Below are 70,411 nucleotides of genomic sequence, written 5' to 3'. Positions count from 1 at the left end.
AGTGATGTTGGCGCGGCCAGCTGCACGTGGCGCCGCAGCTCCTCGGGTGAGAGGGCCTTGAGAAAGGCCTGGAGAGCCATCTCCCGCTGCCCCTCCCGAGGAAAAGCTGAGTATCCTCGGCGGGCGAGGAACGTGACATCAGCGGCAACCGGGCCCAGCCGCTCTCCTGGTCGGCGCCGCCGCAGGGCCAGCCTCTCCAGCATCAAGTCCGGCGCCTCCTCCACACCGAAGCGCAGCTGTAGAGCTGCTGCCAGCGCCGTGTGTTCGCCTCTGTCCTCCTCCGGGACGTCCAGGAGCACCTGGCAGGCCGCTCCTTCCAGCGCCGCCGCCAGGTGGCCGGCCATCTCCGCCCGGCTCCAGCCATTCGTCCAGGCCGCGAGCCGGAACTGCGCCTCGTAGGTTTCCCAAGGTGCTTCACCATCGTAGCGACCTGGTCGCACCCGCGCCGATAGGTGTGGGAATCACTGATCGGCTCCGGCAGGGAGAGTATCCTCTCTCTGGGGTGCCCGCTGACCAGGAGTAGCGGCCAGTTGCCCCAATTCTACCGGTGGGACCACTACTGGGTAGCCCTGGTAAGGGCTGTGGCCACCTGTCGCACCCAGGAGTTGCTCAGGCTCCCTATGTGCGCTGCCGATGGGTTCTGTTTCTTTCAGCGTCAGCCGGCGCTTAACAGAATCGGGTAGTGTCTGCCACGATTTGTCCATCCTGCCCGCTTCTGACACCAATGTAGCGTTTACAGGTTCTTTTTAGAACAAAGGACCAGTGGAGACGCGATTAACAAACCAAGCGCTAGCTTTATTCATTAACAACCACACAAAACCAAACACAAAAACCACCAGGCGAGGGCGTTGCAATATGATACAGTGAGTGTCCCAGCTTGGAACATTGCATGACTTTAAACGCTATAAAAAACGGGATTCGATCATTAAGAAACGGGTGATCAGCTTATAATGTTTGTGTACATTGTACGTTTTTTACTTTATAATTAACCCTTTAAAATACTTGAATTTCATGAATGGAGTTTATAACGAAAGTTCGGGAGGGGTGACAACAACCACACTCAATCGTACTCAGCTGTCGGTAATAAGCAATCGCTCCCGTCATCCTTCCTCCACCTTCTTCTTCTTCTTCTTCTTTTTCACAGCCTTAGTCCCAGACTGTCCTGGGGTCAGCTGCTTTGGTTGCTCTTCTCCATTTGTCTCTGTCGAGCACATCTTCCTCACTCACTTCACATACCTCCATATCTTTTCTCACACAATCTATCCATCTCTTTCTAGGCCTGCCTCTTCCTCTGTTACCTTCCACCTCAAATTCCATTACCCTCTTTGTTACTTCCTCAACGTCCCTCCTCATGATATGTCCATATATCACCGTAACCTCGCCTCTCGCATCTTCTCAACCACATCCACCACCCTACATCGTCTACGGATTTCTTCATTTCTGATCTTATCCTTCATTGAAATCTGCAGAATCCATTTCAACATCCTCATTTCAGTTCTTCTCATCAGGTTCTCTTCCCTCTTTCCAACTGCCAAGCATTCAGCTCCATATAGTAGTACAGGTCTAATCACAGTCTTGTACATTTTGCACTTTAACTTTCTGGGAATTTTCCTGTCACAGATTATTCCAGTTATTTCTCTCCACTTGTTCCATCCAGCTTTCACTCTTTGTTTTACTGCCTCCAGTGTTTCTCCTCCCTTTACCAGTTTTGATCCAAGGTATTTAAAGTCATCAACTTGTTTCAGTTTTCCTCCATTTGTCTCCTCAACATTGGTCATAGTATCTCCTCTTCTCTCCATTACCATTATTTCAGATTTTTCTGCATTCATTTTCAGTCCACCCTTTTCCAGACTCCTCTGCCGTTTGAACACTTTCTCCTGTAGTTCTACTTCTGAGTCTGCCATCAGTGCCACATCATCAGCAAAGATGAGTTCCCAAGGCACTTCTGTTCTTACCTCCTCTGTCAGTGTGTCAATAATGTTTATGAAAAGGAAAGGACTTAGTGCTGATCCTTGGTGTACTCCAACTGTGATTTCAAACTCTTTTGTCTCTCCCTGTTGTGTTATCATCTTCGTAGTTGCATCTCTATAGGTTGCTTGAACTAACTTCACCATGGTTTCTGGTACTCCTTTCTTCCTCAAGCACCAATACACCACCTCTCTGGGCACACGGTCATATGCCTTCCAGAAAGTCCAGAAAGGCCACATACAGCTTTTTCCCTTTCTCTAGTGTCTTCTCCTGTAACTGTCTCATCACAAAAATGGCATCTGTTGTGCTTTTCCCCGCTGAGAATCCAAATTGTGAGTTGTGGATCCTGATTATCTTCCTGAGTCTCTTGTCCAGAATTTTTTCCAGGATTTTCAATCCATGTTCCAGAAGTTTTATTCCTCTATAGTTTTTACACTCCATTGGGTCTCCTTTCTCCTTGTAGATGGTAACCATACTGCTTTTTGTCCATTCTTCTGGAATTCTCTCTTCCTTTGCAATATTGTTTAGCAATCTCGTCAGCCACTGAATCCCCTCTTCATCGAGGTTCTTAAAGTGTTCTGCTGCTATTCGTGATGGTCCAGTTGCTTTGCCCACTTTCATCTCTTTGATAGCTTCTGTCACTTCCTTTACTGAAATTTCTTGGATTGGTCCACACACTACGTCTGCCTCCACTAGGTTCTCCCTCTCATTTTCTACATTTAACAGATTTTTGAAGTACTCCAGCCATCTTTGCTTGATCTGTTCTTCTTTAATCAAGACTCTGCCTTCTCCATCCTTGAGTACCGCCACCCGGATAATATCTTTTTTCTGTCTCGCTCTATGTTTAGCAATCTTGTAGATTTGGTCCTCTCCTTCCTTTGTTTCAAGTTTCTCATACCATTCTTTCCAGGCTCTTTCCTTTGCTCTTGCTACACTTCTTTTTGCTAGCTTCTTTAGTCTCTTATATTCTTGTAATTCTCCAGTGCCATCTTTCAGTGCCTTGTATGCTTTTTTCTTTTCCTTCAGTGTTTCCTGAACTTCCATATCCCACCACCACTCTTCATTTTCCCTCGGTCTGCCTCCTCTTGTCTTTCCACAAACCCTGGTAGCAGCCTCTTCTAGGATGTGGCTCATCTCAGTCCACTCTTCTTCAACTGAAGGCTCCTCTGTTTCCTCTGTGTTGTTTTTCATTTCTTTCACCAGCCTGTTGAAATCTACTTTGTTTTCTCTCAGTTTCCACACTTTTGTTCGTGCTGGGTGTTTCCTCTGCCTTATTCTTCGCTCCTTCAATATTGTGATGTCCATCACCAGTAGCCTGTGTTGTCTGGTAACAGCCTCATAGGGCAGGACTTTAGCATCTTGGACTTTAGCTCTATCAATTCTTCTCACTAATATGTAATCTATTTGGGTATCATGGCCTCCACTCCTGTATGTCACCTTTTGCTCATAATTCTTCGTGAACCCTGTGTTCACTGCAAACAATTCAAGAGCTTGGAGTGTTTCTAGTAGCCTTCCTCCTTCTTCATTTCTCTCTCCTAGCCCTCTCTGACCATGTTCATCTGGATAGTCTGGGCATTTCTCTCCTAAATGTGCATCGAAGTCTCCTCCAATTACCACCATTTCATTTCCTGGGATTCTGCTAACCACTTCTTCGAGATCTTCCAAAAAGCTATCCTTTTCCTCCTGTGGTCTTCCTACCTGTGGTGCATATACGGAGATGATATTCCATAACCCACTCTCAAAAGCCACCTGTACATTGATAATCCTGTCTGAGTGTCTAACCACCCTCACTATCTTGTCTGCTAGGTCTTTGCACACTATCACACCCACTCCATTCATTTTTGTACTCTTTCCAGCATATAGAATCTTGTATCCCTCTCCTAGGTGTCTTGAGCTGTTTCCTTTCCACTTGGTTTCTTGCACACACAAGATCTCCACTTTTCTCCTTGCCATAGTTTCAACCAATTCTCTCCCTCTCCCTGTCATGGTGCCAACATTCCAACTCCCCACTCTCATTGACTTAACATTCCTTCCAGGCCCCTTCACCTTGTTTCTTTTCTGTAGCCCCCACTCTACAGTTTTCCCCACAGTAGCATAATTTCCATTAGTACCCTGTTGGGACACAGCACTAATGGCGGACGTTGTTAACCTGGGCCCCGGCCGATCCGGTATGTGCTTTGTGTTCTTTGCAGCCATGGTTTTGGCAAGATGGTTTTACGTCGGATGCCCTTCCTGACACAACCCTTTTAGTCGCCTCTTACGACAGGCAGGGATACCCAGTAGGTATTCTGATCCCCCTCCCGAGGGAACATCCTTCCTCCACCAGACTCTATAAATCCCAGTATGATTTCCTCCTCTCCCTCGCATGCGACTCTCGCACTCTCGCCAGGAGGTCGGCCCTCAGCCCAGCTGGGTAAAGGCAATATCCGCTCCGTAATAGTTCATCATGCTTTGATCTCGGGTGTTGTCACTCCCAGTGAAACACAACACACGTTTTGTGCAGAAACAATCTCCTTCTCTTCTCTTCCTGTGGTGTGAAACAGATCAGCGGGTCCGTGTTCCCCAGTCAGGCTGGAGAACAGCGCCCCGCCCACTGCGTCCGTCACAGAGGGGGCAGAGCCTAGCAGCACAGACAGCGCTAATGGCACCGATCGCGTCTGCATTTATAACTTAGTGTTTAAAATTAATCAAACAATGTTAGTCATTTCTTTTTACTTCAAGTCCTTTGGTTTTTTAACAATTTCGACTGATCATTTGATAACATTGTTAAAGCAGGATCTTATTGTACTTCCTAATTATATTACACATGGAAAATAATGTTTTTAATCATCTTTAATGATTTATACATTTTGGAAAGGTTTCACCTATACAAAACAATGTACATATAAATTACACATTTAATAATTATTATGCATAATAAAAGGTATGAATTCAAATATAGTCATGAATATTAAAATAACGTTGGAGTCAATTGTTGCACTTTTTTCCACATCTTGTAAAAAGTGATAATTTACAAGACTTTGGTCAAATGTGCATTTGATCTGACAAACTAAAATCAAAATATCACAAAATGAAAGTAAACAAGTAAATTATAAAAAATAAATTTGGCACTAGTAAAATAAAATATATCAAATTAAAGTTCTAAAATAATGAGAAATAAAATGTAAAATATACTGAGAAAAGTTCCTTTTCCCATCAGCCCTGAGATGAAGCCCATCAGCAGCAAAGACCTGAGCAACGGGCTGCTGGTTCTGCAGAAGCACTCTGTTGCTCCTTAGGAGCTGCACATGGTCCATGTGAGAGGGGAGCTGTGGAAGAGCCCGGGCAGCTTCTTTCACAGCTCCAGCAGCAAAGAGGCATCGCAGAGCCGTGGCAAAACTGAGCAACTTGCCATATGAACCTTACAAGGAGATGCTCTCCTTCCTGCCACAGTCAGTTCTTTTCTAGCTCTAAGGATGTCATAGGAGGAGTCCCCCTGGGCTCTGTTATTGGTCCCCGTGTTAATGATCAGTAATATATCCTCGTTCAGGGCCTGGAGGTGGTACAGGTGCTGGTGGGCACTGCGTGTTGTGCCAGGGTGCAGCCACACCTGTTCTGCTGGCATCAGTGTTTCCAGGCCCCACAACATAGAGTCTCTGAGGATATGCACTTTCTTTGGACCTGATGGGAAAAAAGCCATTATCAAAGGCATTGCACGGCTACATCATAAGATAAATCTTAACAGGATATAAACTGTACTTGAATAACATACATATCCAACAAATAACAATGAACAACAGTGTAAAAATTATAACTCACAAGTAACTATAGACAATGTTGGAAACCAGCTATCACAAGGCAAGGAGGTTATTTACATCAGCCATTATATATAGAGCAGTAATTTCGTATTGCTGGCTCCAGGGATCAACTTTTCACCAGCCTCCCTGGCGCATCAGCATCAGCTACAAGATGTTTTCCTTTTCGTCTTCCTCAAAATTATCTGCATCTGACACACAGTGTAACATTAGCAACTGCCCGGAACTTAAGAAATCTAAGCAACAACCCTCACCTCATTATCCATGTGATCATCTAACAATGGATAATCAATTAAAGCCTAAAACGTGATCACCCTCCTCTACACAATCCACAACAAACAAGTCTCCTGTTCTATTTACACGGACTGCCCTGCCTGGCCACCAGCATTCACTCCCATCTTCACTGCTCACAAATGTGCTCCATTTTCTTGCCTACAAAGTCCTCTGCACTAACAGGAAGCAATTCTAAATAACTATTCATATAATCTTTCCACAAAGCAAACCACCACATTTTTCTAAATCCATCATATTTATTTAAAAACATACTCCTGGCCATCTAGGCTCATTTCAACGACTGTGCCCTTGTATCACACCTTCCTATCTTTCTCTTCAAAAGCATGTCTAACTCTCTTTCCTAACAAGTGTTCTGGTTTAATTAACATAAGAATTCTTAATCTTTCCATACAAACTGTTTTTCTACCTAGATCCCCAGCCTTAAAATGCTGCTTAAAAGCCTCCTTTAAAAACTCTACCTTTTCTTCAACAGTATGTCCAGATGGTGCCAAACATTAATCTTTGTCTTCTCTAGATGTACCTGGGATTTCCTCTGGCCTGCTGAAAACACTTTTTTAGTTATCAATCAGCTGTTCTAGACTAAGCCTTTTCCCCTCCTTTGAAAAATTGAAAACTCCATTTTCATGTTTCATTCCTCTCACAAAGATCCTAAACCTCAACAGTGCTGTAACTGCAGGAAGCTTCTTGTTCTCATCTAAATGCCTCAGCTGCTCATCTGTTTCTTCCTCGCTGTTCCAAAGTCCCCCATACTTTCCTGTCTCTACCGCTACTTCCTTTGTCCTTATATCTCGTTTCTTTTTCTATCTTTTTTTCCTTCTTCTCTCTAAGTGTCTGCAACCTGGCATCTCTTATCCTATCCATCCTCTCCCAAAACACAGCCCTCTGCTCTTTATCTGATACTCTAGCTTGAGATAAAACTTCTGCCTTCTTTTCAGAATCCAGTTTTTCAAGCTTACATGTGTCTTGGTGCTGATTCAAACATTTTATACATCTCCTCTGAAACCTTATCATACAGTACCTGCCATATTCCAAATGATCTGCTACCATCCTACAACACACCTTTACAAAACTAGGAAGGATCAATTCCTCTGCCTGCCTAGTCATATCCTATAATTCAGGGCTCCTCTATTCTGTGAGCTTCTGCAGAACAGGTCCGGAATTTGCCTCCATGTTGGTAAACAAGCGTACCTCACCTCTGACTAACATACTGCTATCAGCCTGCCATTCCTTCAGCTTACACACTAGCTCCCTGTATCTCGCATTCATTTCTAAAACGTGCTTCAAGAGCTCTCCACAACTGCTCTGTCACAACCTTACAAATAATTCCCAGTGCTCTGCATCCTGCAACTGAGCTACACTCAAAACCTTAAACAGTGCTTCTATTAATTTGTTTTCATCACCTACAGTATATCATGCATGAATTCCAGCAATTCAGCTTGCAAAAAATAAACTCTAGCTGCATTGTGGAACATTGCATTAATTCAGTTTCCTTTAAAGGGAATCAGAGGGACATGATCAGATTTCCCCTGGCTCAACAAAAAAGATCTAAACTGTACAGATTTGCCACTTTTCTCACACCCTCATTCATGGATGGCTTTGCACACTGATCTAATCAATCTAACTGTACAGTACCACTCTCTCCAACCCTTCTAGGCATCCAGTCTAAACTAACACTGCCCACCTTTTCGCCACCAACAATCATCCCAGACAGAAAGTGTAACATTTGCCTCATGTGCCAAGGCATCAATTAAATGCAATTCAGAGAACAACTCATTGATAAGTCTGATCCTAGCCTTGTCTGTCTCACTGAGGTCATCAAATCCATATACAATTTCAGGCAAGATATCAGTTCTGTACCGTGCCAGGATTTCATTAATGTTTTTTTCTGTACTTGCCCTGTTGCCAATTAGATTTGTAATTTTGTAGACAATTTCCTTCTCAGAAAGCGTTGCATCCGAATCCCTGCTTCCACTGTTAACAACATCTTGCACCACCTCTCTGCTCTCTGAGTCCCAAATGCATCCTGCTACCCTCCTGGAAAGAAGTCCCTGCAGTTCCATATTTATGGCCATATTAAGTGGTCCCATCTGTGGCAAGGCTTCAATTACTTTCTTGCAACAGTTTTTCTTTTAGATGTTTTAGAAACTTGTCTCTCTTCTAACACAAGATATTTACAAAAACTTTCCCCTGGCAATCTGTCGACCTGAATACCTACCAATTTATCCAAAACTATTCTGACTATCTTAGAAGCCTTTCGTGCACGAATGCCCATGTTTGCTACTAAATCCATATAAGCCTCTCTTACAGCATCACTATACTTTCCTTTTTCACACGTGCTAATATTGTGACTCACTCTCCTGTCTGTCTCTGTTTTCAAGCCTTCATATTCTCCCTGCCAGAACTGCACCTGCTCATTCAGGTCCCTCTCCCCATGTGCTAAATCTGCTTCAGAATCACATTTCCTTTTGTAATACGCAACCTTCTGTGATTCCTTTTTTTGTACTGTATATCTAATCTTTTGCAACTGTTCCTGCAATTCATCAGTACTCTTCTCTAGTTGTGCCTTTTCCTTCTCTAACTCACTTTTCTGCAGTTCATTCAGAATGACTGCCTGCTCACATTCCACAACATTTTGCTCAAGTGTCGGAAGCTTACTATCCCTGCGTCTAAGCCTTTTATAAACATTCCTAACACTTCCATGTTCTAACTTTTCATTTGCCTTGTGTAATTTTGAGAGCTTGAATTTCAGCTTCAGCCTTATAAAGCAGAAGTCCTCTGTTTTTTTCCTTCTCTACCTAGCTCTTTCATCATCTAGTTTCCTGCATTCCTCCAGTAATCTATGTACATTTTTAAACTGTGCTCCTGATAATAATAATAAACTTTATTTATAGAGCACCTTTCATACAGAGAGCATCTCAAAGTGCTTTACAAACCAAGCGTACAAATAAAATCTTAAATTAAGAGATATACTTTTAGTTGTAAAGGAAAACACAGTAATACAGTAAAGCAACATCAATGTCAATTTATGCTTGAAAAAGAAATAGAAATTAGGAAGGTCGTAATAGAATAAGAACAATAAAAGATAAATAAAAAAGAAAGATAAATAGAAAGAACAGAGAACCATTTTAACTAAAAGCTAAATTAAAAAGATGTTTTCAAATGTTTTTTAAAACAATCTACCGAGCTTGACTACCAGATAAAAAGTGGTAGTGAGTTTAATAATTTAGAAACATAAAAACAAAAAGCAGCCTCTCCACTCTTTCTGTATTTCACATGTGGTATCTGCAGAAGGCCAGTATTTGCAGATCTCAGGTCACGTATAGGAACATATAATGACAGACATTCAGTAAGGTACATAGGTGCTAGGCCGTTTAGAGCTTTAAAAGCAAGTAAAAGAACTTTAAAATCTATCCTAGAAAATACAGGTGACCAGTGAGGATCTTTCAAAACAGGAGTGATATGTGTTCTCTTTCTTGTTTTTGTTAGGATCCGTGCTGCTGCATTTTGAACAAGTTGTAAGGAATGTATTGTTTTCTTGGGAAGCCCACTAAACAGAGCATTACAATATTCGATTCTACTGGTAACAAATGCATGGACAGATTTAACACTTGAATTTATCCTGCAAGAATTCTTTCTGAATTTTAGTACCCAATATCAATATTTCAGTCTTGTCTTGATTAACTGTAGAAAAGTTTGGGACATCTACTGAGATATATCTAACACACAGCCGATTAGTCTGTTGAAGGAGTTTTGATCTTCAGATGGAACAGAGATATACAGTTTTATATCATCGGCATTGATCCCACAGTTCCTAATTACATTACCTAAACGTAACATATATAATGAAAAGAGCAGAGGTCCTAAAATGGAACCCTGCGGAACTCCACAAGAAATGTCAAAATGTTTTGATGATTGATTTCCCAAAGCAACAAAAAATGATCTATTCTTCAAATAAGATTTAAGCCATTCTAAAACCAACCCTGAAAGACCTACCCAGTTTTCAAGTCGGTTGATCAGAATCTTGTGATCAACTGTATCGAAAGCTGTACTGAGATCAAGTAAAACCAAATTATGTTTATCTTCACTCAGTCTCAGGTCATTCACAACATGGACCAATGCCGTCTCTGTACTATGGTTAGAACGAAAACCTGACTGAAGTTACTCAAAAAAATGTTAGAGACCAGATATTCTTTTAATTGAATAAAAACAATTTGAAATAGGTCTAAAATTGCTAATAACATAATAACTCCAGCTGACAGCAATTTACAATAGTAAAAACATTATCTTACACACAATCAAAAACCTTCTTAAAAAGAGTTGTAGGAACAGGGTCAAGATCACATGTGGAAGATGTCTGTAACAGTTTTAAGTGTCTGAAGATTAATAACAGAGAACAGATGTCATAACAGATGTAGGTGGCTGATCAGGACAATCGATGAGACTCGTCGTTGTTGTCTGAGCTATATTCTGTCTAATCAATAATTTTATCTTGGAAATGAATTGCAAACATCTTCACATTTTATAGAAGATACATCATAAGAAAAAATACGAGAAAAAGTAAGGTTTATTAAACTGTCTATAGTGGGGGAAAAAGTACTTTAGTGTTATCTTTGTGTTTGTTAATTACATTAGAAAAGTACAACTGTCTTGCCCTTTTTATGGAAGTATTGTAGGTGGAAATCTGTTCTCTCAGAAAGTCATAATGAACCTGCAGTTTAGGATTTCTCAGTAAGCACTCTGATTTGCGACAATTTCTCTTAAGCTGAAGTACTGTATCTCCTCATTCATGAGTGAGTGTGATATTCTTAAGTTTCCGAGCATGAACCAGATCGTTGCAAGAAGGGGGTGACACTGTGCATGAAACGTTATTTAAAATGTTTTTAAACTTCTCAGCTGTTGTTTAATTGATGTAGCGTTTCTTAACATAAGATTCAGATACATTCTTCCTGACTTAATTCAATTCAATTAACTTGAAAGAATACACAAAGATGGTCACATATCAGTACATCAGATATAAGTAATAGACATTTAATTTTAATTATAAAAGTAAGATTTACTGTGTGCTAGATACATGGCACATTAAGGATTCACTGTGCCACGTGGCAGTTTAGCAGAGTAATGCTGTCCTGCACCTGAACATCTGCAAATATGAAACGGTGTTGGGCAATACCTTTCGATCTGCTGCAGTGCTCTTTGTGGCAGCCGGAGCATTCCGAGTGACTGGACCTGCAAGAGCTGATTATTAAAGGTGACGTCTTGGCAAGGTGACGGAAGCCTGTCAAAGGTTCTTCATGCGCCGCCCAGCTTTCCGATAGAATTTCAAAGGGGAACTGCAGTCCCAGTTTCTCAGACCGGTTAGTAAATCTCTGTAGCAAAATGAATTGATTAACGGCATAGAAAACATTGACAAATATCGAATTTACCACAAAATCATGAACGTTTTGAAAGTTCTGTAAGTCGCCATATTGTCACAAACCCCTGTTCTCTCCACGGGGAGAGCGAGAGTTCGTATGAATTGCGCCGTGAAGCGGCCCTTCCTGCTCACTAGTCACTAAAATGATACATGTACTGTGAGGTACGAGTGAATACGTACAGGTTGTGCTGCAGACATTTGACCACAGAAAGTTTCCAGTGTGATCTGCATTCAGAATTAACAAGTCAGTTCAATTTATCAGCTAGACTGTCTTAATGTCGAGAGCAATATTTCTGTTGAATCGCAGATGTTGGGCATTTCTGGAAATTTTGTCTATTTTGTGATGTACACAGTAACTTGTAAAGCCTCCAGCTTACATCTGACTTTTATTGTGGTTTAAATACACTCATCAATGCTGATAGTTTCTAAGCTCTAAATATAAAAATGTGTTACAGTTCCCCTTTAAAGGAATACCAGAGATCGATGGTATAATGTTTACTTTCCATTCATATGTTGTCAGTTTCTAGAATAACATATCTCAGCTTTCAGTGACTTTCTGAAGAAGGTAGAACATGCTTCTCTTGGGAAAAGTACTTTGAAAATCTGCCCATCTGTCCTCATACTCCATGTATGATGTCAGATGGGAAGATTTTCAAAGATACTCCTTGTCTGTCCATCAGTTGTGTAGAAAGAAAACGCTCAGAGAATTACAGTTTTCATGGCTATAGAAGCAGTAGAAGCCCTGAGTCTGTGTGAGGAGTGGGAACAGATCACCTCACCTCTCTCTCTGCAGGATTCTCAAAATGAACTTCCTGTAGACTGTCCTGAAGCGCATCTCTCACAGTCTCCTTTTGAGAGATGTTCTGGGCAGCTGCACTGACACACTGGTACAGGAAGGGCTGTGACACCGGAGAAGAGGACAGTGAGCACTGAGTTCAGGAGCCTGCTCTGTACAGCTGCACTGAGAGGACATGTTAGCTCTGGAGACAACATACTGAAGTAGAGCGCAGAACACACATTTCACACTGAATGGGCTCTCTCCTCTACTGGACAATCAAACACTGCTCATGGAAACACAGCTCACAGCTCACATGAATGAATCTAGCCTGAACAGCCACACACCTTACAACATCTAATACACAGCAAATTGCAGACAAACCTGCTATGTCACTACGTCACAACACTAGGTGAGGAATAAGACTTTTAGTGAGTAAAAGTCCCAGATTCTTCTCCTCAGAGGTGGAGCTGAGAGGGTAGAGCACTCTGACTGTCCTGAGTGAGCCTACAGGCCCACACCTCATCCGCCACTGTGCTCAGTGTGTTAGAGAGGAGCTGCAGACACTCAGGGGAGGCAATCATTAGTCCCAGAACCAAGGAGCAAATTTGCTCTGGACTGGACTGTGACACTCCATCTGATCCCCAATACTAACCAAGCTCATAACTCCTCCAGGTGAGGAACTTCAGCAGGTACGACCAAAGCAGCACCACTTTCTAAAGAAACACAGTGAAAGAGGATGAAAGGATACAGGAAGAGATAATAGACAGGCTTGACAACAGTCTGCCTGAGCATCGAGCTGGAAGAGGTTTCCAGTCTCAGGTGGCAGAGACTGTAGACAGAGGCACTTACTTCAGTCACACTCTCATCAGCACACCAGCAGGCCAGCACAGCCTCAAAGCTCTGCCTCACAGTGCTGCTGCTCACACTCTGCTCAGCCTGAACACACAGAAACACACACATTATCCCACTGGGTGTGGAGCAGGGACATGCTCATCCTGTGCAAGAAGAGGTAAAGCCAAACACTTGGGATGGACTGACAGTTCTCAGGGTGCTGCTCAACAGGAAGTCCAAGGTTTTATTTCATGTTCATTCAGGAACATTACTGACAAAGAACCGTAAACTGCAGCTCCATACCTGGGTGGTGTCATCTGCAAGGACACAGTTCTTCACTATGTACTCCAGAGCTAAGACTGTGGCCCCCAGCCCCAGGTAGCCCTTCTGCCCCATTTCAATCAGGACCTGCGACTCCAGATACTTCACCTGAGGACAGGAATAACAGCACATCCAGTTTGCAGAGGACCAGTCTGCACACGCTGAGACACACAAACACCCTCACACCTTCCACACACCTCAGGAGTACTTCACACATTCCCAGGCGCAGCAGAATACAGAGCACAGACACATGGCAGCACAGTGAGGCCAGATCACTGCAGCTCTGACTGTACCTGATTGCTGGGGTTGTGAAGGGATGCCACAAAGCTCATGAGGACATACTCCTTCAGGGCCTCCTTGACACAGACTGAAAAAACACACAACCCTGTGAGTGCAGCCTTGGTCCAAGCAGCTTGACCAGATGCAGCAGATGAAGAGGACAAAGTAGAGACTAGGAATCGGGTGTGTGATTGTACACAAATGGCAAATCTTTAATTAATCATTTAAATATTAAATACTCTGCCAATGTTTTCCAAATTAATGTCTCCTTTTCAAAACCTTGGAAATGAGTCATTTTTAAGAAAAGGGTACAGCACATGTGTCAGGGATTGTGCTCTGCAAAGAATGTACAGCCATTGTGAATTTTCACAGGTTCTACAATGCAAGAGCAGCTATTCTTAAGACACCGTCTGCCACCTGTACCCAACACCAGCGGCTGAGTCTAGCAGTCCTACCTGGAGCTCAGGCCCCCTGGGTTCCTGCAGAGGCAGTGGCAGCACATCCTCCACAAGCACACGAGTCAGGTGCTCTGCACTGCAGGGAGCTCTGGGCTGCAGCTACAGTGGGACAAGGAACAACAGGACACTCTTAGCAGCTCTTCCTCAAGACTCAGCATGATGTAAACAGAGATGGAACTCTGACAAAAACTCAGTGTTACATCCTGCCAGTATATCAGTTTTAGAAAAATGAGTATAAGTTACATATGGCAATAAAGTTCAATTTGAGTTGTATTTGTTTCTCCTGGGAGCACTGTTCAGGATCCTATTTGAAATCTTCTTGCCTCATCTCAAATGATGTTGACACTTTATAAACTTTATTATATTAGACTTGATTATGCTGAATCAGATGTTTTGTTAATTGTTTTTTTTTTCAGTTTTATTGTAAAACAAGCACCATCATTAAAATAAATGATATGCAGTTTATGACCCCATGTGAAATCAATAGCTGTGATTTTAAATCTGGTATAGAATCAGGTCATTATGAGAAGGCTGTGGAGAAGACTAACTCCACATTCAACACAAAATGAATCCCCTGAGCTGTCAACCTCTGAGAGAATCCAGAAGGAGCCAGAGTGCTTTCTGATATGTACAGCAGCTCAGAAAGGTTCCATTCACTGCAGGGCGGCTCAGTTGTTTTTCACTTCATCTAGAAAGCTGATTTGAAGTCTTATGTCTCCAGTCATATCAAAGCAGGTCTTTCGTGGGCAGCCCACACTGGAACAGATGTTCCACCACCACAAGCTTGAAGGTCTTTGCCTGAACCCCTGCAGCACTGAACCGAAACTCACAAGTGACTTAATGGAGATCCAAGACAGACTGTGAATCCCATGACTGTGGCACAGTCCTGTATGAGCTCCAGATTGAACCCCACGTGCTCATCTCTTTTCAATCTGGACTGGCAGATCAACGTTGAGAGAATCAGTGGGATGTCTTGCTTAAGACAGGGGTGACCTTCTACCTTAAACAGGGTAACAAGCAGCTACAACAACGCATCTAAGAAGATGGCAGCTGTGTTAGTGGCAGCCTTCTACAGCAGCTCTGTGTCTTTTTGTTGTCTTTTTGTTTCTTTCAGTTAGTTAATGGTAGTGTGTTAGTGTTTTTTCTTCATACCCTTGCCGGCAACTAGATTTGCGATCACAACATGATAGATGCTAGTAAAGCTGAGATACTTTTTGTTTTTTTCTGATATTCGGACCTCTGTTTCTATTGGGTTGCAATGCCGATAGCTACAGAGGCATTGTCTACACGCGGAACCAGCTGATAGCGCTAACGCGTCCGGCTCTACTCACTGGAGAGAAGCCATCAGTTCCAGAGAAGCTGAGGAGGAGAAGCCGAGGCTGTAGGGCTGGTGTGACGCGAAAGGCAAAGAGAAGGAGATTTAAACCCTATCTTCCTTCGATCATCATGGGAAATGCGAGGTCCTTAGTGAACAAGATGGACGAACTGGTGAGGAGCCAGAGGGAGTATAGAGAATACAGTATCATGTGTTTCACCGAGACTTGGCTCAAATGTTACCATCGGTGGCTTTCAGCCGGTGCGGGCGGACAGAAGCACCGTGAGCGGTAAGAGGAAAGGAGGGGGCTCGCTCTGCTTGTCAACAACAGATGGTGTAATCCTGGACATATTCATGTAAAGGAGCGCTTCTGTAACCCGGACATTGAACTGGTTGCCATAGGACTGCATCCATACTATCTGCCGCGGGAGTTTACATGCACCATCTTTGTTGTTGTTTACATTCCACCCACGGCGAACGCAGAGGCAGCGTGTGACATCATACACACAGTCACAGCCAGGCTACAAACAAAGCACCCTAGCGCTTTTATAGCTATTTCAGGGGACTTAAACCACATCTCTATTTCCATCACTTTGCCTACTTTCCCCCAGTTTGTTAAGTGCCCGACCAGAGAAAAGAAAACACTGGACTTATTTTATGCCAACGCTAAGGATGCATATAGTTCCACAGCCCTTCCCCCCCTTGGCAGATCAGATCACAACCTTGTCTTGCTTACACCACTATACACGCCTATTGTCCAGCGCCAACCTCGGGCATTAGGACTGTGAGGAGATGGTCTTAGGAGGCTATGGAGGATCTATGTGGTGGTCTGGAGGCTACCAACTGGGATGTGCTGTGCGACCCACATGGGGACGACATAGACAACATGATGGACTATGTCACTGACTACATTAACTTCTGCGTACACAACACCATCCCCACCAAAGACGTACACTGCTTTTCCAATAACAAACCCTGGATCACCAGCGACCTGAAGGCTCTTCTGAATGATAAGAAGAGAGCCTTTAGGAGGGGGGATAAGGAAGAGGTGTACAGAGGGAGCTAAAGCAGAAGTTTAGAGAGAACAAGGACGCCTACAGGGGGAAGGTAGAGGACAAGCTGTAAAGGAATAGGGTGAGGGACGTATGGAGGAGCATGTGAGAGATCACTGGCTTCAAACAGGCTGGGGGTGCAACGGAGGGGAACCTGGAGATGCCCAATGAGTTGAACCAGTTTTTAACAGGTTTGATTCAGGGTCCTCTGTGGCTCAACACCCATCCCCTCACAGCCACACGCTCCCTAAGCCTTCACAGCTGCGACTGCCCAACACCTCCTCCATCCCCCACAATCATGGCCGCCTACAGCTACAACCCCCGACAGCTACTCACCCCCCCATCCCCCACAGCTGCCACTCTCCAACACCTCCGCCATTAACACCTGCAGCACCTACAGCGCTATGAGCACCATCCCCCAGGCCAGGCTGACCATCACGGCTGACCAGGTGAAGAAGGAGCTGAAGAGGCTTCACCACGGTAGGGCCACAGGTCCAGATGACGTCTGTCCCAGAGTTTTGAGGGCTTGTGCGGATCAGCTGAGTGGAGTGCTCCAGCAACTGTTCAACCTGAGACTGCGCTTGGAGAGAGTCCCTGTGCTCTGGAAGACATCATGCCTGGTCCCGGTACCAAAGAAAGGGTGCCCCTCTGTCCTCAATGACTACAGACCAGTAGAGCTGACTTCTCATGTCATGAAGGCACTGGAGAGGCTGGTCTTATCCCACCTGAGATCTCTAGTTAGTTTATCACTGGACACCCTACAGTTCGCCTACCAGCCCAGTTTTGGTGTGGAGGTTGCAATCATCTACATGCTGCTAAGGGCCTACTCACACCTGGACAAGGCTGGCAGCACTGTAAGGATTATTTTTTTTTACTTCTCCAGTGCCTTCAATACTATCCAGCCCTTACTTCTAAGGAGGAAGCTGGAGGAGATACAAGTCGGTGCCTCCATGATCTTGTGGATCACTGACTATCTGACAGGCAGACCACAGTCTGTGAGACTTCAGAACTGTGTGTCTGAACAGGTAGTAAGTAACACAGGGGCTCCTCAGAGACAGTTCTTTCTCCGTTCCGCTTCACCCTTTATACTTTGGACTTTAAATACAACTCAGAGTCATGCCACCTGCAGATGTTCTCAGATGTGCTGCAATTGTGCAATTGTGGGGTAGGCATCCTCTCATAAGACACCAATAAATGTAGGGGTTTTGTGCATTTACTGGGACAATTATTAATTGTAGTATTAAGTCACAAAATGATTCTTTGATGGCTATTAGAAGACCGACCCAGAGGGATACTCAGCAATGCACACACGGATACTAATACACGACAATACATTTATTAATACATAAAATGTGCATATAAACATAACAGATCTTATTGTGAGGGTTAGCAGAATACAAAAGGTATATATTCAGTCATGAAGAGTTACAAACCAAGAGGGACATACGTTCAGTATATCATTCATTTAGACCGTTTCGTAAATGAACTTGGATTACAACTTCTACACTAGATACTCAAAAGCAAGTACATCACTCATAGGAATTAAATTGATATAATCTCAGGTTGAGGTAACAATTGAATTCTCGAGCTGTAATGCAGAATGTTGAATACTCATCCAATCTGTGTGGATTCAGATCTCCTGCGGACACAAACAGCTGCAGGCTTGTTGCTGTGTCCAATCGGCGTTCTCTGGCTCGGTGCCAGGCAGTGCTGGTTCAGCGAGAGAGAAGTGGGAGAGATTTCTGCTGCGGTGTTCTGCTGATGCTCTCTGAAGACCGGCTAGTTAGTGTTGGCTGAAACTAGCAGAGTTTGTCCATAGGAGAAAAGTGACTGTGGGTCCAAGCAGGTCACACTCTTTAGACAGGAAGAAGACCGGTTCGTTCCTGATGTTACGTGGTGGTCCGAGCTGAGTCTGAGGATGTCCAGGAGGAGCTGAGTCTGAGAATGTCTGGGAGGCGCCCCAAGGAAGCCCTGTGCTGCCTATTTTACCTGGAGGAACTACGGTCGTTCATTGGTTGAAAGTTCTGTGGGCATTTTAGACCCACTTGGGCTAAACCTGCCCTACCAGTTCCTGATTGGCTGAGGATGGGTAACAATGCACTCTGACCTTAGGGTTGTAAACAACTTTGAATAAGACTCTCCCAGACAGTAAGGCGCAAGAGATGACCTTTTATTAGGGTTGCTGGAGAATCTCAGCTTTGGGAGTTGTTCCTTATCAGGACACTCTATCGGCTAGAAAAACACCTTAAATGTGAACCAACTGGAATGGCCTCTCTGTATCCAGCACCACTGAGATGAAGGAGAGAGGGACTGGCAAGGGAGCAGCAAACTTAATTCCTGTATTTTAATAAGCCTTCCCGCTACAGTGGGATGTATCAAGAATGGGCAGGAGGAAGAGTGCAGAGGAAGACGTCAGCAGCTTTGTGGAGTGGTGTGGGGAGAACCACCTGCAATTGAATGTAACAAAGATAAAGGAACTGGTGGTAGATTTCAGGAGGAAAAGCATCAAACATACTCCTGTCTATATCCATGGGAGTGGCGTGGAGATGGTGGACTCGTACAAGTACCTGGGAGTGCACATTGACGATGGAATGGTCTAAGAACATCGATGCCATCTACAAGAAGGGCCAGAGCCGACTTTACTTCTTGAGGAGGCTCAGGTCCTTCAATGTATGTAGTAAGATGCTACATATGTTCTATCAGTTGGTGGTGGAGAGCGCCATTTTCTACGCAGTGGTATGCTGGGACCCTGGGATTAGAGCAGTGGATTCTAACAGGCTGAACAAGCTCATCAGGAGAGCAAGCTCTGTCATTGGGTCTGGCCTGGACCCCCTGGAGGTAGTGGCCAAGAGGAGAATGGTGTCCAAACTGGAGGCCATCATGGACAACGTCTCCCATCCCCTCTATGACATGCTTGTGAGATTGAAGAGCACGTTCAGCAATAGACTGATCGAACCACAGTGCGACAGGGAGCGCTACAGAAGGTCATTCTTGCCTTCTGCCATAAGACTGTACAACGCATCCACTGTGTGTCTGGGCAGAGGCAACATTGACAGGGACCTGTTTCTGGACTGAACAGTAAACTGATACAGCTGTTCTTTTTCTTTTTCCCGTTTAAAACCGTTTTTGGGCAATATATGCCAGGGACCTGTGCAATACATTTATATTCATATTTATATTGTGCAATTTGTGTACTGTTCTGTTCTTTGTGTGTTCTGGACTGTGAGTAACTCTTCGTAGTGCACTTCTCACTGTACTGATTGTACTGTATGTATAGTATTATTATTATTGTATCATTCGTTACACTGTTGCTGTGTTGTCTGTGTTAAGCTGCAATTTTTTAATCATTGACATAACTTTTTACATACATGTAAACTATTTTGAAAAGCCAGGATGCCTTTCTAAATTGGCAGCAAACTGGTCCCTGTCTTGGAATTTTATCAAAGACGAGCCAGGAGAGGTGTTCTCATTCACTCAGTAAGGCATTTATTCATATTGCGCAATAGGGAAAAACAGCAACCACCAGTCTGTGCAGCAAGTGAGATCTGATTTTCAAAGTAAAATAGGAAAAGGTCCCTTATTTTACACACTTAGCTGATGCAAGACCTCAACTTGTTTACTTCATTATGGTAGGTTGGTAAAACAAAGACAGGCGAGACAGTCATTTTCCAGTCCTTATAGGTCTTAGGCTTAGGACAGAGAAGACAGCTACGTGCAGTTACCCATCGCCTTTTTGCTGGGACAGAGATCAACATATTCTTAGAAGATCCCATGGCCTTGACTCGCTGGGTACAATCACACTTTGTTCTAAGAATCCAGCTGCTTTTACAACACAGCTCTGCCCGTAAACTGACATATTTAGGATAAAACACTTTTTTTCAGTAACTTTCCATTACATCCCATAGAGAAAATCCGCATGGAAGACATGCAAGCTCCACACAGCAGGAAATTCGGTTGGACATCAACCCAGGAACTGTGAGGCTGCAGTCCTTAATCCACTCCACTGTGCTGTCCAAATGGTCACTTGTGAATTAAGTGCTTTAAGAGCTACACTATCATTAATTCCCCATTCTGAATGCAGGAACTTGTGCTTTCATAGATTTTAATTATCACTAATCCTCTCCCACATGACATTAACTGAGAAAACAAGACTGGACTTTGAATATTTCAATCTAGTACCCAGATATTTTCCTCTAAGTGCTCATACAAATTTAACCTTTAATCTGGGAGATCAAATCTGAAATGAAAAAAAATATCTCATGCCAAAGAGCAAGAGTAACCAAACATTCAGCGTTACAATGAAACTATTTGTCTCGTTATCTAATTTAGACCACCCCTGACCTGCACTACTGGAGGATGTCACTGCTGGTATTAGTACTAATCCAGCTCATGATTATCTGAAGCACTGGGCTTCAATTTCAGTTCTTGTCGCCATGATTCCTAAACCCTGAGGATAAGGTCTATGGAAAGAAAATAATTAATGATGTCTTCTGTAATTGATACTTGAGTGATTCAATCAGCAGCTCATTATGGTTCACAATTTAACACCTGGTTAGACAGGTGTGTGTAGGAGCTGAAGCCCAGCAGTCTTGAGTATATGAAGGCCACTGTGGGGGTTTATACCATTCATGAGGTTTGTGTGATCACTCATCAACATGGAAGGGAGAGGCTGTGTGTTGTGTTTGCTTGTAGGATTCTTTCTAGGTAAGGTTTGGGTTTCTTACTTTGACTAAAAGGAGCAGCATAAAGGCAGATGGGAGGATGAACTGCATGCTGCTAGTACTTAAGGATTTCAGTATAGGTATTTGATCTTGAGTATAGATGCTGCCTGAGTGTTTAATCCATGACATGGATGTTTGTGTGCTCTTGAAGTTCTGCAAACCTTTGGTTCTGTGTATGGAGCTCTGTTCACTTGTGGTTGTTGCCGATTCATTAATGCCCTATTGGCTTGTTTCTTCTGTCCTCGTATACTGACTTAGTCCCTCCGTGTCGGATGCTCATGCTCCTATGTTGCCCTCAGCCCAGGCTGCTTCCACATGATCATTGACCCAGTGGTGTCCTCTCCTCCCCAGTGTCTGTGGCTGAAGCCCTGCAGTGTCGGGCTGTGCCTGGCAGTCTGAAGCAGGTAGATGCTGGTGCTGGAAGGGTGTGTGGAGTCGACAATGCAGACAACCTGGTCAGCTACCAGGGCAACAGCTGGGTCTCTCTGGCCATGAAGGGGAAACATGTGAGTGTGGGGCCAGCAGGGCTCTGGAGTGTGAGTCTCGCAAGCCTTGTGTTCAAGTGGCTTCGGGGAAGGTGGATCCAAGTACAGCCAGGTGAGGCTGCAGCTGATCTATATGGGTTAGAAATGATAGCTTTCAAGTTTATCCATGGTTAGTGGCTGCTTTCAGCCAGAACATCTTTAATTCCTAAAGTGTTCATGACTTCATACTGAGGAATGAGCACTGCACTGCCCCCTGCTGAGAACAGCTGTTTCTTGCTCTCCTCTGCAGGCTCCCTCATCCAGATTGATGCTGGTGGAGACAAGTTCGTGGTTGGTGTCAATGCTGCCAATTCCATCTTCTGCCTGAACAGTGGGCCTGTGCTGCAGTATGCTGGCCAGGGCAACATCCCCTGGATTCCTGTCGTGGGCTCCCTCAAGTACTATTCCTGTGGGCCTTTTGGCTGCTGGGGAGTGAACAGGTTGGACCAGATCTTCGTCAAGCTGGATGTGAGTGGGGATTCCTGCAAAGGCTCTGACAGGTGGTACCCCATTCAGGGCTCCCTGTCCCTGGTGGAGGTGGGCTCAGATGGCAGTGTGTATGGGGTGAACAGGAATGGAGTGGTCTTCAAGAGGTGAGCTGGGGGAGGGTTTAATGCACATGGTTGCATGAATGACTGTCCTAATTCTAGGCTGCTCTAACCCTGTGCCTTTTCCTGCAGGCTTGGTGTTGATGCCTGTAACCCCTTTGGCAGGAGCTGGTGGGCTCTAAGGGCAGCTGGTGTGGCCAGGCATGTGTCCTATGACCGAGGAATCCTCTGGGTTGTGTGCAAAGATGGCCGAGTCCAGAGGTGCCAGGTCTGAGCAGCCTGTGTGGTCTGGTCCTGAGTGGAAAGTGACAGGCATGAGTGGGCTGCATGAAGGATTCAGAGTGGAATGAGACACTAATGCCCGTCTTGGGTTTCTCTGTGCTGCAATAAAAATGCCTGAAAAACCCTGTTCTTCTGTGGTGTCTAATTCTGTAGCTTCAAATTGGTTAATGATCTTAAAACCAGTCCTCCTGATATAATGAGGAAGACTACCTGGCATGTCCCATTAGGCATTAATATCCAGACCTGAAAGCCCTCTACTCACATGGCCCTTTGCCTGAAATAAGATAATGAAACACCTAGTCTGATTCCACAGTGGCTTAGTCCCAGTTTTGTGCATGACTGGATTAGCTAGAGTGCCCCCATGTTTCTTGGGGAGCATCACTGATCGGTCTTTTCCAGTGGCCCTAAACAGGGATATAAGTTGAGGCTGTGACTGGGGTCCTCAATGCCTTCCACTCTCTTAACCCTAAACCACTTCAGTGTAACACTTGTTCCCATAATGTGTCAGTGCAAAGCACTTGGTCTTAACTTTCTATTACATCCCTGACTATGTTGACTGGGTGCTTTTTTTTTACAATAGTTCGTATTCATGGTTGAATACTCACCTGAGGTTTAACTCAGGTTTAGGTGTGATACTTCATTGCTGTAACTAGTTGAGTGGGATGTGGCTTGGTGAACCTGTACAATTGAAAATGCAGTTGCCATATGAATACCTACAACACATTACAAAAATAACACCTATTAGTAATTTATCAAGTTGTGTGTGTGTGCATTTGTAATCAAGTGAAGCAGTATTGTGTACAGTCCACTCACCTGTGACTTTTTTCAGGTGATTGTTTACATTTTTACTTCCTTACTTGTAATCAGTTTTTCCATTTATCTTTCAAAATATTAATTTAAACTTTTAAAGTAGGCTGAGTATGTAACAATTGCTGATACAATGTCATTGAGATTTACCAACTACAACAATATGGTTCCACAGAGTACTTTTGACCACACTTTGTGAAGTGACTCGTGTTTCCAGACAGGAAGGTGAAGGTCATACAGTAGAGTTGTTATTGCCCTTCAGGATTTTCAGTACATAAATTGTGCCCCTGAACAGTGCAGGACAATCATGTGAACCTGAGAATGTATCTGGTCACTCATCACAGTTTGGGCTGATTCCAGAGCAAAAACTTTGTTGTAACAGACAGCAAATTTGAAATGAAGCATTACTAGTGGTACAGTTTTTGTATAGCATCTTGTGATTTAAATGTTACACTTAACTATGTATCCTAACAATATTTGCTTTATAATTTTTCCCACATTATCCCTCATCTCGTTATAGTCCTACCCGTCTGTGCTCAGCTTTCTGACCACAAGGTGGCACTGCTGCTTGGCTGACTGGCCTCTGGATAGACTTCTCTGGGATCTTCAAAAAAGCTTTGATATTTTTAATGAGAAACATGAAAAACAGACAATAGATTAAAAATCCTCAAATTTGCTGCTGCCTTTTTACCATTTTCTTGTTAAGTCAAAATTTGCAACAGCCATAATCACACAACAACAACAAAGCTCTATGTTTTTAAATATATTGAGGAAAAGGGCCCCAGATCTCATGGCATGGCTCCAGATTGCTTGTGCTATAGAAGCAATTTTGTTCAGCCACAATTATTCCAAACGCCAGTGCTGATGGTTAATGTGAACATTGTCGCTGAACAACCAGAGAGTGCTAATTCAGGGTCTGGGGTATATTCTTCCCAAACACCTTTGAGTACCACTGAAATATTTCTACCTAAAGTTTATATAACTTGGGGCACAGCCTTCAGAAGATCTGCACCTGTCACATAAAGGAGAAACAGATATATCTTCAATTTAATTTGAGATTTTAGTCAAATTAGTTTTAAAATAATGCAGTCGACCTACGATCTTCTATTGCAATATCTGGTGTCTAACATTATTAGAGCACCAGTGGATATTGTTCTAACCCTCGTTAGTTCCTGACATCAGGTGTCCTTCATGTGATTAATAGACAGCTCTGTGTGCCTAGAAAAGTCGGAAACAAACTTTGATATTAGTTGTCTAGAGATGAGGTCATTGCACAAGATTGTAAAACAGATCAACTCTTGTAAATTGAACATAGAACAGCTCAAATTTTCAAATTGAGACCATCTTGCTGAACAAAGTGTCTGACCTGTAAATAAAAACGCATGTTTGTGAGAGGTCAACACTGTGGGATATTCTGCCTGAACCTCAGCAGTGAGTTAGTGAAGTCTCTGTTGATCCCATGTGAGAGCTGGTCCACAGTTCTGCTGGACTGATGTCAGGAGAAAAGGTCTTGTCTCATCCCAGCAGCTCCCCAAATAAGCTCACAAATATAGACTTGACTGTGGCTTTGAACTGCATATAGAACTAATGGTGGCTTACAATGAGCTGAACAGCTGTACAAGTCAATGACCAAGTCACTAAAAGGAAATATCTTGGGTAAATAATAATACTAATTTTTATTTTTAAATTATATATCTTGCTTTCTTGTTCCATGTTAACAGACAACAATATGTGAAAATGTTACTGCAACGGAAAAAAAATGCAGATCAGGGGGAATTTCAAGCTTTTCAAGAACAATGGACAGCGCTTTGTGAAGAGTGGCAAATCTCTGTGTCCTTTGTGAGAACACTCTTACTGAAAGAGTGCAATGTTAAAAGCTTTTGCATGTGTAAAGTATAGACAGTGTCTCTGTATGTTGACTTTTTCTTTTGCAATACTTTAAATTGGATTATTATATGGTATTGTAGCCTATAAAATAACTTGTCCTACAGTATATATATCCAACGATGTATGTACAAGACTCTTGTAAAACACATTGTGCGAAAGAATTAATTGATATTGATACTCTCCATGGTTACACAAACAAAAGGTGGTGTCAGAGGTTATATCAGTCTGAATGGAAAGAGCCTCTCTGGAGTATGTATCAGTAAGACACTGAGTTCAAGCAGCAGCCAGGTAAGACTACAGCAGATGTGTATCATTCAGCAGCTGAGCATAAAGCATGTTAGATGAGTGACACCTGCAGGAAAAGGAAACCTGTTTGCAAGAGGGAATTCTTTTCCTTCCACCAAAAAGGCACCCTGGAAGACATACTATTCTGTACAGTTGTTGAACACATTCCATTCTGAAGCACAGATGAGCTGTGTATTGGGCAAAGTGTAGTTTAGTTTCTGCCATAAACCCTCAGATGGAGGAGGTGGATAGAAATGCCCAAGTTACAACACCCAGCTCTACTTGGGAGCCTCGTTGACTAACTCCTGAGTAACAGGGCTCTATCCAGCCGATGTTTGAAAAAAATGCTCCTTTGCTACTTGTTATGATCCCCGCTTCCCTGTTGCGTAGACCACGCTGAATTAGGCAACCTACCGGATCACTCATTCACCACCACACCACCATCTCATTATACACTGAAGCACAGTCTTCCCTGACCTCCTCGCTCGGTGTCCATGTGAGCTTTATTATTGCTTTTCGCTTGTTCTCGTTTACACCTCTTCGGCTTGGAACTGCTTGTCCCTGTTGGACCTGCGGTCTCTGGATTGCGGAAAGTACACTCCTCGGTTTCGGACTCCTGGCTTTCTGCTTTGAACGACGGCTCCTGGATCCCGGCTTTGATTTAGGATTTCTGGTGTAGTTTTTTCGAATTGCGGAAAAGATCGGTTGCAAGATTCTTTTTCAGCTCCCGCGTTTATATTTTGTAATCTAAAATATATTGTAGGGCCCTCGCCCGGTGGTGAGGAGGAAGCACACCTAGGCACTCAGGGTACCGCGAAGCAGGCTGGGAGTTGTAGCCGGGGGGAGTCTGAGGGTCAGCACAATGACCAGCAGCTGACCCTGCTGATGTAAATAGTGTTATAGTAGCTTTAGTGTCCTGTGTAGCTTTATAAGTCTATAGCCTGTAGTTAACGAGTTACCACCCTAAACTGTGTACGTTTTCCGTCGGTCTCCTCATGTGTGCATATATTTTGTGTGGTTTCGATAGCAGAATAAAGCAGTCGCTTTCTCTTCAGTCAAACTTCCTCCTACTGTAAATACTGTAAAAAGGCGCCGTCCTTTGGATGAGACGTCAAACCGAGATCCTGACACTCTGTGGTCATTATAAATCCCGGGGCATTTCTTGAAAAGAGCAGAGGTGTTACCCCAGTGTCCTGACCAAATTTCCCCCTGGCCCTTACCAATCATGGTCTTCTAATAATTCCCATCTTTGAACTGGCTTTATCACTCTGCTCTCCTCCCCACTGAGACCTGGTATGTGAGGAGTGTACTGGTGCATCATCCAGGTGGGGCTGCACACTGGTGGTTGTGTAGGGGATCCCCATTACTTGTAAAGCACTTTGAGTGAAGTGTCCAGAAATATATTTATTTATTTATAACTGTAAGCAAATAGGCTAGGATTTGAATACTGAGATTGACTCGGCATCCTGAATATAGGGTGAGAGACTGTTCCATAAGATAGGGGTCCTGTAACCAAAGGCTTTACAGCCAACTGTTATTTTATTAATTCATAGAATATGAAGATGACCTGCATTCTGTGAACTAAGCAGGCGACTTGGGTGGTATACATTAATAAGTGCCATTAGAAAGACAGGTGTCTGACCTCTGAGAGCCTTGTAAGTAAGTACTGTGTAGAAGGATTTTGAAGTCCGCCCTGTACCTGACAGGAAGCCAATGAAGAGAGCTAAGTATGGGGGTTATATGGTTGTACTTTCAGCTCCTAGTAACGATTCTAGCTCCTGCATTCTGAATTCGCTGTAAGGTGTTGAAAGTGCGATATGTGCTCCCTGATAGTAGGGCATTGCAGTAGTCTAACCTGCTGTTACAAGAGCATGTATGAATTTCTCTCTGTCTTGAGTGGAGAGAAACTGCCTTAGTTTTGTGATATTTCTTAACTATAGGAAGCATGTTTTAGATACTGTTAAATGAGAGCCTTGTGTCTAATATGACGCCTAGGTTACGTGCTGAGTCTTTGAGGCAAATTTTTAAATCCTCTGAGTTAAGTGCTGAAGTTATAGTAGTCCTATCAGTATTGTTGCCTCCAAACAATAGAACGTCAGTTGAGTAACAAGTTTTCACACATCCTAATCTTTACTTCATTAATGCAATTAACTAAAGTGATAAGAGAACAGTTGTCATTTGGTGTAAACAAAATGTATATTTGAGTGTCACCAGAATATGAATGAAAGTTAATATTATGTTTTCATGTTTTCCTCCCTAGCGGCAGCATGTAAAGAGAGAACAATATTGATCCAACAACCGCTACCTTAAATTGATCAGGTACAACGCCTGATGCAAGGGACGTGTTCATCATACTAATTATAGGTCCTGCCAGTACTTCGAAGGAATCTTTGAATAGCTGAGTGGGGATGGGATCTACCGGGGGGTCTGTACACTAAAAGAATGTATGTAGATGATTCGGGAGCTATTTTAAGGAGCATTGCTTCAAATGTGTGAAAGTCATTAATCGTTTTTAATTCAATTCTCAGAGACTCACTGAAGATGGCTGCTAGGCCACCTCCATGCCCTGAGCAAAGAGCTTTCTGTAAAAAAGTTTCGCCATTAGGTGAGACTTCAACTAAAGGAATAGTGTCAGTGGGTCGAAACCAGGTTTCTGTTAGTAGGCAGAGGTCAGAGTTGGTGTCAAGAACCATATCATTAACCAGAACTGATTTGTTGCCTAGTGAGCGAACATTTAACAGTGAGCATTTTATGGTAGTTTCATGTTTTAACTGATTTAGGTTTACCTTCCTTTAGGTTTAATTTCCAGTGGAATGGAAATTAAATTGTCAACACAGGAGCCCCTAAAGGAACGTCTGAATTCTAATCTAGGTCTAGTGATAGTTGCAATACTCTGTCTATTCACACTCATAGCTGGTTCTGGATAGTAATGTGATTGATGGGATGCCGTGTGGTAGAGAACCTGGGTCGGTACAGGAGGTGAACTAGAGCTGGGAGTACAGACAGCACACGATTTAAGATCACATGGCTGAGGCCTGGTTGGTGCTCTTAGTAGTCAAGCAAGCAGCTTCTCTGCTATATTTTGGGATAGAATTAATGATCCCCTCTGGTTAAGGTGGAGACCGTCCCATTTATAAAAGCCATTCCCCAAAAATGTCCCAATTATTAATAAAGGTTATTCTATTGTATGCAACCAGTGATTTAGGGAGTATAGCCTACTATAGGGTAGTCACCTGAAGACTACCCTATAGTACACCTGAAGAAGGCTCCACGGCCGAAACGTTGTGTTCTCTTTCTTCTTCTTTTTTTCAGCATGGAATAAACCTATTACTTGTTCCTTTGCAGCCTACTGACGCAGCTACCCACCTGAACTACTATAGGGTATGTCCCCTCTGTATAAGATTGGTAAGGGACCAGACACAACTAAATTCCGAAATGTTTCTTTGTGCTCTTTTGCACATTTATATCATTTGTTCCAGCGTGAACAACCAAGGTGGAAGATTCATTACTGGAAAATGTGTCTAGTTTCGCCTCAATGTCAGAAACTCAGGCCCCAGGAAGGCATTTTACAGAGACCACTGCTTTGTGATGGTTAGGATTTCTAACATTCCTAATTATCGAGTCGCCAATTATGAGCACCTTATCTGCATCAACAGACGCACTGCCTAAAGCAGAGAACCTATTGTTGAGTCGGACTGGTGACTGGTGTGCAGGGGGTCTAGTCCTTGAGCTCTTAGACCCCTGTCTGCGACCCAGGGCTCACGTGTGGTTCCTGCTGGTGCCGGCGCTGACCTGGAGACAGCTGGGCCAGGAGGGACTGCAGCCACTTCTGAAATGACTGAGTGTTCTGACTGAGCTGAATCTATCCATCCCTCAACCTGGTTAATATCTAATAGTGTGCTAATGCACCCCTCCAAAACGGGAATTCTGTCCTACAACTCTACTATAACTAAACATTTCTGGCATTTAAAATTATCAACACAGTGAAGACGTGAGCTGTACATGGCTTCACGCTCGTGACAAGTCAACATAGTGCTCACAGGCCAGCAGCAACACTCACTAGGTACCACAGAACTCTCTTTTACCAACTTCTTGTACTGGAATACAATCCACCTCTGCTAACTGGCAGAATGGGGAAATGAAAGACGCAAGGAAGTCCTGCACTTCATGAACAGAAGCGACAATTCATTTCTCCTTAGATCTGCACTCTGTACATGGTCTTCTAGTGAATACAAACCACCCATAAGTTAAGAGGCTTGAACTCCTTCCTGCTCAGACAGTCATGTTCACACAGTAATAACTCGAACTGCCCAGGAGAAACAACACTAGAACAATCCGATCTGTGTGACCGAGCCTCAGCACGTCCCTGCCTAGTCCAGTAAACAGCTATGACTCTTGAATCCGCAGTGGAAAAAGAAGATCAGAAGGTGAGATTTTTTCTTCGCTTCGTACTTGAGCTCTTTAAGTCAGTAAAATTGGAACGCGCTCCTGACTGCCGAATGTTACGTCACAATCCTGCTGCCACTACGTGACACATGCGCATAATCAGTGATTACAATCATTAATATTATTAATTGATTGAAAGTTATTATACAACTTAGTATTCTTCCTGCTCTCCCCACAAGCAAATGGTTCTCTTATTTCCAGTGTCAGTTGGATAGTGTGTGAAGACACAGAGCAGCTCTTCTTCTTTATGACATGACCTCAGACATGCGTCTCCCCACGATCACTTCAGAGTGCGGCTTCCTCCCACTTTCCACAGACCTGCTGCTTTGTCTTTCACGCTACACCATCACCGTGGCTTTTCCTGATCATAAAAATCTCCAACCAAACCAAACCAAGACAATTCATGTTCATTTGCTGCACCGATTGTATGAAAGAATGATCTAGATTTGCAACAGACAGATCTGTCTGCTATACTGTGCATTATAATGTTCCTACTTGATTCCCTCACACACAGACCTCGTGCTCTCAACAATCTGTAAAAGCACATCACACTTTCAGAGCAGCTCGACTCCCAGCACACTGCAGCAGGGCGGCGGTGTGAGAAATCCCTGTGGGCCAGGAGAGCCAGAGACCTGCCGCTGTGCCGCAGGTCAGCGGACTGATGGGTGGACAGACTCGCCGGTTTGGGCTGAAGCTGAATCACCTGAGCTCTCCTGCGCCCCTCTGTCTCTCTCCTGCACTTCACTGCTCTGTATTCTGTACTTCTGTGTGAAACAGCTTGTTTCCAGCTTCTCCTGTCTGAACACTTGCAGACTGAAGACAGAAAAGCGCTTCATACACTTCAGTGTTGGTTCAGCACCATTCATACATTCTGGAATGAAAACCAGCTTCTGTACATGCTGTGTAATTTATTTAAACACAAATGTGTGTGTGTGGGAGAGAGGTGTGCTGTCTGGTCCAGACTGAGCTGGGGCGCCCAGGTGTCTCTGCAGTGGCTGTGGAGGGGCGCCCCGACTCCAGAGTGCTGCTCAGGGCCGGGTGAAGAGCCCCATGGCTTCAGCAGCCCTCTCCCGCACTTGCGGCTCTGGGTCCTGCAGCAGGATCCTCAGGGCTGCGGGAGGAAAGAGATGAGGCTGTTACTCGGGGTCCTGCAGTCCTGCTCAGCTCCTGACACACAGCTGCAGTGCTGATCCAGCTCTTGCCCAGCAGGTGTGAGTTAGGAGACACTGTGCAGAGCAGCAGGTCTGGACCTCATGCAGTGGGGTTAAAGAAGGAGTGTGAGATCCTTTCTGTGTGACATCTGTGTTCTCTTCACTGTCAGAAGGTACAGTAGTCAAAAATGTCAAACTATGAAGCTGGAAGAAACGGCCACACTGTAATTCACAGACCGCACAAGTCTCTAAAAAGAATAAAATAAAGCAGAGCTACTACAGATGTGCAATTCCACAAAAACCTGCTAAACAGGCCAACTATACATTTTTCATCTCCATGCTCTGAACTTCTCAAAACTCTGTACACTGGGTATCTATGGTGTGAGAGGCTACAGCCAGAATTTCTGGTTAAACAGACTCTAAAATACTAAATACTAAATACTAAGCCACTGAAGCTAAGCAGGTGTGAGCCTGGCCAGTAACTGGATGGGAGACCTCCTGGGAAAAACTAAGGTTGCTGCTGGAAGAGGTGTTAGTGGGGCCAGCAGGGGGCGCTCACCCTGTGGTCCATGTAGGTCCTAATGCCCCAGTATAGTGACGGGGACACTATACTGTAAACAGGTGCCGTCCTTAAGATGAGACGTCAAACCAAGGTCCTGACTCTCTGTGGTCATAAAAAAACCAGGGTGTTTCTCGAAAAGAGTAGGGGTGTAACCCCAGCGCCCTGGCCAAATTTCCCATTGGCCCTTACCAATCGTGGCCTCCTAATAATCCCCATCTATGAATTGGCTTTATCACCCTGCTCTCCTCCCCACTGATAGCTGATGTGTGGTGAGCGTTCTGGCGCACTATGGCTGCCGTCGCATCATCCAGGTGGGGCTGCACATTGGTGGTGGTGGAGGGGATCCCCATTACCTGTAAAGCACTTTCAGTGGAATGTCCAGAAAAGTGCTATATAAGTGTAAGCAATTATTATTATTAATTATTATATACTGTACAAGAACAACTGGTCAACATACTGGACACAAAACACAAGCATCGTTACCTCGCTGAGCTCTTCTCAGAGCGAAACAAGAGCAGAGTCTCCTCTGCAGCTGCTGCACTTGGAGGCCTGAAACACAGAGGGGTTGAACAGCAGAGCTCCTGCACACACAGCACCACACAGGATACTGCACCAGCGCACAATGCCAACACTCTGAATGGAGAGCAGCTCATGGAAATGTGTTTCCTGGTGACATTGGTAAGTCTGATTAACCTGCCTCATTACTGACAGAAAAATGCATTTCAAACACTAGACAGACGAGGCTGAAAGTGGTGCCCAGTGTCCTGCTGCCGAAATGAGACTACTGTAGCTAGACATACTAGAGCCTTCTTACTAGAGGCCTTTTACTAGTGTGACATATCAGAGCCTGAGTCCTTTGAGAAAACCCCAGTGATCACACACCTTCAGACTCAAACCTGTTTCAAGGGAAACCTACAGAGTAGCGTTTTAATGCTTGAATTCCCATCCCGGCAATACCCTCATCACTAACCACAGCACAACTCACTTTTACCAGTGGAGCATCATCTCTACACTGAGCCTCAATCACTCTTCTCATTGTCACTGAGCTCTTACCAATGAAGATGGCAGCACTTTCCCGAACCCAGGCCCTTCTGCTCTGTGCACCCTGGAGTGCAAGCCTCTGGGCCAGGCTGAACTGCCCACTCGTTATCTGGACACAGGGAATATTGCAGGGCAGTGTGAGACAGCACGCTACTACTGTACAGGAGCCCCCATGTGAGAGACAGCCCTCCATTACACATAAACACCTCTAATCCATCTAATGAGAGTGTATGAACTCATCAGCACTACTGTGATTATAATCTGGATATAAACTGCTACTCACTGTAATTAGTGCTCAGTGTAAGTCTGGTTTAGCACAAATATATTTCCTAAATCTGACACAAGTCTTTGTGTGTTTGTGTCCCAAAAGCAGGGTGTGCTCCCCTCTCTCACCAGCAGCCCAGAAGCCAGCCCCAGGAGAACCTCACTCACCAGGATCCTGCACATCTCCTTCATGGACAGCACACATTCCAGGGTGAAGTGCTGTAGGACTGTCCAGCAGGCCTGGGGAAATCCACATTGTCAAAACCAGTTTATCTTGAAACAGAGCCCAAATTAAACAGAAACTACACAAATGTCACAAAATAGAAGCCAGCCCTGAAACCCTTTGACACATCCTTGATAGTAACCCTCTGAATGTTTAGATTTACAGGCTACAAGTTCGTACTGACTGTAGGGTTTTTTTTCTTCGCCAATTGCAAAGCTGGTCAAACACTGGATAGGTGACAAGTATCAATATCAAAGAAGGATGTGAGAAGACCCATAGTCCCACAGGCTCAGCCCAGCAAGCGGCAGCTCTGTGTCTTTACCTGGATGACCTCTGGGCTTGGGTCAGTCAGGTTCAGCAGCACGCTGACCAGGGAGCTGTGGACCTCTTTGTTGAGCCGGGCTTTCTCAGAGCCCAGCCTGACCAGCTGCCCCAGCAGAACCACTGTGACTCTGCGGACCTCCGGGCTCTCCTGTAACACAGACACAGGACAAGAGGGAAACTTTACACACAGACACGCACAAACTGTCACCACTTATTTCTCTTCTCAGGGCTGGAGTCTGAGCCCACTGTCACTGTAGCTCAGTAGCTCAAAGAACAAACACTGTAATCCTGGATATCCAATTGATTACAATTACAAACGTTATATTTAAATGTAATAGACAAAAACAAATGACACAATATTTGAATAAATAACATCCTTAAAAAACTTACACTTTCCAAGCAGGGCCTGGCTCTACAGTACACAAAGGGCACCAGTGCTTTGGCTTGACTCTTGTCCGCGATGGACAGGACAGTGATCAAGCCCAGTAGAGCCCGCAGAACAACTGGCTCAGCTGGGGTCTCCTGCTCTGTCAGGGCTGAGCTCTGAGCTGCCAGCTGCTCCTCTGTGTGTCTGTGGATCTGAAGACAGGAGGACACCAGTCGGCCTTCATTCCCAGTACTGCTGGGACAAGGGTTACACTGAGGGAGGGTCATGCTGGTCGCTGCTGGTCAGCAGAAGGGACAACTAAAATTGACGTGCTAGCCAGTCCACCACACCTGACTCAGGTGGTTCAAGCTACACAAGCCCTTGGTCTGGCAGCGCTCAGGAACTCGGCCAAAAGCCTCAAGCTTCTCCCTGTCTTCCGACTTTGCTCCTCGGATACTGGCCCCTAGCTTCACCCTGCCTTTGTTGTCTAGATTACCCTCTTGTGCTTGTGTGCTGTGTCTGTCTGTTTACAGACTGTGCTTATTACCATCAGCTCTGAGTTTGGAGTTTGCTGTGTGCTGAGCCTCTGTGTTCACCCAGCTTTGATCTGGCCTGTTCTGGACGTGGCTTTGGGCTGCTGGTCTGCACCACGCTTTTCTGTGCTCACCAGCCTGTCCCTGTGCTGCAAACAGGGAGCTGTTTGTTCACACAGCCGCTTGCCTGTTTGCTGGTGTCTCTCTGCCTGCTCTTGGGCAGCGACATATTACAGGGAGACAGTACCTCCGTGCTGTAGCTGTCAGCTGTCTGACTATCTGTCCTCTGCTCAGTTAGAAACACCAGCAGATTGGCTCTATAGTCACTTACATCCAGTTCTGGATCATCCACCTTCATCTCCCTCATCAGGCCGAGATGATCAGCCAGGTCCTTCACGGTCTCCGAGACCACCTGGCTGGTACTGAGGACCTGCCACACCTCCGAGAGTGAGCTGTAAAATACATCCCCAGCTGTCAGTGCAGGGCTCTGCATTCAAACTCATTCTCAGAGCTAAAATACACAAACACTGACGCCACAACACAGTGCTGTTGTTGTGATGCTTTTATCATTGCAAAGAGCTTCTCACTGTTAGAATTGTGCTCTACCTCTCAGAGGGAGAAATGAGGGTCACTAGGGACTGGATGGTCTGTCTGAGGTCCTGTGCAGCCAGATATAATATCCCCTCCCTCAAACTCTCTTCCAAGCTGTCATCCAGAGTATAACTACTGCCGAAGAATTGCAGCAGGTCAAGAGCCTACAGGGAACAAGAACAGCAGGTCAATCTCAGACAGATCACATGAGCTCTGTTACACTGACTGTTGAAGTTGTCCACTACTGCCCCTTTGTTGCAGTTCTCAGTGCTGTCTTCAGAGACAGGACACAGGATCATGTCGCTAGGTGTGAACAAAGGAGTCATTTTTCTAAATACTTCTGGAGCAGTGTTTCCACAAAGCTAAAAACACAACTGTATTGATCAATAGCAAAACAGTTTCCCGTCCAATCACTTCTCAAAAACTATCTGTTCTCCGATTCACAGTGACAGGATACAGCTTGTCCAGAGCATCCGTGTAGGAAAACAGCAGACAGGCGGCTTCGTCAGACACACTGACCATCATTGTCGCCAGGAGCTTGGCCTTGGCAGGGAAGCTGGGAGCTCCGGAGGGACTGGCGCTGCGCACTGCCTGTGCCATCATGCCCACACTGCGGCACAGGCTCAGTCTGACACTGGGCTCCTGCAGGGGGACACACAGCAGCTCACTCACTGACAGACCAAACGCCACCTCACCTCCACCAGCCCTGGGCTGTGATGGACACTCACAGCCTGGACAGCCTCGGACACTGTATCCCTGTGTCCTCCTCCCCAGAACAATCCAATCAGGTTGAAGTATAATTAACAATGTCTACCCAGACACTGCAGGAAAGTAGCAGAACAAATAAGGAAGAACTTTTGCCTGAGAGTTGTTACGAATACCTCCCTGCGTTAGAGAAGCACATTACAGAATGTAGCAGTGGTTGAATACACTCTTCAGACAGGAGCTGTGAGGTTCACTCTGTCAGGTCTCTTGTTCTTAAAGGAGGACATGTTGCCTACCTTAGTGGTGACATGGTGTCTCAGTCTCTCCATAAAGTCAGTGTCCATTCTCTGCAGTAGATCCTCTGCAGGTGCTTTAAGTGCAACTTGCCCATAGCACAGAATCAGGGCACAGGTGAAATCACTCTGCAGTAACAAGCATGACAATCCAGATCAAGGTGCTGAAACTTGTAGGTAGAAGCTGACATTAAGAGCAGCTTCTGTTTGTCTGTCAGGACTCTGATGCAGTACACCTACCCTAGAGCCCTGCTCATTGCAGGGGAAGGCTGGGTCAGTCAGCTGGGTCTCCAGTCTCTTCAGCACAGACAGCACCACATCCAGGTGCACACTGGCACACAGCCCCATCAGCACTGCCAGATCCTGGGACACCAGACAGGCATCAGAGCACTCTTACAACACCCACAAGGGCATCATGCACACTCTCTCATGGACTGCTGTTCTAATGCCATGATAAAATGAGCCGAGTCATCAATATCCGTTCAACTGAATGAATAAGGGCTTCAGCAGTCAGATACACGGCACTTCTGTGTTGCCATGAGCTGTGGAGAGGGGTAGATCACAGCACTGAGCTGCTGTCATTGATGAGGCTCCTGAGGGCTTCACTACTGTAACGTCTCTCTGTGCAGGTGAGCGGGCTGCTGTCCCCATTACCTGGGCGTGGACCATGGTCAGCAGCTGCTCCAGCTGGGATTCCAGCACTGGTCTGGCCTTCGGCACTGCTGCCCCCACAAGCACACTCAGACTCTGAAAGAAGAGCACGTTGGAGTCAATCTGGAGAGGCACTGCTGCTTCCTCAAGAGGCCTCACTCTCTCAGTGTATGCAATAACACGTTAGCATTAGGATTTTGGTAGTTTGATCACACACAAAAATCTGACAGAGCAGGATAACGCCTCCCCTGGACTCTACCCCTGGCAGATCCATCTTGTTCACACCCTTCCACAATCACATGGGGTATCACAGACCATAATCCTCTTCTGCACTGGGCCTCACCAGCACATCACTGGAGCTTGTGGACAAAGGGACACTGGGAAAGTGCTACTAGTTATTGTTTGGATCTACAATTTAAGGAATCAAAATCCATTTTCTAAAAGAAACGGACCTCGCAATCCACAACCTGTACACCTAAAGGCCCATCGTCGGTCACAGCCCTACCTTGTTGATTCTGGAGTAGCTGATGTCCAGCTCAGCTGCATACAGTGGCTGGAAGGCCTGTAAAACTGCTGGCAGCTCACTCTGAAGCTTCTCCTCAGGGAGCAGGCAGCACATAGCTGCCAGGGCCAAGACAATGGCCTCCGTCACCTTCAGACAAAACACAAACACCATCATCCTCAAGGAAAGGATTCAGTCACAGGAAAGCAAACTTGTCTAAAACCACAGACAGTTAGAACAGCTTTGAGCAATGAATAAAACCTGCTTCATAAGTACACCCTATTCAACTTTGCTTACTGTGATCTGAACCCTGGACCCTGATACCCTTCCCTAATACCTGCATGGACACATCTTTTCTTGGCATTCAAGTCCATTCTTTCCTCCAGAACATCTGAGAATTCAGGATGATTAATAAGATGTCAAATAACCTACACTGGATTAAAGATCCCATACCTTTGGCTCAGAAGATGGCAGCCATCTGTGCACTACATCAAAACTTATGATGACCTGGCTTGAACAGTCCTGAACACACTGCCCGGGACCCTGGAATTTTGCCCAGCTCTCATACAGGCCTTCCAATGCTGACAACACAAGAGAGGAACAGCCTGCTACACTCTTCAGCTACATCAAAGCAGTCCTGTAGTTCAGTGGGAAGCGGTCTGAACAGGCCTTGTCAGTGGATTGCCAGTGGAACCAAGCATTGATAACAACTGTCCCCCTAAATGAGACAGCTTGCACACTTACCAAAAGCCATCATTGCCTTCATTTTATCAGTCACAGCAAGGGGAAGAACAGGCACCAGCAGGTCCAGAAGTCTCACTATATCCCTTGCTATGTCACGACCTTCAAAGAAAACACATTTCACACTAGGTAGGGACCAGGGCTCATGATAACACTAGAGACTCAGAAGCGGCATGAGTAACAAACACTGAGCCTTCATAATAAGCTCATGTATCAGGGCTTGAATGGACAGATACGACCAGTATCATGAAGTTTGAAATACAGCACAGTAAAAAATCTGGAATATATCTGTGCAGATCACACCCCATTAGCAGCACAGAACTTACTGCAGTTGCGGGAGATATCTCCTACAGCATTCAGCAGCGTGTGGTGAGGGAGCACTCCGGGCTGGAAGAAGGACAGCACCATATCCATGGTACTGTCGTAGTGGTCTCTCACCACACAAACGACAATGTTGCTGGCTGGCTGTTGCCAGTCAGGCAGCCATTTCTGAAACAACAGTAAAAAGAGATCAGAGCGTCTTGGGAGTCGATAGTATTGGAGTTGAAGCTGCAGCTTGGATCAAGCCAATGAGCACACAAGTTAACATACAATGATTTGCTTCCATTAGATGCATCATGTGTGCTACAGGCAAGGAAACAGACCACAGCACTACAGCAAGACAACAGTTCGATAGGCAGGAATAAAAGGGGTTTACATACCGGTGACATCGTCATCTCATTCAAGGCCATCGAGACGGTGCTCTTGGCCAAGGACTCATCCAGATGCTGCGCAGATGTTTTACGCAGCAGCTTCTCCACTGCCTGGAGGACAGCAGAGCGATGGGCAGTTGTCACCTAGAGCAGGGAAGAACCAAAGCCAGGGGTGAGACTGCTGCTCTCATCACAGCACCAAGAGTGTCTGTTCAAAGGCTTCTCCTTCAGGGCCAGTCAGCCTGGCCAACGGGCACTGAAGGTGAAACAGCAGAACCACCCCAGCTCACCACACGAGGGAGTGGAAACACACAGAGAAACCCCAGGCTTCCACTCAAGCACATCTGTCAAGATGACAACACGTTAGGGCTTATCTTCTGACTTCTAGTTGTAAGAAACAGCAGAGACAGTATCTTGGAGCACACTGGGCTCCTGATTAGAGTGCGTTTGCAACGAGTATGTCAGGAGGTGTGTAGGGAGCTCCTTCATGTTACCTGGGGGCTCTCGAGGAATCCCAGGATGACTGGCAGTGTCCCCTTGGTGTTCCTCTGCAGGAGGGAGAGCAGCTCTTCTATCAGGAGCTTCCCAGATTCCTCATCAGAGCTGCTCATTCCCTCCAGAACAGCCAGGACCTCATCTACAGCAGACACACAGACAGGGGAAACACTGGTGTCGCCGCAGCACAGACTTCTAGGGAGAAAACTCTAAAACTGACCTGTTGTCTGAGGGACCTATAACCCTACTGACACGTGTCTGAGAATTAGAAAGATGAAAATGATTTTTGATCCACAGCCCATAAAAGCTGGGACTCTTTCACCCTGGACAGTTTTCCAGTAGAGAGGAATACAGATCTGCTCTAAGGGCAGGAGGCTTCAGAGTGCAGGGTTTTGTTTTCATGGTCCTGAATAACAGCTGCAGCCACTGGGACTTCTGAACCCTGAAGAGCCCACAAAGAGAGCTGCTCTCTGGGTCACATCAGTCCTGTTAGCAGCTGCTCCTCCGCAAACAGAGGATCTCAGTGTTGAAGAAGAATCAGGCAGCAGCTCTGCTCCCAGGTGGAGAACCTCCTTCTGCTGCTCTAAGGGGATTAGATCCTCTAATTCAGCGTCTCTCACACCCAGTCAAAAGGACTTGGACAGATCTTCATCAATAGATTTGCTTTTCCCAAATTTACAATTAAATGTAAATGAAAGAATAATTGCAGTACATCACTCAGACACAGCTCATTTCATAACCACTGTGAGTTACTCATTTTAAACACTTTCAATAGTTTCATACCTTACATGGATGTTAGTCTTCATAAAAATACTCTCATACTAAATTATTTTATTTTATATCTTATTATTTTAGCTTAAATCTTCTGTTTATTTTTGCTCAAATCATCATTAGTTGAAAAGATGAAGAGACTGCTGTTGCTTTCCCTGCCTTGAGCTGAGGAGACCTGCAGGGTGACAGCGAAGAGCCCCTCAGGTCAGTCAGAGCTGAGCCCAGGGATGGAGTCCCAGTGGAAAGGGAAGCCAGGAGTCAGTGTGTGGGGGGACTGGCTTCAGGGGGCACTGGTCTAGATCCAGCTGTGTCATACCTGGCCCGGGGCACTGGCAGCCTGTGCGCTGCACACAGGAGGAGAGCCACTTCACCCTGCTGGGCTCACAGCTGCACTCCTTCGGGCTCATCTTGGACCTGTCAGTCAGCCAGTAGAACAGCACAGTGAAGCAGGGAGCTGGGCGGCGCTTCTCACACACTGGGAGTCAAGGTACTGCTGACAGGCCAGTGCAGACCCACTAGACACCACAGAACTCTCTCTAACCAGCTGGTCCTACTGGAATACAACAGGCTGAAGGGCAGACACGGGATATTGAGAACACAAGCAAATTCTTCACATCAGTGAAAGCAGAGACAGGAACAGAAGCAGCAATGAATTCCTGTTCAGATCTGCACTCTGGGCTTTAATAAAACTCCAGCAGGTTAAGAGCTTTTAACCCCCTCTCACTGAACACCGTGTTAACACAATAACCGCTCGATCTGCCCAGGAGAAACAAGAACAATCGGATCCGCGATACGGAGCCTCGGCAGGTCCCTACCTCGTCCGTAAACCACCAGGATCTTCAGTGAAAAGACAGAGAATATTGACAAGCCGTGTCGAGCTGAAGTGTTTTCTTCGCTACGAGCATCAGCGCTGAGCGACTCAGCAGCACCGGAGCGCTTTCCCGGACCGCAATTGTTGCGTCACAATCCCGATGTGACGACGTCACGCTCACGTTTAATAAGTCATTATAATCACTATATTTGATATTAAAATTACATTTCTTTAATATGCTTTCTGATTTTTCCCAGCTTTACCAACAGAAGCACTAATTGTCTGATTTCCAAAGTGTCAGCCGGAAAGTTTCAGAAAACACGGAGCGGAGCGTCTTGCTCACGATATGACGTCAGACACCCCTTCCTCCCTCCATCCAGACTCGCCTCTCCCTCCTCTCTCACACGACTCGCTCATCAGGGCTTCTACTGTCACTCCAGTCTCCTGCCAGACCTCTCCCAGACACAGCCTGCTCATTAGTCCTCCTGTGACCCAGACTCGCCCTGCAGATCTGCTCTCCGGCTCCTCCTCATGGTCACTCCGCTCGCTCACGCACAGACCTTGTGCTCTAACCAGTCCGCAGCGACACATCTGGTCTTGAAGCAGCTCGTCTTGCAGCGCCCTGCAGCAGCGCCACGGTGTGTGAAGCCCTGCGGCCGGGAGCAGCAGAGACCCGTCGCTGGGCCGCAGGAGGTCCGAGACTGACGGTCCTGCAGACCCGCTGGTTCTCATAGCGGCGGAGCGGGGCTGCAGGTCTGCCCTCGGCTCTTCTCCGCAGTGACAGGAGGCAGAGAGAGCCGCGCCTCAGGAGCCCCACACGCCTCCACAGGGATCAGCCGCAGGGAGACGATCGCTCCTCCGACACACAGCCGCTCACAAATAACGGCTGCGCTCCTCTCGCGCCCTCAGCGGAGCGGGCAGCCGCGAGCCGGAGCCGGAGGAGGCGGAGACGCCGAGCGCGCGGAGCTGCGACTCAGCCAATCAGAAGCCGTGATCAGCAGGGGGCGGGGCCTGAATGAAGAACATGAATACAGTAGGAATATGTTAGATTATTAATATAATAATAAAACAGATGGATATGAAAATACTTGTCAGATACACCATGAGCTGGATCCATTTCTGTGTGAAACAGCTTGTTTCCTGTCTTCATGACAACTTGTCCACGACATTCTGGATGAAATGAAAAAGAACTGAAGTTGAATCGGTTTTTTCCTCATTTGACTGAAACCCAAATGGCTGGAGGTTTAACAGCAGGATATGCAACATGTGTTTCTTCCAAGTGGTCATTTTCCTTCAGTTTCTAAAACCAACTGAACTCTGAGAATTTTTCTTTTCAGTACATTCATTTCACCAGAAGAGTAGTATCAAAAAGCAGCTGCACATAAAATAAGCACTTCTGTCAGAACTCGTCAGTTTCATCTACTGCTGAACAGGCAAAGTAAGCTTTCCTGCAGGCAGTCACTTTCAAGATTCAAGATGTTTTATTGGCCATATACAACAAGTGTGTTGGAATGCCTACTCGTTCAGCTGTACCCAGTAACAGTGGAGGAAAAAGAAATAACAAACAGACATGGACAATACATTTAGACAATAGACATTATAACACACCCAAGACAGGACATAGTGCAAACAGTGCAGTACCTTAAAGTGCAGGTGCTAATTTGAGCTGTTTATGATGCGGACTGCCCTGGGGAAGAAATTGTTTTTGAATCTATTGGTCAGTGTTCTGACACTGCGATACCTCCTACCAGAACCCAGGGGTGAAACCAGATCGTGGCCAGTTTAGGTCCCAGTTTCTGTGAGACACCCCCAGACTGTCCTGATCTGAGTCTCCTGTGGGACGGGTGGTGACTCGAGTTTGGCAGCAGAGCAGCTGTGTGCTGGGCTGATTCCTTACCTTGGCCTCGGTCTGGCTCAGAGCCCTCAAGCCCCGAACAGACACACTGACGGTCACACGCAGCTGGAGATCCGCAAACACTATCAGACCGATATCCAGTCCCTGCAAAAGCATCTGGAGACAAAGCGAAGGAGACCGTGAGTGAAGCTGAGGCCAGCCTCACACTGTGAGCTGCAGGTGAGGCTCTCCAGGCCTGCTTCTGGGGAGCCCTGCTGTAGCTCAGCCCCAGTCCTGCTCCTGGATACCCAGGGCGTCGGTGAGGTTTCCAGGGGTCTTCGAAGCAGCAGCTCCTGAAGAGCTGGAAGAAGCTGTAAAACTGGTCCAATAAAGCCAATAATGAGCTAATTGAGGTCACTGAAAGTCCAGCTGGACTGAAATCCTGCAGACACACAGGAGTGGGGACCCTGGTCACAGGCTTTCATTCCTGCTGAGCTCTTAGTGTATCGATGGAGCCGTTTGCTGAGCTGATCAGCTGAGACTCCAAGTTAGCTCTTTGATTGAACATCTACAGCCCTTTAAGCACCTGAAAAGGGGAGTAAAACACCAAATGGAAGAACAAAGACAGACAGAGAGAAGCAGCGAAAGGGAGGTAGATTTTGTCCTGATCAGTTTTGGGGACCAGATTCTGGCTGAGAAACTTGATCGTTTGTTATATCAATGTTGTAAGAGAGCTTGCAGTTCTGTTATTTTAGGAAACTCTGATTATGGAAACATCTGTCCATTTTCACTTCATCCAAATTAGGGTCACAGGGAGCTTGAACCTGTCCCAGCAAGCAAGACGCTTGTCAGGATACACCCTGGACAGGACACTAGTCCACTGCAGGGCAGACTCACACAAACACAAACACAGACACGCACACTGGTGATTTCAGGAGGAACAAGGTCAAACCTACTCCTGTCTACATCCTTGGGAGTGGCGTGGAGATGGTGGACTCATACAAGTACCTGGGAGTGCACATCGACGATAGACTGGAATGGTCTAAAAACATCCAGGCCCTCTATAAGAAGGGCCAGAGCCGACTTTACTTCTTGAGGAGGCTCAGGTCCTTCAATGTACCGTTTTTTGTGCAATATATGCCAGGTACCCGTGCAATACATTTATATTAATATCTATATTTACATTTATAATTATATTCATATATGTGTTCATATATGTTTTATATGATTTGTCTGGGTCCTGTTCTGTTCTAGTTTGTTCTTTGTGTGTCTGCACTGTGAGTAACTCTTTTAGTGCACCTTCACTGTACTGATTGTATTGTACGTATTGTATTATTATTATTGTATCATTCGTTACACTGTGGCTGTGTAAAGCTGCTGTTGCACTGCAATTTCCCTCATGGGATCAATAAAGTATCTATCAATCACACGCTCAAACACACTCACAGACACACACACTCAAACACACACTCACAGACACACACTCAAACACACACTCACAGACACGCACACGCTCAAACACACAATCACAGACACACACACTCTCACACACACACTCACAGACACACAGAGACACGCACACATTCAAACATGTCACAGAGAATATTCCCAGAAGCCAGTTACCCTACCTGTACATTTTAGGACTGTGGGGGGTGGGAATGGAGCACCTTGAGGAAACCCACACAAACACCGGGAGAACATGCAAACTCCACACAGACCACAGCTCCAGAGTTGAACCCAGGGCCCCAGCACTGTGAGGCAACAAAGCTGTATTTAATTTAAAATAATTTCAGCATTTTGAACAGTAAAGGTGAATATACATCCACACCCACGCACACAGTACTCACTTGTATCTGTATCCAGGGAGCTATGCTGCAGACAGTATTTATAGTCTTCCTCACAGCTAACGAGACATGAGACACATTAATGTTTAGTGCACATGCCAGAAACAGATTCATGTCAATGATGGGCTCTTGAAACATCAATCTGAGCTATCTGGGATCAGATTTAGTGACAATCCAATGTGTTTTATACAACCAAACTGACCTAATCATTGAATTAACAGCTCAAATTCCAGGGCTGTTTGACACGGGTCCGAGAGAGGAAACACTCTGGTGGAGAAGCTGTCCTCACCTCCAGATATAATGAACATCCTCAGCTGAGACATCAAGCTGAGACACTGGCTGTGTGGGTGTGGAAACTCTCACTGGTACTGATCGCAAGAGTGGGCGCGTTCCCCTTGGTGCCCCTGTTTGGCTGCTGTGTGTCTCTCAGGCTGGTCTCCAGTCCCTGGTGGCAGCACTGGGCCCCACCCTTCCTGTGAAGCACTTGCTGAAAATGTGAGTCAGCTGAAAAGAGCTCTTCCCATTCACACGATTCTTATCATTTGTGCACCAATAACACACAGAGGGACAGGAGCTGTGCTGCACCAGATTCTTCCAGGAGGAAAACACTCAGCCAAGGTATTGTACCGGTCAGAGGGACTGAACTGCTCGTCCTGCTAGTTCCGTCATTCTCACCAGGATCTACTCCTGGGGACTGCTCACCCACACGCTGCCTGACACTGTTCCACTGGGGCTGGGGGTCCTAACAATGTCAATGTAGTTTACAGGCATGTTCTTGCAGGTGAGAACCCCTCCATCACCTCATGCATCAGGTCCATCTTAAGCAAGACATCCCAGTGATTCTCTCAACGTTAGCGTGCCAGTCCAGATTTAAGAGACGAGTGCCTGAGGTGCAATCTGGAGCTCATACAGGACTGTGCCAGGATTTACTGATCTGAGTAGATCTCACAGATCTCGATTTACTGATCTGGCCTCACTTGTGAGATTCGGCTCAGTGCTGTAGGGGTTCAGGCAAAGACCTTCAAACTTGTGGTGGTGGAAAGTCTGTTCCAGTGTGGGCTGACCATGAAAGACCTGCTTTGATATGACTGGAGACATAAGACTTCAAATCAGCTTTCTAGATGAAGTGAAAAACAACTGAGCCGCCTTGCAGTGAATGGAACCTTTATGAGCTGCTGTACATATCAGAAAGCAATCTGGATCCTTCTGGATTCTCTCAGAGGTTGACAGCTCAGGGGCTTCATTTTGTGTTGAACACTGTTGAAGAAAAGTTTAGAAATTATTGAAGAAATGTCTTCACACAGGTTAGGTGTGGTCAAGCAGAGTCCTTTATTCATGCGCATGGGGAGAATATAACCATGCAGAGCTGAGAGCAGCCTCTCACACAGATCTGTGAGTAACCTCTCCACCGAGATGATGCAATGAGTTTTATCCAGCAGATTCACACAGGAAAGCGCATTCTAAGTTTCCATATTAGGAGTTGTTTTATCTCTACAAACATTCACATTCTTCTTAAGGAGCAATTTTACCTTGTATACAGACAAAAGGAAGTATATAAATAAAAGGTGTGAAATGAGCTAGACATTCTGCTATTGTAGCATTAATATAAAAAAGTAAAAAAATATGGCATTTTTCAAAGCCAACTAGTCACTATCTTTTAAACTTTAGAAAAGGTAAATGCTAAAATTCTTCCTCAATGCAGAGTTAGCCTTCTCCACAGCCTTCTCATAATGACCTGATTCTATACCTGATTTCAAATCACAGGTATTGATTGCACACGGGGTAATAAACTGCCTACCATTTATTTTAATTATGGTGCTCGTTTTCCAATAAAACCAAAAAAATAATCAATGAACAAAACATCTGATTCAGCATAATCATGTCCGATTTAATAAAGTTTATGAAGTGTTAACATCAATAGAGATGAGGCAAGAATATTTCAAATAGGATCCTGAACAGTGCTCCCAGGAGAAACAAATACAACTCAAATCTCCCTGAATGGGACAAGCCTTTCACTACAAACATGAATTGCCGGCGTGTTAAAAATGGAAAGGAAGATACAGGAGTCTCTCAAGAAACTGTCCCAGTACATGGAAATGTTATTGTTGGAGTGTGGAACAAGCTGCCCAACAGCGGCGTCTTTCAGGAAACAGCTGGACATGACTCACCAGTCAGGACAGGAGTGAGTTCTTTACACAAAGTATTGTAGGAGTGTGGGACAAGCTACCCAGCCATGTTACTGAAAACTCTTTTAAGGAAAGGAAGGATGCTGAACTGAGGTGTATCTGACAAGCATTTTCACTGGCGCCTGTGTTATTACTGTGTGAATAATTAATCTAAAATATTCCTACTGTACTACTGTGTATCATTCAGGCCCCGCCCCCTGTTGATCGCGGCTTCTGATTGGCTGAGTCGCAGGTCCGCGCGCTCGGCGTCTCCGCCTCCTCCGGCTCCGGCTCGCGGCTGCCCGCTCCGCTGAGGGCGCGAGAGGAGCGCAGCCGTTATTTGTGAGCGGCTGTGTGTCGGAGGAGCGATCGTCTCCCTGCGGCTGATCCCTGTGGAGGCGTGTGGGGCTCCTGAGGCGCGGCTCTCTCTGCCTCCTGTCACTGCGGAGAAGAGCCGAGGGCAGACCTGCAGCCCCGCTCCGCGACGGGTCTCTGCTGCTCCCGGCCGCAGGTATTTCCAGCAGCAGTGTGTCAGTCTCACACACTGACAGCGAAGCTCTCAAGAGAGGTTTTGCCTTCAGACTCAGCGAGTCCGGGTTGCAGCGGCGATGGGCTTCAGTTCCCGCAAAGCACTCTGGGAGAGTTTGCTCCGGCCCGCAGCAGTGACGTCACGGAGGAAGGAGCGTTCCGGCGTGTCTGCTCCTGAGAGGGTGTGCTGGCTCTCCTGAAGCGTGTGGAGTGGGGATTGATAACACACACAGTGAGAAGGAGTGGGCACAGTCAGGGAAAGTGATCTTCTTCCTCTATAAGGTAATGTCATGTCATTCAAATGCAGTGACAGCTGTCTTGTACTTCCTCTCCTGGGTTGCTGTGGATTCAAGAGAATAATCTCTCTTCTCTTGTTGAGGTGGTCCTGTCATGCTACAGTATAGTGTGAGAGAATCGTTGTCAGTTCTCATAGCTGTGCAGTAATTTCAGCTGCCCAGTGTGGTGTGTGGGTGTGTTTGCTCATTCTGCTGTGGACCTGATTGCCTCCCCTGTGTGTCTGCAGCTGCTCTCCAGCACACTGAGCGCAGTGGCGGATGAGGTGTGGGCCTGTAGGCTCACTCAGGATACAGTCAGAGTGCTCTACCCTCTCAGCTCCACCTCTGAGGAGAAGGTGAGTCTCACAGAAGGCTGAGCTACATGAGAAGCTGGGACTTTTACTCACTAAAAGTCTTATTGCTCACCTAGTGTTGTGATGTAGTGGCATAGCAGGTGTGTCTGTAATTTGCTGTGTATTAGATGTTGTAAGGTGTGTGTCTGTTCAGGCTAGGTTCATACGTGTGTGCTGTTGTGTTGATGTGAGCTGTGAGCAGTGTTTGATTGTGCAGTAGAGCGGAGAGCCCCTTCAGGGTTCTGCGCTCTGTGCTCTGCTTCAGTGTGTCGTCTCCACAGCTAGGGATGCTCCCATCAGGCTGTTGAGGGCTGATTCCCTGTCATTAGAATCGGACGCTTTTTTCTGTTAAAATCATTACAATAAGCCCTGTACACGCCTCATGTCCCATGGCTAAGTGTTACCCTGGTTATTTTTACCAATAATAAAATAAACTAGACCACAGGAATAAATTGTTTATTTTTTATTAACACAGTGAAATGTAGTGGGCTTATTGTTCAATTATCATAAAATAATTTAACTTGACTAAAATAAGTAAAATAATGACTTAAAATAAAGACTTTTTACTCATCAAACGTGCACACAAAACCTTTATAAATATTACATACTGTATACATTTGGCACATATATAGCAATAACAAAAAAACAGCTAAAACAACATTAAAGGCTTGTCTTAATCACAACCCATAATTCTAATAAAATAAATAAAATGTTCAATAAGATGTTTAACAAGCAGAGTGCAAACGACTACAACCAAGAGGAAACAAGTCAGAATAATTTGGCTCTTTAGCTACTGAGCCTCTTGTTTACTAATCATCGAGGGCAGATTCTTGTTTATGAAGAGGAGCAGCTGTTCGTGTGTTGAAGACAATATGTTCCTCTTCTCATGCAAAATGTGAGCTGCTGTACTGAATAGACGCTCGCTGTCCACACTCGTACAAGGAGCACCAAGGCAGACCTGAGCTGTTTCTGCCAAGGCAGGGAAACGGCTTGGATTGCTCTTCCAGAAAGCCATTGGCTCTGCGCTTCTTGGGATGAGTTGCTGACTGAGGTGGAGATTAATCTCTGATGCTGTTGAGTCATTCCTGTCCTGACCATCACTTCTATCTTCATTCAGAATCTCCTCATACGTCGCCTGCAGAGATCCTGCCCGTAGTTCTTTCGGCTGTCTTGCTGTGCCTGCTGTAAGGCTCCAGTGTTTTAAGTGTTGCCGTTATTGATGGCTGAGCGAGAGTCGGTTTGCGAGTCGCCGCAGCTCTTGCACTTGCTGATTGTTCACACTCTGCGTATTCTTTTTGGTGATGAGTTCTCAAATCTCTGTTCATGGTGTTGAATGTTCTAGCCAGGATCCCCCACGAGAGACTTCTTTTGCACATGTATTGCAAACTGCAAATGTTTCGTCTTTTGTAGAAGTGTGGAAAAACTGCCAGACCGGCGAGGACATGTTGCTACTGTATGTTCAGGTAATGTCGGAAATGTAGTCATCGCAAAATTGTTTTTTGAGATTGGTCAGTTTAGAGAACACCAATCGAGTCATTTGGAGTGAAAATTGGCTGATATCTATCGGCGGCCGATCGATTGGAGCATCCCTATCCACGGCTTACATGTCCTCTCAGTGCAGCTGTACAGAGCAGCCTCCTGAGCTCAGTGCTCACTGTCCTCTTCTCCGGTGTCACAGGCCTTCCTGTACCAGTGTGTCGGTGTGTCTGCCCAGCACCTCTCTCAGCAGGAGACTGTGAAACAAGCGCTTCAGGACAGTGTGAAAGAAGCAGGGTTTGAGAATCCTATGGAGAGAGAGGTGAGGTGATCTGTTCCCACTCCTCACACAGACTCAGGGCTTCTACTGCTGTTGACGACAGCCATGAAAACTGTAATATCAGCGTATCCTTTCTACATGACTTAATGGACAGACGGGGAGCATCTGGAGCAGTAAACTGGAGCACCTGGAGGAAACCCAGGGAAAACACGCAAACTCCACACAGCAATCAACCCAGGACTGGAGCTAAAACTAGTTTTACTGGTCATTTGACCACCAGAGAGGAAGGAAATTTAAAGATCTCAGTTAAGGGTTTATGTTTTAATTTGTTATTAAGAACAGAAGAGCTCATAGTGTGAGCCTCACAACTGCTTTCTGCAGACTTGACTAACCTGCTGGTACATTCTGTAAGGTGTGTGCAGCCAAGATTTATTTCAGTGAGTTTTTCACTCCTTGCAGGGCCTGCCTGGGCTGTCAGTGAGTGAGCTGCTGTGTGTCCCCCTGCAGGAGCCCAGTGTCAGACTGAGCCTGTGCCGCAGTGTGGGCATGATGGCACAGGCAGTGCGCAGCGCCAGTCCCTCCGGAGCTCCCAGCTTCCCTGCCAAGGCCGAGCTCCTGGCGACAATGATGGTCAGTGTGTCTGACGCAGCCGCCTGTCTGCTGTTTTCCCACACGGATGCTCTGACAGTCCTTACTGTCAGTAGAAATCAGAGGGGAGAGAGGTGCCCTCGCTCTCTTCCTCGCTGCAGCTGCACACAGTCTCTGGACTCTCAGCTGTGCCTCTAGATGAGCACAGGCCCTGTCCTTGTGTCTTTTGATGGAGGGAAGTGGGGTTTACATTTCTCTCCCATCTCTTCACAGGCGTTTGTTAAAGAGCAGCCCAGTGATGCCCTGAGCCGAGCTGTCTGTCTGCAGGCCCTGCGCGCCTGTTCCACACTGAGGTACTGTTTCCTGATGAAACTGCCTTCACTGCTTCCATTTCTTCACAATTACATTTTTAAGTGTGTTTGAGGCAGATGGGCATTATGTTTGATGCAATAAGATAGATTAGACTTTATTGATCCTGAATGGAAATTGATGTGTTACAGCAGACCAAGAGAAGCAAAACAAAAACAGACATTAGGTGGACGAGAAATTAGTTATAAATAAATATAAAAAAAATAAATAAAAACTAAATACATAGGTGTGTGCAAAATATGATTATAGTCACTGTAAAAACAATAAAATACGTGCAAAATGTGCATAGGTATATACAGATTGAGTGTCCAAAAAGTACAATGGAGCAACATTCTGTCCATAGATGAGCAAATGAAGGGCTAACAGTCCCAGCCTAGGGCAGCGTTATACACCCTGACAGCCGCCGAGAGGAAAGACCTGTGGAAATGTTCCCTTGAACACCGCAGCTGGATCAGTCTGTTGCTAAAAGTGCTCCGCTGCCCAGTAACAGTCCCATGAAGCGGATGAGAGGCGTTGTTCATGATGGCTGTGAGCTTGGTCAGCATTCTCCTCTCAGCCACCAGCTCCAGGGGGTCAAGGCTCAGCCCCAACAAAGAGCCAGCCTTCTTGATGAGTTTATGGAGCCTATTTGCATCTCCTGTCATGATGCTGCTACCCCACCATACAACAGCGTAGAAGATGGCCGCTGCCACCACTGATTCATAAAAAACGTGTAGCAGTGTTCCACACACACCAAAGGACCTGAGAGTCAGCTCTGGCCTTTCTTGTACAGGGCGTCAGTGTTACCAGACCACTCCAGCTTATTATCCAGGTGTACCTCTAAGTACTTGTAGGACTGCACCCCTTCTATGGCCTCACCCTGGATGGAAACAGGGTTCAGCAGAGACTTATTCCTCGAAAGTCCAGGACCATTTCTTTGGTCTTGCTGGTGTTTAGCTGGAGATGGTTAAGATGACACCACTCCAAAATGTTGGTAATCAAGCTCCTATATTCCTCCTCCCTCCCCTCTCTAATACACCCCACAATTGCAGAGTCATCTGAAAACTTCTACAGATGACATGCCTCAGAGTTGTACCTGAAGTCAGAGGTGTAAAAGGTGAACAGGAATGGAGCAAGGACATAAGATTTCCCTTCAGTGGTAAAATTCCATATAAATGTTCAATACTTAAACGGGCACAGTTAAGACATTAAATATACATATACATACTGTATACAGTACCGTTTGCATACGGTAATATGTTTATGTTCCTAAATCAATCTCTTATGAGCATGTGAAAGGCATGGTGAATCAGTTCTGATGATTGGAAACCATTTCGGAAACATTGGAAACATTGCATGATTGGAAACAAATGTGTGATTGCGAAATGCTGTGGTGTTTCTTTTACAAAGATGGTCAATGAAAAAAAGAACGTGGACAAAGGCAATACTTTGTTTACAGCTTGTCCAAGGTCATTCATTATTAATACTATTAGTAATATCTTCATTAAAGACTTTGATGGCGACAGCTCAAACATGAGAGGTTGAGCTTTATTAGCTCCACCTTGCGGAAATTCCGGATACTATTATTTTAATTGCGGTATTATAGGAAAATATACGGTAACTCACGGTACACTGCGTAAAGCGCACCGCCAAATAATGCGGTATCGCCCGCGCATTCTGAATGGCTGCATCTGTAGTTCCATCTGTCTACATCATGATGAGTCTTGAGGAAGAGCTGCTCACAGTGTCCTGTTGTTCCTTGTCCCACTGTAGCTGCAGCCCAGAGCTCCCTGCAGTGCAGAGCACCTGACTCGTGTGCTTGTGGAGGATGTGCTGCTACTGCCTCTGCAGGATCCCAGAGGCCCTGAGCTCCAGGTAGGACTGCTAGACTCAGCGCTGGTGTTGGGTACAGGCGGCAGACGGTGTCTTAAGAATACCTGCTCTTGCATTGTGGAACCTGTGAAAATTCACAATGGCTGTACATTCTTTTGCAGAGCACAATCCCTGACACATGTGCTGTATCCTTTTCTTAAAAATTACTGATTTCCAAGGTTTGGAAAAGGAGACATTAATTTGGAAAACATATGGAAATCTTAGTATCAGAATAATACTAACCCAGTGAAGTTCACTGCACACAAATGTATTGGTGTTAAACAAAAATACATTGGAGCTGACCTCCTCCGTGTTTCTGAAATCATCCTCCCGAAAAACTCCGGTATGTTACTCATGTTGGTCTGAGACAGCAGTTGGCAAGGTGTCAGAAAGTGGCTCAGCCAGTCAAGCTGAAATCTACCTGTGTCAAGATAACAGAAGGAGGCAGAGTTTATTTCCAATTTGTGATTTCAGTTACATTGCGGTTCATCTGTATGTAATATTTAAATGATTAATTAAAGATTTGCCATTTGTTCCCGATCACACACACTGATCCCTGCAGCTCACCTTCACAAACAGAGTGTGATGAGACTGTCAGCAGGGGAGAGCTCTCATGATGGTGTAATATTTCCATCCAGTCCTCAGTGTTGTCTGTTGAGTTGAGCTAATATGGACGTGATTTGGACTCATGAACAATAAGTCTTCACAACTGTCTTCTGTTTTAAATTCGATAGTTCATTGCAGGGCATTAGTGTCAATAAGCAGGCGAGCATAAAAACAGAATTGCAGAACCTCTTCAGAACCAAACTAAGCTGTTCTCCGAGAGTCACACTAAGCAATTGCTATTTTAAATATTTTTATTTGAAAACAGTGATCGGTATGAATTTTAAACTTCGAGACATCTAACTAACAGTAATGTTTACAATTTGACAGTGACAGATTGATGACACAAAGGGTGCAAACGATATTTATAGTTACAGTCAAACCTCAATCCTGCTGGGCAAGCTGATCAGAATTCTCCAGATAAGGTTTATAAAAATGTGGGAAAAAATAATACTACCTAACAGTCATAATTAACCAGATTTTTTTTTGCTAGTAATAATTTGAGTAATCTAGTTTCTGGGAAAATATATTTAGCCGCAGCTAAAAATATGAGTAAATTAGAAAAATGTAAACAATGTAAAATACAGACTAGCTATTGCTGTATTCTAGCTTTAGTCATCAGTTCAATACATCTGAGGAACAAAAGCAGCACAAACACTACTTTCTGTGGCACAAATCACATTGTTAATACAGCTCATCATACTGGAACTCAGCGTTAAAAGAAACTCACAGTCTGTTCACAGGTAGGGCTGTGATTCCTTGTGACTGGAGCAGTTTTTACTGTGTAGGCTACTCGGAGTGCTTGCAATAAGGAAAGTGGTGTCTGAAGTGTGTGAATCGTTACTTTCAGTAACTGGCACCTCCTCAAACAGAAATGACTTAGACAAAAGCTGTCCTGTATTCAATTTCAATTCAATTGAATTTATTTCTATATAGCGCCTTTCACAACAAGGTTGCCCCGAGGCACTAAACAAAGCTGTGTGACAACACATGTCGTTACTGCAGGGTGCGAATGATATCTTGGCATCAGGGGGAGCTCACCCCTGGTTTGGGGGGGGACGCATCACGTGTGAAAGGCCAGTCAGCTAGCGCATACAAAGTGAGCACTGGATTATTTAGTTATAGTTTAACAGGAGTTACTCTTACCTTACAATAGAAGTGTCCACAGAGGTCTGGGCTCAGCTGTCTGTGGTGTCCGTCCTGTTGCCCATGAAGTGGACAAGCGGTGGCCTGCTTTACTCCAAGATGATACAAGAGGCAGGGATCGAATCTCTCCACAGGAGGTCCATTCAGATCAACAAAAAGAAGAGAGGAGAGGCTTCGTTTTCTCTTAGTGTCACTCAGGGCAGAGAACCCCCGCTCGCAGTCGGCTGAGGTGGTGAGGCACGTCCGGCCTGCTGTGGAGTTTTCCCAGCGTCTGTCCTTATGCTTTGCCTTGTAATTTCCAGTCTCGGAATTTCTCCACTGCCTCTCTGACGGGTGCGCCCAGTGCATTAGCAAGCGCGCCAACTTCACCGTAAAGAATTAAGACATCACGATCCTGTGGCCAGAAGCCCTTATCCAGCGGTTTCAGCATCTGGACTAATTCAGAATCAGAGTCACTTTGTAAGGCTACTGATCACAGACTGATAGAACTGGAGCCGGTTTATCTTTCCTGTACCCTCTGAGATGTCAACATCTTTAAACACGCCCAGTGACGAGCGCTGCTCGGCCTTCACTGCGGATTGACCGCCGGTGTCTTTCCTCGAAGGTCTGCTGAATGTGGCAACTGGAGTCCACCAGAGATGTGTCTGTGTTTTGGAGTTTCAGGGAGAGGCCCAGCAGCTCACGGAGAGCGTCTTTCATAGATGCCAAATCAGCAACAGATGAGGAGTTAGTGAGGTGTTTGTGTAGTCCCTTGTGTTTCTGTCTCTCAGTGGCACTGCGTGATGCATCCTTCCTCGCTTGCTGTTTGAAAATGGTGTGCTAATGCAGGGAAATATTTCCATACTGCTTTTACAGTATTAAAACTGCTTGCCACCCATCTAATATTCAAAATCTGGCCAGTTTTCATAATCTGCACATTTATATCGAGTATCCGAGCGTTCTTAGTCGATTGGTGATAAAGTGAATATAGTTTTGCAATAAAGAATTCGAAATGGTTACACCCAGCCACTTCTTTGAGAGCGTCTTGTACTGCCAGTTCAAGGCGATGTGCCAGACAGTGTATGGACTGCACTTTAGGAAAGTCAAGCTTTAGTCTAGCAGTCAGTCCAGAGGATTTGCCAGTGAGCACTGCAGCTCCGTCAGTGGCTATGCTGGTGAGATATTTCTTCAAGAACTCATCATCCAAACCCACGTTACTAAGGCTCCCTCTCAGGCAACTGTAGATTGATTCCGTGTCTGTGCCGTCCGTCAGCTCTGTGATGTCCAAAAATACATTGTCCACATCCCCTTTCCCACTCTCATCGCATCTCATGTATACGATGAGGTGAGCACGCCCGTGCACTGTGCTTTCATCAATAGTGAGGCTATTTTGTGACTTAAGTTCTTTTATACTCGACACAAGCTTGTTCTGCATTTGCTTTGCAATATGACATATAATTTCAGCACAGGAATGGTCTGACTTATGTACAGGGCCTACTTTGGCACCATTAAGCTCGGGTTACATTATTGAAGGAGTGAACTTTTTATAAGTTAATCTTTCCTTGGACACCATATGGGCAGATCTGAATGAAACTGCGGTTTCTTGAATTAAATTTGCTTTAATTTCAAGTACCTTGTTTGGGAGAATTTCTTTTTGCTTCGTCTCTTCAATATCAACGGCCCTTTTATGTGATAAGCTACAGTATCACCGTGTTTATATATTTTTTTTCCGCAGCTGGTTCTGCAAAGGCCTACTTACATCTCCATGAATCCACTCCTCAGATAAATGCATGCCAAGTGCTTTTTCTGACAGCAGGAGACTCTTTGCATCTCTGCATGCTGTGCATCCCAAGTTTCTTTTCTTAACGAAAAGCCATGGGTTGCGTTTTTTCCACTCTGTCCACTGCTGACTGGTCCAGTTAGCCGGGAGATTGGTGGCGACTGGGGTCACAGAGGGATCAGCCTCTTCCTCTGGGGAGCTGGCGCTGTTGGTGGACGTATTCGGAGGGGCAGGCCAGGCAGGCAAGTCAGCATCTAAACTGTCTGACGAGCAACCGCTAGCAGCAACAGTCAGATCGCGCAGTTTGGGTTGTTTTGTGAACCCAAAATTAGCCCGTCAAGTTCCCTGTTTTCTCTTGGGCATTATCGACGTTTTTCAGTTTTCATCGTTTTAGCTTGTCCATTTGTCACGTGTAAAGGAACGTTGCCTACTTTTGTAACAGCACCACCATGACTTGATCGGTATTGTATTAAATTACTTAGCTATTTCTATGGCAGCAACACGCTCAGAACAGAAACGCAAATGTAGTCTATGCCGGAAAAAAGTGACCTATACTGTATAAATAGGACATTTTTTAATTGACAGTTTCCGTATTTTAGAGACCCCCAAAATTTCGCAAATGGTCTCTTCAGGGAAGCTCGTGCCTTATTCAGGTAAGCTAAGCTCCCCCTAGCTCCCCCGTAATTCGTGTTACAGTACAGAAAGAGAAGAGGCCAAAACACAACAGAGGAGAGGAACCCAAAACTCCTCAGTAAGGAGAAGAAAAACCTCTGGGGGTCCAAGTGTGGAGTATTAAACCTTCCATCATGTCCCTCTGTGTGACAGTACTCCATGCAGATCCCTGTAGACCAGCAAATCCTCCCTAAACGATAGCTATACTCACGATGTCCCCCTTAGATCCATGGCAGTGATGCAGCATCCGACTCAGATGGTCCCCAGCCCGGGCGCCGTCCGGACATGTGGGGAGGAGAATAGGATAGTCTGGTCAGAACAGATGTATCTACCTGGTGGGCCAACACAGAGACACACAATGGCATGTACAGCAGCACCAGCAGCCATAGCTCCAGCTGGCTATGATGTAAGGTGTGAGTAGGCTGGGCTGAAGTCATAGGTTTTCAGTCGGGATTTAAGTCCTGAGATTGACTTGGCATCCCGTACGTAGGCTGGCAGACTGTTCCATAAACTAGGGGCCCTGTAGCTGAAGGCTTTACCGCCAGCTGTTATTTTATTAATATGTGGATTAATCATTAACATTAATCAGCTCCATTAATCAGACAGGCACCTGACCTCTGAGAGCCTTATAAGTAAAAGAATTTTGAGGTCTGCCCTGTACCTGACAGGAAGCCAATGGAGAGAGCTAAGTATAGGTGTTGTCGTACTTTCTGCTCCTGGTACCAATTCTAGCTGCCTCGTTTTGAATTCGCTATAAGGTGTTGAAAGTGTGATAGGTGCTCCCTGATAGCAGGGCATTATAGTAATCTGATCTTCTGTATACAAAAGCATGTATTAGTTTCTCTGTGTCTTGAGTGTAGAGAAAATGCCTTAGTTTTGCAATGTTTCTTAACTGTAGGAAGCATACCTTCGATACTGTATTGACATGAGAGTTAAATGAGAGTCTCGTGTCTAAGATGATGCCTAGATTACATGCCGAATCTTTGAAGCAAACTTTTAAACCCTCAGAGTTGAGTGCTGAGGTTATAGCAGTCGTATCTGCACTGTTGCCTCCAAACAGCAGAAGCTCAGTTTTATCAGAGTTGAGTGACAAAAGGTTTTCACATATCCAAGTCTTTAATTCATTAAGGCAATTAGCTAAAGTGACAATCGACGAGTTGGGTGATTAGTTACTGAACTCTTAGTAACCATTAGTCTAGTTACAATGACTCACCTAATCCAAACGTGGATTTGTGACAGATCAGTGAAATATTGTGAGAAGGTGGAGATGAGCGGTTTGCTCTGTGTTTCCATTGGTTTCTGTGGGGACTTGGTCGAGGCATGACTGTGCACAGTATCTAAAGAGGGGGCGGGGCCATGGGGAGGTCAGTCCTGCTGGGATTCACTTTCGGGATTTATATTGCACTCAAGCCAGAGGGCTAAATCTCTCCGTGTGGAATTGACTTGATACACTCCAGTCATGTTCTTATTATTATTTTAGTAATTGAATTATCAGCTGAAAGGATCATCTGTCAGATGGGCCGATTTGTGGAACACTGAGTAGAATAAAAAATGTATAGTTTCAAAAATGTAAATGCAACGTTTCATCTAGTTGTCAGTGTGCCTTTATGTGAGATTTAAATGACCTGTTACAGATGTAGACATTCAGAATCCGCAGTAAAACCCCGTAACGTGGGATTGGGGCTGCAGGTTGCCACGACACGTGATTCGCTGGGCAGAGATGATCGACAGGTGGCACTTGTGGTGCATTAGATGTTAGTGAAACGATTGCTTCATTCAATCTCTCTGCTGTGCATGTTTAAATCCTCTTAATCTGGAATATTAATAACTAAAGGGAAATTTTGGTAGCTGAGTATAAAAATGACAGGAACATAATGTCTCTGAACGTCATATCATCATAAACGATATTAATTTAAGAATATAAATATATTATACATACTGTATATGGCTGGTAGCGGTTGCTTAAATAAAAAGTACACAACAGTATTCCACTTTCTTCATAAACATTTTATGCATCAAAGTCTTTAATACGGTCACTTACGGTGGATATTCTGGAAACGTTTTGACGTGCTCGTTCTGGCTATATTAAGTTTATATACTTTGTAAAAGCTATAATGTTTTAACCTTTTCTATGCATGCTTGCTGTTATTATTACAGTAAAAAATGTGTACCTTTTAGAATCAGTTTAATAGGGAATGTAATATGGAATCGCGTAACTAAAGAAATTAATAACGATATTAATTTAAAGATCTAAATATGATCTATAAATCAGGTAGTATTCCACTTTTTAAAAAATAAAACAATAAATATTATGGACACTATATTAACATTTTAAATTATTTTTTTGTATATCACAGTGTATTCAGTGTTAAATGATATTAATAATAAAATAAAAACATGAATGAGCAAATGTGAATACTGTCAACAGTGGGAGTACAAACCTGTTCCACCGGTTTTATTAAGTTCAATTCAAAATACTTTATTCATCCCAGTAGGGCAGTTTAACACAAGCCTTTACAACAAGCCTTAAAACGAAATCATATACCTTGTAATTATAATTGGGAATAACAAAGTGGTATTAAAAAGGCCACTGAAACTATAATAATATATCTGATCATTATTAACAATATTAATGTATTAATAATAAATGATCATTTCAAATTTCTTGTATTTTTTTCAGTTTTCAGAGTTTTTTCCATTTTTCATTACCTCTGCTTTCTAATTAAAATGCCTGTTTATAAGACAAGTTTCTGATGTCAGTAAGACAGAACCTTCAAAGCACAGGCATTTTAAAGATCGCGATTTTCACAACTTTTATTTAAACAATATCTAGTACCAGGTTGCCTTTTTAGAAACCTTAGTGTGAATTAAGTGGATCCCAGGTGTAAACGAGTTCATAACGTGAGAATGCATTATGCTACATTTTTATGCATCAGTCTAAGTGTTCTTAAGTGTCTTAAAAACATAAAAAATGTAACATCACACTGTATGGCACAATGGGCAACTGATTCTAACGTTGTAAAGAAAATCCAAAATAAGAAACAAGAACATGTCCCTTCCTAAATCAGACATTGCATGACTTTAAAAGCTATAAAAACGATAGTTAAAACAACTTTTTATGTGCGATAAACAGGTGATTTTTCTTCCTCATGATTAGCTTAGAATCTTAAGTGTTTTTGAACTTTTTAATTAAACTTTTAAAACACTTTAATTTTGTAAACATAACAATGTGTTTTCTACAGAAAGAATCACATTGTCCTCTCTTCTTGTGGTGTGAAGCAGGTCATCTTATAATATAAAAAATTAAAAATCACCTCCCCACTTTCACCTTGCTGTTAATATAGTGGGGATGTAGCATGTTTGGGGACTTGTTTTGTGGAGCTGATATTTTTTCCTTGGTTCACGCGTGCTGCTCTTGGGCTTGTTTTAGTTTGTGGTGGTCCTTTGTATTACAGATATTACGGTACTGCAGTCTGTAATACTGACATAATGAAGACATGATGGATGGATTAATACCCTCATTTATTTATTTCCTTTTTGAATTGTATAATGTTAGCATGCCCAGAGGGGTTGGGCAGCCAGTTGACCTTGGACCCCCAGAGGTTTTTCTTTTCCTAACTAAGGAGTTTTGGGTTCCTCTCCTCCGTTGTCTTCCGGTCTTCTGTTCTGTATTTACAACATGCATGGTTACTTGCATTGTTAAGCACCTTGGGGCAACCTTGTTGTGAAAGGCGCTATATAAAATAAATTGAATTGAATTGAATATTACGGGTGATTGTGGAGTCCATTGTGGCTTTCAGTTTAGAGGATGATACTCTGCGCCCGACTTTGGAGCAGTTTGAGAAGTGTCGCAAAGCAGATGTTTTATCGATAGTGGGTTTTAGTCTCTCGGTTTACTGCGGACGTATCAGACTTTAAACTGAGGAAGAGATACAGCCCCACACCCCAGACAGGCAAAGGTAATAAAGGTGATAAAAATCCATTCAAAGGGGTGCAGTGTGTTAACTCAAACTCTGCTAACAGAACCGCTTATAAGAGCCCGGTGACTTTCTGCTCAATTATATGAGATCTGCAGTAGTCAGACGGATTTTAAATTCTTTAAGCAACTTTAGCTGTTGGTCAACGTCAGCTACTCTGCGCAGTTTACTGCGCCCTTTTCTCTCATGCAAGCTTGTTTTTTCACTCTTTCAAAATATTGGACGGTACGCCTCAGGGACTCATTCATTCATTATTCTTTATTGCCACACAACAGTAGTTGGTGGAATTTGCTTTCGGTACAGCAAAGAACACAGATGAGACATACAAATGTAGTGTTTCATAGCCGTTCAGGGACGCCAAATATGTAACGTTGCCATAGCCAAAATGTAATGTAGTGGCTCTCTGAAGGCACCAGTTCTGTAGGGTTTGGGCATTTACTGAGACAATTATTAATTGTAGCAGTAAATCACAAATTGATTCTTTTGATGGCTTTAGAGTCCATCCATGCGACAAAACTCAAACAACGCACACGCACAGGTACTAATACACGAGGATACATTTATTAATACATAGAATATGCCTTAAACTAACAGATTTTATCGAGAGGGTTATCAGAATACAAAAGATATATATTCAATCAGTTACGAAGTGTTACACATATCAAGAGGACATATGTTCAGTATATCATTCATTAAGACCGTTTCATAAATGAACTTGGTTATAATTTCTACATTAGATACTCAAAACAAGTACATAACTCTTAGGAATTAAATTGATATCAACTGGTTGGGATAACAATTGAGTTCTCGAGCTGTAATGCATTGAAGTTGAATACTCATCCAATCTCTGGGGATTCAGATCTCCTGCGGGCACAAAGAAACAGTTGCAGGCTGTTGCTGTCCAATCCGCGATCTCTGGCTGTGTGCCAGGCTGTGATGTGCGGCTTGCGACGGTGCGCTGCAGATGCTCACTGGCTTTAACTAGCAAAGTTTGTGCTCAGGAGAAAAGATGACTGTGGGTCCCAGCAAGTCAGGAAGAGGACCGGTTCGTTCCTGATGAAGAGCTAGTTCTGAATAGTGATTCAGCTGTCCACAGTTCCGACCTGTTCACGAGGCCTGCTGCTGGTTACTCTCTGGCAACCTCCACTCTAGACTCTTAGAACAAAGGAAAGTTCCGGCACTCGGACACACTGGCCGTTCCATGGTTGTCCGGGCTGAGTCTCAGGATGGTCAGGAGGCGCGCTGCGAGAATGTCCTGCCCTTGGGGGCCTTCTGCTCCTGGGCCGTCCTGCCCTGGAATTCTCCTTTGAATTCCCTTTAGAACAGTCCACAGAATTCTCCTGAATCTTACTGAATCTCTCAGGCTCTCTGTGTTGCCTGTTTTTACCTGGAGGAACTTCAGCTCATTGATTGGCTGAAAGTTCCATGGGCATCAGAGTCCCACGTGGGTTACTCGGCCCTACCAGTCCCTGATTGGTTGATCAAGGTGAGATATGAGTCACTTACTCCTGACACTTAGGAATGCAGTCCAGATGTCCATCTGGCACTCCCTAGACAGATAGGCGCCAATGGATGACCATTGATCATGATAGCCAGCCTTAGCTAAGTACATCCCCCTTTGGGAGCTGTCCTTATCAAACCTTAAATCAGCTTGCATGAATAGTTTCTCTGTGGCTGCACCACAGAGATGAACAGAGAAATGGGGCCTCATTTGGGAAGGCTCAGAACACTTAATTCTTTCTTATTATTAAGCCTCGCCGCTACACAAACAACATATACAGTACAAATTCAAATAGGACAGAAGACAAACATTGTCACATATGTAAACAACTTTCCATGTAACAGCATCATTATACAACTAAATGTCAGAGTTCAACGTGAATTCACAGTTCGTCTGGCAGTGGGATAGAAGCTGAGGTTGAAACGGGCAGTCCTTGAGAGGAAGGATTTGAAATGTTTTCCAGAGGGGAGAAGCTGAAAGAGATTTTGAGCTGGATGAGAGGGGACTGAAACAGTGGTGGGCAGTATAACCCATATAGTCGGTATACCGGTAGAAACATGTGTCCGATATGGATTTGGCTAAACCGTTTATACCGGTAGAGAATGGATTTTGATGTTTACACAGATTGCGCCACCAGCACTGTCATAGTTTACAATTCTGCCATATTTTAGCTCCAATTCTCTAATTCTGAAAATGTTCATCTTGCTGATATTTGGAAATATAGGTTCAGAATGATTGATCTTCGGTGGTTCAGACGTCCGGTTTATGACGCGTCTGAGGTCATGGGGGCCAATATAAACACGCGGGCGTCCTCTTCCCTTTCCCTGAAAACAAACACCTGTTCGCCGGGCCGGTCTGTGAACACTAACAAACGGAAAACGCGGAGAAATGCAGAAAGGCAGCGCTAGCGAGCCGGCCACAAGAAACGGAATTGTTGAGAAGGAGGGCGCTTCATCGGTCGTTTGGAAATGGCGCGGATTTAAAAAGTCGGACCGCGAGCAGAAACCGGTTTTCTGCCAATTCTGTCGGCGGCGATTTTAGCCAGAGGCGGTAGTACAAGCGCCCTCTTCCATCCGCTCAAGACGGAACAGGGGTGCGAGTCCAGCAGCTCTCGTGTCGGGGTGAAAAGACATTGCTGCCCGAGTCATTCACCACGCAGGCTTCCATGTGGACACGAAGCAGCCGTTTGAATACTGGAGGGGTTATTACTTTAATGCCTGAAGAGTTTTTATCTTATTTTTTTACTTTATTTTGTTTTAAGAAGTATTACATATTTAAGTCAATAAGAATTTTACTTGAAGTATTACATATTTACTTATTTAATTCATGTTCATAAGTTTATTGTATTGTTTCAGTTCTGCAAAATAAAAATGTGCTTAAACTGTTCGACATGCACTTCAGTTCAGTGTGGAATTTCAAAAATACTAAAGGAACAACACGGTAGCTAACCAACAGTTAATAATAACCTAATAGCTAACTCCAGGCAATAAAAAAGTTGTACTCCTTTTAAAGCATGTTCTATTGAAATGATGAGAAAACAATCTATATCGTGATATATATCGTTACTGTGCAAAATTAAAATCTTGCTGGGCAAACAATTTTTTTAAGTTTTAAAAAAAGAAATTGAAAATATTGTAGCGTTTACAGGTTCTTTTCAGAACAAAGGACCAGTGGAGACGTGATTAACAAAGCAAGCGCTGCTTTATTCATTAACAACCGCACAAAACCAAACACAGAATATACACGCACATGAGGAGACTGACGGAACATGTACACATCTTTAGGGTGGTAATTACTTAACAACACGCTATACTCTTATAAGACTACACAAGACACTAGAACTACTATGACATTATTTACAGGTAGGGTCAGCCGCTGGTCATCGTGCTGACCCTCAGACTCTCCCTGGCTGCCACGCCCAGCATGCCCAGCGGTACTACGAGCGCCTAGGGGCGCTTCCTCCTCACCACCAGGCGAGGGCGTTACACTGCCCCCACCTGAAGCGTCTGGCGTCTCGCCGACGTCGAACACCCCTCTCAGGCTGTACTCGTACTCGGCTAACTGCTGTGGAACCCTGCGTGAGCGACCGTTCCGCCGCGGTGACGGCTGGCGACCCACAGACGCCCCACTATCGGCCGGCCCAGCCCCGGCTGCTCCTCTAGAGCCTCCCCACACGGCTTCTCCTCCCGGGCCCGGTAGGGGGCCAGGCGGTCTCGGTGCAGGACCACCACTCTCCCCCGTGTTTGCAACCGGACACGGTAGCAGACCTTGCCCACCACCCCGAGTACCTCAGCGGGCCCCTCCCACGACGGCACCAGCTTAGGGCTGAGGCCTTTGCGGCGGTGCGGGCTGTACCCCCAAACCTAGTCCCCGGGCTGGAAGGCAGGCCCCCTGCAGCGCAGGTCGTAGTGCCGCTTCTGCCGGACTCCCGCCTGATTCAGGTGGGTCCGTGCAAAGCTGTGCACTCGCCGCATCCGCTGTCGCAGGTCCCACTCGTAGTCCAGTCCAGCCGGCGGTTCCGACCCGTTTCCGGGCGGCGGGCTGAAGACCAGGTCCACCAGTGTTCGCATTTCCCGGCCCAGCATGAGCGAGGCCGGGGTGCACCCGGTGGATTCCTGGACCGTGGTCCTATACGCCCAGAGCGCACGGGGGAGGTGGCGGTCCCAGTCCCGTTGGTGCCGGGACACCAGGGTGGCCAGCTGGGTGGCGAGCGTCCGATTAAACCGCTCCACCAACACGTCGCTCTGGGGATGCAGCGGTGTGGTCCGCGTCTTAGTGATCCCCAGGCGCTGGCACACTCTGGCGAAGACCTGGGACTCGAAGTTACGCCCCTGGTCACTGTGTAACTCCTCCGGCACCCCCAGCTTGGCAAACATCCCGTCCAGCAGTGCATCGGCCACCGTGGGGGCACTCTGGTCCGGGAGGGCGTAGGCCTCCGGCCACTTCGTAAAATAATCCATGGCCACCAAGACGTAGCGGTTCCCGGCCTTGGTGCGTGGAAACGGGCCTAAAACGTCCACCCCCACCCGCTCCATAGGAGCCCCCACCTGGTGTTGTTGGAGGGGGGCCCGAGAGCGCTCCTTCTGCGCCATACACACCGCACACGTTTGGCAATACCACTCCACGTCCCAGTGGCAAAGACCCCAATAAAAATGGCCTCGGAGACGCTGCAGGGTTTTTTTACCGCCGAAGTGCCCCACGCCCGGCTGGCCGTGCACCGCTCGGAGCACCGCCCCACGGAGCGACCGTGGCACCACCAGCTGCCACCGTACCTCACCACTGGAGGGTACCCGCCACCCCCAGCGTAGCACCCCGTCCTTTACCTCCAAGGCCTCCCACAGGGTGCAGAGGGCCTTGACGGACTTCGGGTGTGGGGCGAGCTCCTCTCGCGTAGGCCGCACTCCTTCTGCCCTCCAGCGGAGCACCGGCCCCACTCCTGCTGCCTGACGCTGCGCCAGGTCTGGCAGGCCCACCCCCAGCGGCCCCTCCTGGGCCGTGGCCGCGGTTCTCGCCTCCGCCACGGTGCGGACAGCCTCCTCACACTGCTCCCGCCAGGCACAGTGGTGGCAGTCCGTGGCCTCGCAGGGGCGCCGCGAGACAGCGTCGGCATTGAGATGGCGAGACCCCGCACGGTGCGCGACAGTGAAGTCGTACTCCTGCAGGATCTCTATCCATCGTGCCATCTGCCCCTCCGGCTCCTTAAAGTGGAGCAGCCAGGTGAGGGACTCATGGTCGGTCCTCAGCCGGAACCGGGTCCCGAACAGGTACGGCCTGAAGTGGTGGACCGCCGCCATCACCGCCAGCAGCTCGCGATGGGTCACGCAGTAGTTCTGTTCAGCCCTAGTCAAAGCCGGACTATAGTAGGCCACTACGCGCTCCCCATCTGGCCCCTCCTGCGCCAACACCGCACCCACCCCCGAGTTACTTGCGTCGGTATCGAGAACATACGGTAACCACGGGTCGGGGTAGGCCAGCACGGGGGCCCCCACCAGAGCTTCACGCAACCGGCCGAGTCCCAGTCGAAACGGCGGCCCTTGTCTGTGAGGTGGTGCAGCGGGGCAGCGATGCTGGCAAAGTCCCGGACGAACCTCCGGTAGTACGAGGCCAACCCCAGAAAGCTGCGCTTGGCGTGAACCATGCGTCCCGGTGGGATGCGGATGGGCCGAGCGTCGCCGGTGTTGATTTCGTGTTGGACCAGGGCAGTGCGGGTGCAGTCCTCATCTCTCGCCGCAAAGAGATCCTCGTTCTGGGCGAGTAGCTCCTGGAGCCGCTGCCGCTGGTCCTGATCGAGGCCCTTGCAGCTCCGCTGGTAGAGGTCCTCAACGGCACGCCTCGCTTCCACGCAACACTCAGCCCCGCCGCCGCCGCCTTGTCTGGCCCCCCGGCTGACTCGGGGGCAGGATCCGGCACGCTCGCTCCCCGGCTCGCAGGCCTGGCCTGCCCCGGCGGCTGCCGCCGCCGCGTCCCTCGGCCTTCGCCGGGCCTGCCCTCCATCAGGCGAAGTCGCTCCCCCTGCCACACCAACTCCTGCCGGCTCAAGTCCAAACTGGCCCCCACTCGCTGCAGTAGGTCTAGGGGTGGCGCACCGTCGCTGCACCTAGACGGAAGGCAAGCACCTGTTTCCCCCGGACTGCAGCGAGCTGTCCCGTCACGGTCTTCAGCCGCAGGCTGGAGGCCTCCCATCCTGCTGGGTTGGTGCCCTCTTCATCGGGGAGGACGCCCGGCCGGAGTAGGGTTACCGATGAACCGGTGTCGAGTAGGGCCAGGCAGGGTTGGTCCTCGATTTGGCAGTGGAGGTACAGGCCCCGGCTAGAGCCGACTCGCCCCACAGTGGCGTGAGGGGCGCCGGTCTTAACAGCACTCCCCGGAGCGGGGGTTGAGGTGTTCAAGAGGCGGCCTTCCCTGCGCAGAGCCGCCCCTTTCCTGTTTCCCAACGCCGATCGAGGAGTGCGAGGTTCGGGTGCCCAGCAGAACCGGGCTCGGCGTCCCCTCTTCCCGCAGCGGTTGCAAATCAGCGTGCGGGGCTGTTCCGCGGGGGTCGCTGCACTGGCTGGCTCCTCTTCCCCCTCGCTGGATTCCTCCGTCGCCGCCTCGGTCAGCCAGCAGGGCGCACTGCGTCTGCTGGCGCTGCCAGCCACCCCGAACACGGCCTCAGCCCGTGTAGCAAGGGCCAAGGCCTTCTCCAGCGATGTTGGCGCGGCCAGCTGCACGTGGCGCCGCAGCTCCTCAGGTGAGAGGGCTTTGAGAAAGGCCTGGAGAGCCATCTCCCGCTGCCCCTCCCGAGGAAAAGCTGAGTATCCTCTGCGGGCGAGGAACGTGACATCAGCGGCAACCGGGCCCAGCCGCTCTCCTGGTCGGCGCCGCCGCAGGGCCAGCCTCTCCAGCATCAAGTCCGGCGCCTCCTCCACACCGAAGCGCAGCTGGAGAGCTGCTGCCAGCGCCGTGTATTCGCCTCTGTCCTCCTCCGGGTCGTCCAGGAGCACCTGGCAGGCCGCTCCTTCCAGCGCCGCCGCCAGGTGGCCGGCCATCTCCGCCCGGCTCCAGCCATTCGTCCAGGCCGCGAGCCGGAACTGCGCCTCGTAGGTTTCCCAAGGTGCTTCACCATCGTAGCGACCTGGTCGCACCCGCGCCGATGGGTGTGGGAATCACTGATCGGCTCCGGCAGGGAGAGTATCCTCTCTCTGGGGTGCCCGCTGACCAGGAGTAGCGGCCAGTTGCCCCAATTCTACTGGCGGGACTACTACTGGGTAGCCCTGGTAAGGGCTGTGGCCACCTGTCGCACCCAGGAGTTGCTCAGGCTCCCTATGTGCGCTGCCGATGGGTTCTGTTTCTTTCAGCGTCAGCCGGCGCTTAACAGAATCAGGTAGTGTCTACCACGATTTGTCCATCCTGCCCGCTTCTGACACCAATGTAGCGTTTACAGGTTCTTTTCAGAACAAAGGACCAGTGGAGACGCGATTAACAAACCAAGCGCTGCTTTATTCATTAACAACCACACAAAACCAAACACAGGATCTACACGCACATGAGGAGACTGACGGAACACGTACAGTACATATCTTTAGGGTGGTAATTACTTAACAACACGCTATACTTTTATAAGACTACACAGGGCACTAGAACTACTAGGACATTATTTACACAGGTAGGGTCAGCCGCTGGTCATCGTGCTGACCCTCAGACTCTCCCCGGCTGCCACTCCCAGCATGCCCAGCGGTACTACGAGCACCTAGGGGCGCTTCCTCCTCACCACCAGGCGAGGGCGTTACAATATGATACAGTGAAGTGTCCCTGCTTGGAACATTGCATGACTTTAAACGCTATAAAAAACGGGATTCGATCATTAAGAAACGGGTGATCAGCTTATAATGTTTGTGTACATTGTACGTTTTTTACTTTATAATTAACCCTTTAAAATACTTGAATTTCATGAATGGAGTTTATAACGAAAGTTCGGGAGGGGTGACAACAACCACGCTCAATCGTACTCAGCTGTCGGTAATAAGCAATCGCTCCCGTCATCCTTCCTCCACCTTCTTCTTCTTCTTCTTTTTCACAGCCTTAGTCCCAGACTGTCCTGGGGTCAGCTGCTTTGGTTGCTCTTCTCCATTGTCTCTGTCGAGCACATCTTCCTCACTCACTTCACATACCTCCATATCTTTTCTCACACAATCTATCCATCTCTTTCTAGGCCTGCCTCTTCATCTGTTACCTTCCACCTCAAATTCCATTACCCTCTTTGTTACTTTCTCAACGTCCCTCCTCATGATATGTCCATACCACCGTAACCTCGCCTCTCGCATCTTCTCAACCACATCCACCACCCTACATCGTCTACGGATTTCTTCATTTCTGATCTTATCCTTCATTGAAATCTGCAGAATCCATCTCAACATCCTCATTTCAGTTCTTCTCATCAAGTTCTCTTCCCTCTTTCCAACTGCCAAGCATTCAGCTCCATATAGTAGTACAGGTCTAATCACAATCTTGTACATTTGCACTTTAACTTTCTGGGAATTTTCCTGTCACAGATTATTCCAGTTATTTCTCTCCACTTGTTCCATCCAGCTTTCACTCTTTGTTTTACTGCCTCCAGTGTTTCTCCTCCCTTTACCAGTTTTGATCCAAGGTATTTAAAGTCATCAACTTGTTTCAGTTTTCCTCCATTTGTCTCCTCAACATTGGTCATAGTATCTCCTCTTCTCTCCATTACCATTATTTCAGATTTTTCTGCATTCATTTTCAGTCCACCCTTTTCCAGACTCCTCTGCCGTTTGAACACTTTCTCCTGTAGTTCTACTTCTGAGTCTGCCATCAGTGCCACATCATCAGCAAAGATGAGTTCCCAAGGCACTTCTGTTCTTACCTCCTCTGTCAGTGTGTCAATAATGTTTATGAAAAGGAAAGGACTTAGTGCTGATCCTTGGTGTACTCCAACTGTGATTTCAAACTCTTTTGTCTCTCCCTGTTGTGTTATCATCTTCGTAGTTGCATCTCTATAGGTTGCTTGAACTAACTTCACCATGCTTTCTGGTACTCCTTTCTTCCTCAAGCACCAATACACCACCTCTCTGGGCACACGGTCATATGCCTTCTCCAAGTCTAGAAAGGCCACATACAGCTTTTTCCCTTTCTCTAGTGTCTTCTCCTGTAACTGTCTCATCACAAAAATGGCATCTGTTGTGCTTTTCCCCGCTGAGAATCCAAATTGTGAGTTGTGGATCCTGATTATCTTCCTGAGTCTCTTGTTCAGAATTTTTTCCAGGATTTTCAATCCATGTTCTAGAAGTTTTATTCCTCTATAGTTTTTACACTCCATTGGGTCTCCTTTCTCCTTGTAGATGGTAACCATACTGCTTTTTGTCCATTCTTCTGGAATTCTCTCTTCCTTTGCAATATTGTTTAGCAATCTCGTCAGCCACTGAATCCCCTCTTCATCGAGGTTCTTAAAGTGTTCTGCTGCTATTCCTGATGGTCCAGTTGCTTTGCCCACTTTCATCTCTTTGATAGCTTCTGTCACTTCCTTTACTGAAATTTCTTGGATTGGTCCACACACTACGTCTGCCTCCACTAGGTTCTCCCTCTCATTTTCTACATTTAACAGATTTTTGAAGTACTCCAGCCATCTTTGCTTGATCTGTTCTTCTTTAATCAAGACTCTGCCTTCTCCATCCTTGAGTACCGCCACCCGGATAATATATTTTTTCTGTCTCGCTCTATGTTTAGCAATCTTGTAGATTTGGTCCTCTCCTTCCTTTGTTTCAAGTTTCTCATACCATTCTTTCCAGGCTCTTTCCTTTGCTCTTGCTACACTTCTTTTTGCTAGCTTCTTTAGTCTCTTATATTCTTGTAATTCTCCAGTGCCATCTTTCAGTGCCTTGTATGCTTTTTTCTTTTCCTTCAGTGTTTGCTGAACTTCCATATCCCACCACCACTCTTCATTTTCCCTCGGTCTGCCTCCTCTTGTCTT

General features: G+C 45.9%; 3 protein-coding genes and 1 pseudogene across 15 annotated transcripts; 2 read left to right on the top strand and 2 right to left on the bottom strand.

Moving 5' to 3' along the window:
- The first annotated feature begins 21,106 nt into the window (after nucleotides 1–21,106).
- On the top strand, nucleotides 21,107–22,705 carry LOC138225284 (fish-egg lectin-like). The gene is made up of 4 exons (XM_069184980.1): nucleotides 21,107–21,207; nucleotides 21,576–21,821; nucleotides 21,999–22,341; nucleotides 22,429–22,705. Exons 1-4 carry the CDS (start codon nucleotides 21,159–21,161, stop codon nucleotides 22,568–22,570), a joined length of 780 nt encoding a protein of 259 aa, XP_069041081.1. The 5' UTR covers nucleotides 21,107–21,158; the 3' UTR covers nucleotides 22,571–22,705.
- An 8,186-nt stretch (nucleotides 22,706–30,891) lies between these two features.
- Nucleotides 30,892–41,661, bottom strand: LOC138225317 (uncharacterized). Of its 11 annotated transcripts, none has more exons than XM_069185134.1 (20): nucleotides 40,725–41,660; nucleotides 40,226–40,323; nucleotides 39,138–39,280; nucleotides 38,653–38,787; nucleotides 38,278–38,440; nucleotides 37,955–38,053; nucleotides 37,664–37,791; nucleotides 37,214–37,360; nucleotides 36,712–36,804; nucleotides 36,298–36,420; nucleotides 36,061–36,186; nucleotides 35,579–35,701; nucleotides 35,075–35,223; nucleotides 34,800–34,920; nucleotides 33,959–34,147; nucleotides 33,567–33,716; nucleotides 33,190–33,261; nucleotides 32,770–32,866; nucleotides 32,200–32,265; nucleotides 30,892–31,114 (listed from the first exon to the last, which is right to left on the bottom strand). In XM_069185134.1, exons 2-20 carry the CDS (start codon nucleotides 40,314–40,316, stop codon nucleotides 31,032–31,034), a joined length of 2,298 nt encoding a protein of 765 aa, XP_069041235.1. In that variant the 5' UTR covers nucleotides 40,317–40,323; nucleotides 40,725–41,660; the 3' UTR covers nucleotides 30,892–31,031. The 11 variants fall into 11 exon arrangements, with proteins under 11 accessions (XP_069041235.1, XP_069041236.1, XP_069041237.1 ...); XM_069185135.1 differs by having other exon boundaries at nucleotides 31,026–31,114; nucleotides 32,702–32,866; XM_069185136.1 differs by lacking the exon at nucleotides 30,892–31,114 and adding an exon at nucleotides 31,136–31,317 and having other exon boundaries at nucleotides 32,702–32,866.
- Nucleotides 41,662–46,802: 5,141 nt separating this feature from the next.
- LOC138225260 (maestro heat-like repeat-containing protein family member 1) lies at nucleotides 46,803–53,803 on the top strand. 3 transcript variants are annotated; one of them, XM_069184805.1, is made up of 7 exons: nucleotides 46,804–47,373; nucleotides 47,615–47,722; nucleotides 49,130–49,182; nucleotides 49,398–49,517; nucleotides 49,935–50,105; nucleotides 50,337–50,416; nucleotides 52,185–53,803. In XM_069184805.1, exons 3-7 carry the CDS (start codon nucleotides 49,162–49,164, stop codon nucleotides 52,219–52,221), a joined length of 429 nt encoding a protein of 142 aa, XP_069040906.1. In that variant the 5' UTR covers nucleotides 46,804–47,373; nucleotides 47,615–47,722; nucleotides 49,130–49,161; the 3' UTR covers nucleotides 52,222–53,803. The 3 variants fall into 3 exon arrangements, with proteins under 3 accessions (XP_069040907.1, XP_069040906.1, XP_069040905.1); XM_069184806.1 differs by lacking the exon at nucleotides 52,185–53,803 and having other exon boundaries at nucleotides 46,803–47,373; nucleotides 49,983–50,105; nucleotides 50,337–50,515; XM_069184804.1 differs by lacking the exon at nucleotides 52,185–53,803 and having other exon boundaries at nucleotides 50,337–50,515.
- Nucleotides 53,804–53,923: 120 nt separating this feature from the next.
- LOC138225405 (E3 SUMO-protein ligase KIAA1586-like) lies at nucleotides 53,924–56,694 on the bottom strand (annotated as a pseudogene).
- Between the last annotated feature and the right edge of the window lie 13,717 nt (nucleotides 56,695–70,411).

Source organism: Lepisosteus oculatus, chromosome 27 (genome assembly GCF_040954835.1).
Source record: "Lepisosteus oculatus isolate fLepOcu1 chromosome 27, fLepOcu1.hap2, whole genome shotgun sequence".
In the NCBI taxonomy this organism is placed as follows: Eukaryota; Metazoa; Chordata; class Actinopteri; order Semionotiformes; family Lepisosteidae; genus Lepisosteus; species Lepisosteus oculatus.
This window is presented reverse-complemented; position numbering and strand designations above follow the sequence as displayed.

Excerpts from the sequence above, each read along its gene's own strand:
- LOC138225260 (XM_069184804.1), top strand. The coding sequence starts at position 49,162 with ATGTTGCTACTGTATGTTCAG. Across the intron at positions 49,183-49,397 it reads TGTTGCTACTGTATGTTCAG|GCCTTCCTGTACCAGTGTGT; the intron begins GTAATGTCGGAA and ends CCGGTGTCACAG. Across the intron at positions 50,106-50,336 it reads AGCTCCTGGCGACAATGATG|GCGTTTGTTAAAGAGCAGCC; the intron begins GTCAGTGTGTCT and ends ATCTCTTCACAG.
- LOC138225317 (XM_069185132.1), bottom strand. The coding sequence starts at position 40,316 with ATGAGCCCGAAGGAGTGCAGCTGTGAGCCCAGCAGGGTGAAGTGGCTC. Across the intron at positions 39,281-40,225 it reads CTGCCAGTGCCCCGGGCCAG|ATGAGGTCCTGGCTGTTCTG; the intron begins GTATGACACAGC and ends TGTCTGCTGTAG. Across the intron at positions 38,441-38,652 it reads ATGAGATGACGATGTCACCG|AAATGGCTGCCTGACTGGCA; the intron begins GTATGTAAACCC and ends CTGTTGTTTCAG.
- LOC138225284 (XM_069184980.1), top strand. The coding sequence starts at position 21,159 with ATGGAAGGGAGAGGCTGTGTGTTGTGTTTGCTTGTAGGATTCTTTCTA. Across the intron at positions 21,208-21,575 it reads GCTTGTAGGATTCTTTCTAG|TGTCTGTGGCTGAAGCCCTG; the intron begins GTAAGGTTTGGG and ends TCTCCTCCCCAG. Across the intron at positions 22,342-22,428 it reads AATGGAGTGGTCTTCAAGAG|GCTTGGTGTTGATGCCTGTA; the intron begins GTGAGCTGGGGG and ends CTTTTCCTGCAG.